The following is a 72,089-nucleotide window of genomic DNA, read 5'->3' as shown; positions in this document are numbered from 1 at the left end:
AGACTTCTGTCAGCTGGAACTGGGGCTTCTTTCAGACCATGTGACCTCATGGACAAAGTTCCAACATGGTTTCAATGAAATGTGGAGGTTTTCCAGGAAACGTTGCTGCAGTTCCTCCGTCTCATCAAATGAGAGATTTCTCTGCACTAAAGAAGAAAATCTTCCAGAACAGCTTCAAGCTGCAGAAAAACTGTTTCCATCATTCTGAGGACATTTCTTTAGGCTTCATGTGAAGAAAACAAACTGATTGAAAAGATGAAAACAGAAACAAAGACGTTTCTAGAAGCTGCAGATGCAGTTACAAAGAACAGCCAGCAGGTGTCTCACTGTGGGAGTCTCTGGAGTTGAAAAATGACTTTCAGCCAAAATTCAGTTATTTTGATGAAAGACAAACAGGAAGATAAATACTTGTTCTTTTAATATTGGATCCAAATGTTTGTATTAAAGAATCTACTGACTGATCAAGGTCAGAGGGCGGAGCTTCATCAGGATGAAGGTGCTGCTTGGATTCTGGCTGGATGTCCGTCTGTCCTCAGTCCCTTCATGGCTGCTGTTTCTCTTCTGCTGATGTTTCTGCAGGATGAAGCTCTGACAAACTGTTGAAGCTGCTGGAAAACACTGAGTCTCTTCTTTGTTTAGCTTCTGACAGTAGAAACATATTTGTCTTTACAGCAGATCTGGTATCATTGTTACACAGCTTAAAATAAATAAATCAGTGCTTATACCCCCCATTCTCTCCACCTTTCTTCCTTTAATCCCCCCCCCCCATATTCTTTCTCTCTCCCTCCCCACACACACTAAATGTAACACATTAATAAAAAAAATAATAAAAAACAAAAAGGGGTTTATACAAATTTACACTCTGGTTTTCGAAGATATAGAACTTCCTTTTGTGATAGTAAAACCTGCCCAACGCAGAAAGCCTTCAGCTCTAATCTGTTTACTCAGTTGTTGGACAGAACAAGTAAAGAAAAGAAAAAATTATTCAAATGGTCTCCCCCGCAGAGAGATTGTCATCACAGAAAGGTTCAACATTAGCATGCATGTTTTAACGTGCCTGTGCCTTAACACCCGGTGCCCCTTTTTAACTGAGACAGTGCCCTATAACCCAGTGCGCCCTATGGTTGTGAAAATACGGTAAATATGACATAATTTATGTACAATTATTCCAACACATGGTAACACACATAATGTACATCGTCTTAGCAAAAGCTCCAACCATAGTGAATCCATTCAAGATGTAGCACTAATAAATCAAAACAATTCATTTCTATTTGCAGGTACATCTAAAATAATTCATTTTGTGAAAAAGGTTACATATTTTGTCAACAGTAAAATTCATTGCCTAGTATCTTTACACATAGTTTGAAATGTATTGATCCTTTAGTTTTTTACCTTTTGATAATTGTGGCTTGACAAGTAGAAAACCTAAAAAAAACAGTCCTAGAAAGTTAGAATATCATGCTTCAACAATCAAAGTCTTTAGAAAACTTAATTTCTACACATTCTACACTCACTTGTGCCACCCTGTAATGATGTTACTGGATCAATGTGGATGCCATAATCCTGTGGATCTGTGTACTTGTAATGAAAGCGTAGATAGCTGTGGAGTTCATTAGAACATTGGGGTTTGACCTCAAGAGTTTTAAACATTAAAAATGTATTTTAAAATATTCGTATTACCTGAGACACAGAACTTTTCCCCCTGTAAATGAAATCTTCAGCTGTGGTGCAAAGAGGTCGGCCTCAGATGTTATGGCCGTGGCCGTATCCAGTTTTGTTTGTTCTGAGTATTGTGTATTATTTTCTATCAAAGTGGGACTTCATTGTTTTGTTGTGTGTATTTTGTATCAGTATCAGAGTGGGAATTTGTTATGCTGGTCTTATTTATTACTTTTTTTTTACATTCTTTACAGGCAAAAGGCGTACCTCCTGTATGAGTTCTCATGTGTGCTTGGAGGCTAGATCCATGACGAAAACTTTTATCACATTCTATACAAGGAAATGGCTTCTCTCCTGTATGAGTTCTCATGTGGGTTTTGAGAGTAGATAAATCACTAAAACATTTATCACATTCTTTACAAGAAAAGGGCTTTTCACCTGTATGAATTCTCATGTGTCTTTGAAAATTACATATACGACTAAAACTTGCATCACATTCTTTACAAGAAAAAGGCTTTTCTCCTGTGTGAATTCTCATGTGCGTTTTAAAATTAGACACATCACTAAAACGTGTACCACATTCTTTACAAGCAAAAGGATTCTCCCCTGTATGAATTCTCATGTGTCTTTTGAGATTAGATAAATGACGAAAACTTTTATCACATTCTTTACAAGCAAACAACCTCTCTCCTGTATGAATTCTCATGTGCGTTTTGAGACTAGATGCGTCAGTAAGACATTTATCACATTCTTTACAAGAAAAGGGCTTCTCTCCTGTGTGAGTTTTCATGTGTTTTTGAAAATTATACATACGACTAAAACTTTTATCACATTCTTTGCAAGAAAATCGCTTATCTTCTGTATGGATTCTGATGTGAATTCTGAACAGAGATATGTTACAAAAGTTTTTACCACATTCTTTACAGATATAAAATATTTCATCAGGCCTAGTTCCCACGTCAGAGAGCTTACCAATTATTTTTGAGCTTTCACCAGACTTAAAAATGGGAAGTTTCTTGTCTTTTGGAGATTGTTTCTGTATCTTAACCAAAGTTGCCTTCTTGAAACTTTTTCTAACATCAGAGTCACACTGACCCTCCGACATGTGAGAACTGTCCACATTTTGGACATCCCCTCTGCCTCTTCTCTTCCTCTGATCTCTGTTCTGTGGGTCGGTCTCTCCATCTGTAGTTGATATTGATTCTTTATGTTGGTTTCCTTCTTTATCCCGACTATCAGTTACATTAAAGCTCTGCTGATTGTTTGGATCTGCTTCACTTTTTTCATTTTCTTCATAAGTAGGAATCTCCATCAAGGTATCAGTCTCTTGCTTCAGATCAAGCTGCTCTTCATCCTGATTGATGAAGAGCTCATCTGGCTCCTCTTTTATCTGTGATGGCTCTGGTACCCCCTGTTCAATTTGTGGAAGTTCTGGTTCCTCCCGTTCCACTCTGAAGTTCCTTTGGTGGTTGCAGAAATCCTTCTCTTCATTCATCCAATGCTGTGGGAGGACTGCAAAAAACGAAAGAAGAAGCCCTTTTATATGTTTTGAGGACTTTGTATATTGGTAAGCACCAATAAAAATTTGAATAGTCTCAGTCAGACTATGCATAATTTAAAACTCTAGTTTAAAAACCAAATCCATTTATGTTGATTTATGTTAATGTAACTTGTTTCAGTACCGGTGGAGGTGCCTACAAATGCTCAGGGGCCTGCGACTAATGATGATGTCACTCAATTTCATAGGCTATACGTTGGTCTGATGACATGTAAGATAGCAATTGGTCTGGACTGATGACATGTAAGATAGTGATTGGTCTGGACAAATTACGGTACAATTGTTTACACAACAATACAGTTCCTGGTGAAAAGCTCCCCGTGGGAGCTAATAAAGTTATTAGTAGTAAATTTGTTTACATGCCAATACAGTTCTTCATTAGAAACTTGTTTACACGCTAATACAGTTCTTTGTGAGAGCTAAAAAGGTTCTTCGTGAGAAACATGGATGACTTCTACATCAAATTTTCCCAGCCTCCGTTAAAAAATCCTACTAGAAGAAAGTGTACTATTCAAAGGCCAACAAATATCAAAAGTAAGTACCAATGTGGCTTGATGTGTGTGAGACTTCTACTCAATTCACGTTTGTAACTTGTAGATGCCACTGTTTTGAAGATGAATTCATTACCAATCTAATTATTATGTCATGGTTTGAGTTTGTTTTGTCTTGGTTTTTGCTTTAGTTCTTGTTCTGTCTTGTTTGGTTCTGTTCCCTGTTTTATTTTGAAAGGGTTCCTGTCTTGTCATGTCTTGAGTTGTACTTCCTTTGGTCTCCATCTGCCCTGATTATGTTCACCTGTGTCTTGTCTGCACTGTCTGTATATAAGTCTTGTCTCTGCCTTCCTCTTGTGCTGGTCCATTAACTTCTGCTCATGTTGTTAATGTCTTCGTGTCTTAGCGTCCTTGTTTCTTGTCCCTCGCCACGCCACAGTAAGTTTTTGTTTAGTTTTGTCATCCTGCTCGGCAGCGCTTTTGTTTGCACTAAAACATCTTGCCCTGAAACCGTTTGCCTCCCGCCTCTGCGTCTGGGTCCTACCGGCTCTCGAGCCTCCCTCACATGACATATTAGTCATTACAGAGATAAAAAAATAATGTTTGCTTTTCCTGGTGAATTACATGAGCAGTTGTATTACAACTGTCAGGGCAACCTATGCTTGGTCATGTTTCAAGCGCAGGTTTGCGACATTTTGGTTTTAATTTAAATGAGCAGATCAGTTCAGTGGTGAGATCCAGCTTCTTTCAGTTAAGGCAGTTGGCTAAAATCAAATTTTATTTTATCAAGAAAGCACTTTGAGACCGTAATAAGGTAGAGTGATCCCTCAATATAATGCGGTTTACTTTTCATGGTTTTGCTAATTCACAGATTTGCATTGTGCATTGTGTTCTGCATTCTGATTGGCTAAAAAGTCACTCCGCTTCTTCTCTACCTGTGCGTCAAAAACGTTGCAGTTTAATATGTACACTTACGTAAAACAGCATGCCAAATTAACATTACGTATGTGCAAATCATCTTGCAATTTGGAGTTTCTCTAAAACCCATAGAAAAAAGAGCGACAACAACTGCTAATCACTATGTTCTTCTCCTGAACAAACACACCTGAACCGCGGGATTCAAAAGAAGAAAACACTGCAGAGCGGAGTCAGGATGCAGCGGCTCAGTCTGAAGAGCAGTGAAATACACCGAGTCACTATTTGTCCGACTGTACTTTGTATTTTTTTCATAGTCATTTTAAATTTTCTCCCGTTAAATCAATTACTCGGGTTTCGGTGGGCAAGGCTAATCTCCGCGATTTGAAGCCTTCTGTTTACATTGATGTTTTACATTAAAAACTAGCTACTAACCATCTAACTAATGAACTAACTATATAAGTTTTGTAGAATCAGTACGTGTATGTGTGTCAACCTCCACGTCTGTGGCAGTAAACTCATACCAGTTCCAGACAACCGATAATTTTATTCCTTTCTTGGGAACAAACTTCCCACTCTCACCGGTAGCCATGCTGTTGCTTGCTGTTTCAAGTGTGCTATGATGTTGTTGTTTGTCGCTTGCCATACTGCCGTGAGAAACTAACGCTACGGAAGCTCTGGGGAGCAAAAAATGCGCAATTACACAAAAACTCGATTTAGTAATTTTTTAAATCGGCCGTAACAAAAAAATTCAAATTAATTCATTCAATCGATTTTTCGCCCAGGCCTACCGGTATGTTTTTCCTTAACAGCCCTGTTACTACCATTTTGCTGCCGTGTTACTGCCACAGGCACTGTTAGGTTTGCCTCCAAAGCCTCCTGGAGAGAAACACCATCTGTGCATGACGTAAAACCATGAGACCCACGATTGGAATGAACTGTTTATATGCATCACTATCGAATCAACAATAGGCATAACCCACCTATCTTGATCGGAAAGATATTTTGATCTAAACGAGTCTGATCGGTGCAAAGTATTACGAACGGTCCATTTACATCACACATTTTTCTTCCGATCAGGCGTTTATTCCGATTACTTTTGTACATGTCTTTGGACCGGTCTGATCATTTTTAGCTTCTAGTTTCGGAAAAAATATTTTTCACATTAAAGTGCTTCTACAAGAAATTTAGCCTAAAATTAAAAGATTTGTAGGTTGTTGTCATTTTTTTTGCAGATGACGAAGATTTGGTGAATGAAACTTGATTTGTAAAAGTTGTTTCCCATTTGTAAAAATTCAATAATAGCAACATTCCAGATTTTTTTCTCTTAGAAGAGTACTACAACACTCAACCAAGTCTCACATCAACTTTCAGAACAAAAGGATTATTCATACTTTGTTTTTACATAAATCCTGATTTATTGAATATTTATTTTAACAGAGGAACACTGTCTGTGCTAAAGTTTCTTACCAGATGCCTAATTTACCATTAGTCTCCCTTTTACAAGTTTCCTCAAACCAGAAACATCTCCAGGTTGACAACTTTATTTGACTGAATCTTCCTCCTATGTCAAATGTTTGCTGCTGCTTAAAACTTAAGGCACGTACCCACCGGGACGAATTTCGCCTGCGATATTCGCAGACGTTAAACGCCTCGTGACCTAAACAAAGGGCACCGACGCAAAAAAACACCACGCGTCAAAGTGTCACTTTTTAAAAAATGCCTCGGGTTCGTTTTTATTGGTTTGACGCGCCGCGTTGAAAACTATACGACCAATGAGAATTGCGCTTTTGCACACGTGTCTGGAGCTCCTGGAGTTACAGTAAAACACAACTTGGGGGCGCTCAAACATCAAACTGCCTTTCTGAGCACACATACCAGCGAAGAAGATAGACGCCAAGTAACGTCTACACTGCCGCGAAGAAATAATGACGGACATTCTAAAATATCCCCGAACCAAGCACCAGTTGGAGCTACTGGTGCTTGAAATATTCATGTTTTCTTTGTATGATTCTGACAAGCACGTAAATACTGGCTCTCTTCTTCTAAGTGAAAAGCAAATTTAAGAAGCGTAAAGTTGCGCAGCGCCACCTTCTGTACAGGAGTATTTCTGTTTTACATTAAGCGCCATCTAACGTCAGGGAATGAAATTGCACGTTCACTCGGCTCATCGTCAGCGAAAATCGCCCTGTTGTGAACACAAAAAACGTGGCGAAAAACGCTGGCGAATAACGCCTGGCGAATATTCGTCCCAGTGTGTACGGGCCTTTAGACTGTAACCACACGCCCAGTTTCATCAAGCAAGTCCTAGTATTTCCTGCCCTTTTTTTCAGTGAAAATCACAAAGATTGTTATTCATTGGGCTGTAACGATTCGTTTTAAAAACTCGATTCATATCATAATTTGTTGTTGATGTTATGATTTAAAGCCAATCTTGTTTCATTTTGAAAGATCCAATTCTCTAAACTAACATGGAGCAGTGAATTCTGAGACATGAGGTCATGTGACCGATTTCGGTAAGCTGATTGGCTGCAACCAATGTCCACAAACATACAATCGCAGATGTTGCTTGATGAAATTCTTTCAGAATGTATTTATAAATAATTAATTTATTATTGTTTTATTAATTCTAAAAAAAATCATTTTCATTGTATTTTTACCTTTTAACCTTTTGACCAATCGGAAGGACCCATTTCCTTTGTTCATCAATCAGATGAGCCCTTTGGGGCGGCCGTGGTGCAGCGGTAGGGCGGTCGTCCCATGATCGTAAGGTTGCAGGTTCGATTCCCGCCTTGCACGCCCATGAGTCGAAGTGTCCTTGGGCAAGACACTGAACCCCACCTTGCCTCTGGTGGTAGGCAGGCGCCTGTGTTTGGCAGCGGAGCCGCCACCAGTGTGTGAATGTGTGTGTGACTGGGTGAATGGGTCTGTGACTGTAAAGCGCTTTGTCCTTGTAGGAAGAAAGGCGCTATATAAGTATACGCCATTTACCATTTATGTTTGATGTTTGCCTCCTACGTCGTCGAGGGTCATTTGGAGTATACGCTAATTTTTAAACTGTTGCAGTGAAATGGAAATTATGTTTTTGGTTGTTTTGCTGTTTCTTTATATTAGGGTTGGGCGATGTCCCCTAATTTGGCCGTTGACGATGTCTGCTGTCAACCATCGGGATGGACGATGAAATCGTCGGGGGGGGGGGGGGGGGGGGGGGTATTTTTTACATTTTTCGTTCTTATATAACTGCTTTTCGTTATTTTGCTTTTTTCATTTTATTTCCCAACTAATGGTTAATCCGCGATGATCCAGTATAAACTGAGGGAAGTGACTTTAACAGAAAAAGTAACAAACAAAATAGAAAAGAAGTAGTCCACTCCCGCACTTAGCGGAGTGGACCGGCGGAGCGCGGATTTACAGCTTTGTGTTTGAGCGGAAGGAGGGGGGGGGGGGGGGGGTACATGAGCGGTATGTGTGGGAGATTTAAGACTGCGTTCTGTCCCGCACCTCTAAGGGTACTACTAGCCACCGAACTCAGAACCGGGTCTAAAGTGTGTCTGAGCACAGCACGGATCGTCAGCAGACACACAGAGGTTTGAGCATCAAAGCAGAAATGTCGCTCAGTCCTTAGAAAACATTCAAGCAATCACGTGGATTTGTGTTTCCAGTCGTGTCCCGACTAAATAAAGGCTGATGTTATTCACAGGATGCAGCGCCACCCAAAGCTAATGTTGTTAGCCCGTGTTAGCATACTGCTAATCCTGGCTACGTTCAGAAAAAGCACTGACCACACGGATTAAAATTCAAATGATGAGCGAACAGGTGTTTCATAATAACCGTAACATTATTGAAAGCACGTTTAGAAGATCATCTCGTATTTTACCGAGCTGACATGTCAATATATATAGCCGCTCGGCGCTGTTATCGTTTTGTATTGAATTATTACATTCAATAAAGTTTGGAAAAAAAGCCGCTCGGCGGAAGTTGTATTCCTTTTCCGGTTTTCAAACTGCGCATGTGCGAATGATTTATTCCGACCGAAATTGTGACCTTAGTGAACGTTTTTATATTCTGAAAACATTTTTCTGGGCCCATCTACATGGTTGGATTCTAATCCGACCATTGATCCCATCAAGATATTTAGTACATGTAACCGCGGCTTATGGTGTCGACGCGCAACGTGGCGGGGGCGTGGCATCACGATGGTGGTCTCTCCATCGGGATGTCAGTCACCCATCACGATGGACGATGATATCGTCCATCGGCACAACCCTACTTTATATACCGCAAATTTTATTGTTATCGCAATATTAATCACCAATATTGCATATCGCGAGTTTTCCTAATATCGTGCAGCCCTAACATAAACCTTAATAGGCATATGAAATAGTAAGAGCGACTTAAAAATTAATAGAATAAATAAATAATAATAACAATGTAATAATATATGTGTATGTATTACATACACATATAAAACTAGTTAAAAGGAAGATAAATAAATAATTAAAATAATTTAAAAAATAATAATAATAAATTAAAATAATAATAATAATAAAAAAAATTAAAAATTAAAAATCCTAAAATTCAACTAAAAGCTAAATTAAAAAGGTAGGTCTTAAGCCTTCCTTTAAAAACATGAACAGTCTCTGCGGCCCTGAGGCTCTCTGGGAGGCTGTTACACAGGCGAGGTCCGTAAAAACTGAATGAGGCCTCGTCGTATGTCTTTGTTCTAACTTTTGGAATAACCAAAAGGCCTGTATCAGAGGACCTCAGGGTCCACGAGGGCTCATACTTTAAAATCATGTCAGATAAATATTAAGGCCCGAGACCATAAAAACATTTGTAAACCAATAAAAGAACTTTAAAATCAATTCTGAATTGCACAGGGAGCCAATGCAGCGATCTTTCATGTGCTTTAACTTTTTTTTTTTTTAAGAAAATGTGGTCTGCCACCTGGATTTTTATACTTATTTTTTCTCTACAGTCAGTTTTGTCTGCTTTGAATTGTGTTCTTTATGCTAAATCATTCTATAAACATTATCATGTCATGCTGAATATATCATTGTTTAATTACTCTGCTTCACAGCAACTGAGTAACTTTAAATTAAACTGGACCATTTTTATTATGCTTTAATTAATTATTATTTGATAATAAGGAAACAAAAATTGATTTGATATCAACTCTAGTTCTTGTAGTTCTTTTGGCTATTTCTGCAATGATACCTCCCTTTCTTGGATCGGACAGTAATGAGAAAGTTCTGACACTAAACTACAACTCTCTTATCATTGATTCTGGTTATATTATTGCTTTGCTTTTCAGGAATATAAAATTAGTGATCAAGTAAAATAAAATCACTTTATCTGAAATGTCTTTACCCCATTGGGAAATCTTTATTTAAGCCCGTTGTAGTGACATCAATCCAATGTTGAATTTTGGTCACGTACCGATTATGTGTAGCTGCAGCTGCGGGTTCCAGCTGCTATCCAGCAGTCTGCGCTGACGACAGAGCTCCTCCTCGTTCTGGACGATGGTTCCTTCAGCAGCAGAAAGTTGTTCTCTGACAGAACCTTCCTGAGGTTCTGAAGACATGGTTCCTGCTCCGATCTTCAGCTCCAACTCCCACAAACACCGCCGTCCTCTTCACTGCAGCTCCGATCGTTCATCTGCTAGTCTCACAATCACAGCAATCCACGTTGTCTTTCCGTTCAACACTTCTTCACTCATTTACGACACTTTGGAAAATGCTGAGAGTTCCCACACGAACCACGTGTCGTCCTTTCTGTCACCACCGACCTCTCAACACAAGCTAACGCTGCTAGCGCCTCGTGCTGTTTACTTCCGGGTCACGTACAGATCTTTCTTTAAAAAGAAACGTATAAACTGCTTAACTGAACCTCATTATGGTTCAAAAGGCTTTTAATATTTTTAAACAGTTTTAATTCTGGATATAATAAAGAAAAAGAAAATCAAAATAGAAAAAAAGGTATCGAGGAAACTTTTTGAGAGCTGTTGTGACGTCATTACACTGTGTCTCATTCCAATGTTCAGGGGGGTATTCCAGGAAGCATGTTTAAACTAGCCTGACTTTAACCCTGAACTCTGGCTGAAATCCGCCTGAACTTGCTTACTCTCGGTATGTCGATTCCATAAGACCGGATATGAGTTGGCGTAATTACGCTCGACTTGGTAACCCTGGGTTAACGCACGGTACATAAAGACATTCTCAATAGATTGCCGATTTCTGGAGTCACCATGGAAACGCGTGGAGAAAAAAAAGAAAGCGCGACACTTGAGACGGAAGTGAGACGGAGTCGGAGATTTTAATTACGGCGGATAAAAATTATAAGTCCATCAAAAAAGTAACACGGCTGAAAAATCATTTAAATAATTTAGTTAAATTTATTCAAACTCAATAATTGTTTATACAACTCGAATTTACGTATTTATCTAACTAAATGTCACATTACTCCATCAATCTTTTTTCCATCTTAATTACTTATATTTCTTGAACTTTCATATGTCTAAGTTTGAGCCGGCAGATATTCTCATTTTTATAACGATAAAAAGGACGGATAAAAATGAGTGCAAAAACTCATTACAAAACAATGCATCTCTATCATAACATCTACAGCTGGTAGGGGTGCTATATAAACTCATCATCCTCTCCTTTACTCTTACTCATGGTGCAAAGACGTAAGCATACTAGGACAAAATAGCTCGGCAAAACAAGGTGAAATACAGTAAAACAGCTATACAACTAAACACATTTTGTAAAAAACCCACACTTAAACCCAAATCCGTCCAGACAGGCAAAGGGAATGATATCCCACAATCCCTTGCGGTGCCGATCTAACGGCAGCATCAAAGTTACACCTACTTAATAGAATTAATTTGAACGAAAGGAAAATAATTGTCTGAAAACTACGTTTTATTTTTAAGGTGACCTAACAAAAAAAATGATTTATCTTAACTGAAGCAAATAATTAAGTTAGATCAAAGTAAAAAAGTTTATCTTTCCAACATCCATATGTGGTCTTATCACCGTCTCATGGTGGAAAAAGCATTATCTGAGCTTCTTCATCCACTAAATCATCTTCAAATGGACACGCCATGCTGCTTCACCTCTCTGTAAACAAACTAACCTTCAACTAAACCTGCTCCGGACCAGGTTATGTTCAGAGCATGAGTTTCCATGGTAACTTGACCTACCCTGAAACATACATCCATTTCTGGAACCGAAAGCTGAGGTTATCAACTTCCTTAGCCTCAAACTTATCGTGGGAGCTAGCATAACCTGTTTAAACTAGCCTGACTTTAAGCCTGAACTCTGGCTGAAATCCGCCTGAACTTGCTTACTCGGGGTATGTCGGTTCCAAAAGACCGGATATGAGTTGGCGTAATTACGCTCGACTTGGTAACCCTGGGTTAAGGGGCGTGCACAGCAGGTACATAAAGACATTCTTAATGGATCGCCGATTTCTGGAGTCACAATGGAAACGCGTGGTGAAAAAAAAGAAAACGCTGTACTTCAGTGAGACGGAGTCTGAGGTTTTAATGACAGCGTATGAAGATTACACGACCATCAAAAAAGTAACACGGCTGTTTCATCAAAAAAAAAAAGAGTTTCTGCATGTAGAAAAAGAGCAGACAAAGTAAACGCACGAGTTTCTGATCTTATTTCCATTTACCTTGTGACGCACATACATATATAACTTATCCAATTTTGCCAACTTAAATGAATTACTTCTATTGGTAACAAAAATTCAGTTAAATTTATTCAACCTAATTTCTTACGTCTATAAAACTCAATAATTGTTTATACAAGTCAAATTTACGTATTTTTCTAACTAAATGTCATATTACTCCAATTCAATTAATATTTTTTTCCATCTTAATTAATTACATTTCTTGAACTCTCAAATGCCTAAGTTTGAGCCGGCAGATATGCTCATTTTTATAACAATAAAAAAGACGGGGGGAATAATGCACGGAGTGCAAAAATTCGTTAAAGAATTTACCATGATTGTCATTACAATGTAAAGCCGTAGGGGTGCTATATAAACTCATCATCCTCTCCTTTACTCTCACTCATGGTGCAGAGACGTAAGCTCAGTACGGCTAAATAACTCGGCGAAGCATGGCAAAACACAGTAAAACAGCTAAACAACTAAACACATTTGGTCAAAAACCCACACTTAAACCCAAATCCATCCAGACAGGCAAAGGGAATGATATCCCACAATCCTTTGCGGTGCCGCTCCAACAGCAGCACCAAAGTTACACCTACTAAATTGAATTAATTTGAATGAAAGTAAAATAACTGTCTGAAAACTACGTGTAATTTTTAAACCGACTTACATAAAAAATGATTTATTCTAACTGAAACAAATAACTAAGTTAGATCAAAGTAAAAAAGTTTATCTTTCCAACATCCATATGTGGTCTTATCACCCTCTCATGGTGGAAAAAGTATTATCTGAGCTTCTTCATCCACTAAATCATCTTCAAATGGACACGCCATGCTGCTTCACCTCTCTGTAAACAAAACTAACCTTCAACTAAACCTGCTCCCGACCTGGTTATGTTCAGAGCATGAGTTGCCATGGCAACTTGACCTACCCTGAAACATACCTCCATTTCTGGAACCGAAAGCTGAGGTTATCAACTTCCTTAGCCTCAAACTTACCGTGATTATGCTTTCTTACATCTGTTGTTTTCTTCTTTTCTGTCAGAGGTCCATCTTCTCTTTCAACATTTGGACATTTAGTGCAGATCTCTGTTCCAAACATGAACACGGCTGCTGTTTCTCCTGACGCTCTGTGTGGAGTCTGTTATGTCTTGCTGCTTCTGCTTTGCTGCATACCCTGTCATTCTGCTCACCTGGCAGGTGTGGCCAATGATCTTGATCAGCACCTGCCAGGTATTTAAGTCATAGGAGGCCACAACTAAAGGGAGAGGCATGCAGAGAGAGCAGAGCAGGAGGCTGAGGAGCAGTGGGTTTGAGTTGGAGCTGTGCTGGTTGGTTGTTTCCATTTTGATTCCCTCTTGGTCCTCAGCAGTCTTTTACTGCTGGGTTTTGTTATTTTAGTTTGGGTTTGGACCTTGGTAGTCCTTATTTGCGGGCTTTGTTTATTTTGTTTCAATAGTTAGATTTTGTTAGGCAGCCTTAGCAGGGAGCTGCTGACTCTGACGGTCAACGTGGCTGGGTCAGTTGTCTCCCTGAATTATTTTATGTTTGGCCAAGGCTCCAATCCCTTTGTTTTGTCTTTTGTTGGGACCAGCACAGTAATTGTTTCTTTCTGGTTTTACAGGACACAGGGTATTTCTACCACTTAATAAACTGTGTTCCTAAATGTATTTGGTGTCCATTGTCCATATGTTTTGGCCCCTTTTTGATTTACCCCTAGACTGGCACAGGTTTGCCTGTCAGGGGCCGTAACAATAATATTATTTCTAGAAGTTCGTCTTTTCCATGTCCTCATCAACCCACAGCTTCTAAAGGAGATCCAGTGCCAGCATTCAACGCCAGTTTGTTGTGCCTCTACGGTGCATAGTCTGCTCTACTCATGTGCTCACCCTTGTCTGATTATCTCTCGCTAAATCCTGCTCTTAGACTCACCCACAGGAAAGGTTAACACGGATGCTCCTCTGGTCGCTCTCATCTGTCCTTGCTTCTCGTCCGATCCTCGTATCAAACTCAAACCAAGGACTCTGGTTTCTGCCATCGAGCCCTCCAGCCTGCCTTGTCTCCGAATCAAGATTCCTACTTCTCACTTTTAATTCAAGGACTGTAAATTAAACCTTTTTCTACTTGCCTAATGCCTCTCTGGGTTTTCTTCCAGGTTACAGCATTTGGGTCTGCCAAGTCTCATGAGCAGTAGCGGTTCTAGGCACGGGCTGTCCGGGCGGTGGCCTGGGGCGGAAAACTGAAGGGGGGCGGCACCGGCGGCTCAGCCCTTGTAAAATATTATATGCACCACTATTGGTTTACTTATGTCACAGTTTGTGAGTTTGTAACAGCCTGAACCTGGCCGCGCCGCCGCCCTCGCCCCGCAGCTGTGCGCTCTCCTGTCTTTGAGAAGTAGACACAAATGTGTGTGAAGAAGGGAGGGGGCGCGGGGGGAGCACGGAGCACCACCGCGTTTGCGCATGCGCAAAACCTGGCTGGCTCATCTTTCAGGGGAGGAAACGGTCGCGGGCTTGATGAAAAAAATCAAAGTAAAAACTGCGACTGCGCCGTCATGTAGCGAATCAGCGCCCCTGGCTGTAGCTGCACGCGCTCCTGCTGGAAATGTGTGAAGGGGGGGCTGCGGGGAATCAGTTCAATTGTGGGACGCTTCCAAATTAAGTGGCTAGGTGGGGACAAGGGCGGGGGTTTGAATCTACTTTATAAAACCTTTTTATAAGTCAGTCATAAGGTGACATTATATAACCTACATTTTAATAAAGGTATAGAAAATATATTCTGCTTTTTTGGGTTAATTTTGAGTGAAATGCCCGGGGAGTAATTCAGGGTAGAACCGCCACTGCTCATGAGATCATGACGTTTATTGTATATTCAAACTTTATTAACAAATTAAAAACTGAAAAGTTGCCCGTGTAAAATTATTATTAATGTGATCCAAGTTTCCAAAAGCTTCAGTCTGGATCTCATTCTAGTGAGATTAACTAAAAAGAGCTGCTGCTCATTTGATTGTTGCTGCTTTACTTTCTACCAACATTTGGATCCAATATTAGAATAACAAGGATTTGTCTTCCTGTTTGTCTTTCATCCAAATGACTGAATTTCACCAAAGAAGTCATTTTTCAACTCCAGACTCCCACAGTGAGACACCTGCTGGCTGTTCTTTGTAACTGCATCTGCAGCTTCTAGAAACGTCTTTGTTTCTGTTTTCATCTTTTCAAACTGTTTTCTTCACCTGAAGCCTAAAGAAATGTCCTCAGAATGATGGAAACAGTTTTTCTGCAGCTTGAAGCTGTTCTGGAAGATTTTCTTCTTTAGTGCAGAGAAATCTCTCATTTGATGAGACTGAGGAACTGCAGCAACGTTTCCTGGAAAACCTCCACATTTCATTGAAACCATGTTGGAACTTTGTCCATGAGGTCACATGGTCTGGAAGAAGCCCCAGTTCCAGCTGACAGAAGTCTGGTTCTGATCCATCAGATCTCACTAGCAACAGAACCAAACCTTCACGTGTTGCAGCAACAGTTTCCATGTTTGGGAGGATCTTCTGAAGAACAGCTCAGTTCCAGATCACATCATGATGTTTGATGTTTTCTTCATTCCAGGAAATCATCTGTGTCTCCTTTGATCTGTGCTGAGTCAGCACTTTGACTTCTTTTCAACTTTAGATCCACCATTTACAATCAAGGATTTATTGATAAATATTTATTGACAGAAAATAAAGAGTAAATGTATTTATCATCCAGCAGTGATTGTGGTGTTTGTAAGTCTTTTATTTTGAAATTCCTCAAGGATGATCATCATGGTGGGATTTCTAGATCTGCATGAACTCATCCTGAATCCAAAAGACACTGGAGCATCAAAGAATCCAACCCATCTCTGCCAACATGAGGCTCTTACTTTGAAAAGTCTCAGACTTCCTGCAGGGAAACAGGCTTTCTGCTGCTGCACTGACAGATGTGCACGAACTTGAAAGAGCTTCCTGACTGAGGAGCTGCAGACTTTCTCCTGCAGAGCAGCAGCTGACTTCAGCGTCGTCATGGGAACACAGTCTGCTGCTTCTGGAAACGTCTTCAAGGCTGTGGTGGGACTTGTTGGTCTGGAGGACAGATTCTCTGAGCAAATGCTGCTTCAGCTTCAAGCTTCAGCTCTTTTCTTCTGGCAGAGCTTAGAAGAAATGGAAACCTCCTTTGTTCTGACTGTTTGCTCCAAATCCCAGATTCAGGAATTCCTCCAAGAAGTTCAGCTCAGAGATCATCAGCAGAGAAAAGCCTGAAGTTCTGATGGAAAGTGACAACAGAACATGATCAATATTATTGATCCACATGGAATCCAGAAGAAACTCTGAGGTGAAGACATGAAGACACAAGCTTCAGAGACATGAGGAGAAGTCAGAGTGGATTCATTCTGGACTTTCTTCTCACATCTTCTCTTCAGAACATCTTTGTCTTTGATCCTTCAAATCTTCTGAAATCTGATCATCCATGGATTGTTTTTGTGGGATCAGATCCAGAGTTGCTGAAAGTTCTGCTGCCCTCTGCTGGTCAAAGTGTCCAAACAGCAGAGAGGAGATTCTCTGGGATTCATTGGAGTCCAGATTCTCCTGGATGTGAACAGTCTCTGCTTCTGGAACAGAAGAGTCCTTCTCAGAGCAGCATTGAGGATCTGTTCTGTCCGGCTGAGAGCGCTCCCTGCTGGTAGGAGACAGAACCACATCAGCTGCTTTTCTTTGGCCGTTCAGAAACAGTCTGGAGACTCTAAAAAACCTCCACTTCCTGAAGCAAACGGATGCAGAGCATCATGTTTGATCCTCTTCCTTCAGAAACGGCTCCATTGTTCCATCGCTCAGCAGTTTGACTAAAGCAGCTGAGAGTCTTGATGCAAACAGACCTCAGCAGCTCATCCAGAACGCCATGACAGAAGCACATGCAGCAGCACGTGCACGCTCCCAGAGAACAGCAGCTGATCCAAGTCCTGACTTGGAGGTGAGACCTTTCTGTTCTGCTTGGACCACACTTCAACATGAACTTCATTTCCCATCATTCCATCTGTCAGGAGAGAACAGCTGCAATCAGCTTCCTTCAGGAATGACTGCAGGTAGAAGGATCTTTCATTCTTCAGGACCACCAGGACCCACATCCAGCCCATCAACAGCCAGAACATCAGTGACATCAGCGTCTGATCTTCATCACATCATCATCATCAAAGGACCACCTCTACGTTTTTACAATCTGATGGATTTCAGTCTTTCTGCAGCTTCTCATCAAGTGGATTGTCAAATATTTTCATTTCCTGTTTTATGTTTTAAATGTTGAAGAAAAATCTTTCCAGTTTTAAAAAGATGAGACTAATAAAGTTATTGGAAAGACCCTGTCTGCTGCTGGACCTTTACAGGTGCATTGTGGGTAATAATGTTCTGTTTGGGATATTTGCTGGATTCTGGATGTTGACAGTTGTGTTGGTCTTGATTGTTTACCGTTGTGGTTTGGATGTTTGTTGTTATTTGTAGCACAGCTGAGTAGGTTCTTCATAGACAACATGTTGCTCTGCCAATGTGCCTTTGGGCCAACTTGATTGGTCTGTTTGGAAGAATAATGAGGATAAATGAGAGCCTCCATCAGATCATGTTTCTGCTGTTTTTCAGAACTGCATCTGAACCTGAAAGCTGTCTGTCATATTTATGCAGCCTTTTTCAATAGAAACTGATCCAAACTGCAGATTCTATTGATTTCTCCATCAGATTTATGTCTAGGGGTGTAACGATACGCTAAAATCTCAAATCGGTTCCATTCAGAGTCTCATAGGGCTCAGTTCCATACGTTTTGGTTCGGTACGGCTGTTTAACAAATCTGTCTGATATGAACTTCTATTTTATGAACTATTACTTTATTGTTATTTATGGTGTGTTTTTGTGTGACTTTTTATCTTCCACTTTGAAGCTGTCTAACCTGATCATGGTTGGTGATTTTAACAAACACATTAATGATGACTCTGACCTCTTAGCCAGAGGTTTCAGTCTCATGGACTCTTTTAATTCTATTCAGCATGTGTCTGGGTCCACACATGTTAAAGGTGGCACACTCAATCTTGTTTTTACATTAGGTATGCATATTTCTGTTGACATTTTTTTTCTGATCATCATTGTATTTTTTTAAACTTATCTTTCACCCCATTATTATTCCAGCTGCACTGACTCTATACGTTATACACAATAACCAAGCATCGTTCTACTTAAAAGACCTTTTGCAGCTGTAACCTCCCAGCAGGTCTCTGAGATCTGAGAACATCTGGTTGTTAAGAGAACCCGGTTAAAGACTAAAGGTGACAGGAGCCTTTGCAGCAATGACTCCATCCCTCTGGAACTCCCTTCCTCTCAGCCTCAGCATTTTCTTTTAAAAAGCAACTAAAAACCTGTTTAAAAAAGCTTTTTCTTATTTATTTTTTTGTATTATATTCTGTGTTTTACCATGTTTTACTGTGACGCACTTTGTGAGTTTTATCTTGAAAGGTGCTATACAAATTAAGTTTATTATTTTTATTCTTAAAATAGTCAAATAAAAACAGGAATAACAGTTCTTCTAATGTGCGATTTAAAACAGGGATTAAAATATTAGTAGGCTGAAAGATCATATTGTGCCTGAAAATAAATAAAATACAATATTGTTATATTTCTCTGCAGTAAGGAGGCCATTTGATATACTCTGCATTTTGGCACTGTTTATCTGAGTTGTTACCTACAAATACACATTGGTATATATTGATCATTTTATTTTAGTGTAAACTTACACCAGAAAATATTGATTAGAATACCAATAAGGTAACAGAGTGAAAAGCAGCAGATTAAGAGGAGTTACTATATAAAATCTTAACGATACCTATCTATACTAGATATTAACTCTACTAGATATTAACTCTACTTTATGTTATCTCTAATAATTCAAAACAACTCATTTCTATTAACAGGTACATCTCAAATAATTCATTTTATGAACATTTTCCTTTATGTAGTTTCATTACAGATAGATTGAAATGTATTGATCATTTACTTTGTTGCTTTTGATAATTGTGGCTTAGAGAAGATGAAAACCTAAAAAAGCTGTCCAAGAAAGTTAGGATAAGACGAGACAAGACTTTATTGATCCCCGGAGGGAATTTTAGTTGTTACAGCAGCCAAACAAGAAATATAGCAGTTCAAAAAACAAATAGTCTGTAAAAATTAAAATAGTAATAAAAAGTGGAAGTAAAAGTACACGTCATGACTAAATAAGTAAATCCAACAGCAGTTTCAGCAGTTCTAAACTGTGTCATTCTATAGCAGGAGTCACCAACCTTTTTGAGACCGAGGGCTATTTCATGGGCAGTAAGTGGTATGAAGGGCGCCACTAAAAACCTCCTAGCCCCCCACCCCCACCCCCCCAAAAAAAACAACAACAAAAACAAAACACAATTTGAGGACTTCCTTTGTGGGCCCTGATTTGCTCATTTTACACACAAAAACATGCATGAATTTTCCAGACTCGTATTACAGGGGGGGTCAAAGTCAGTTGCAGAAGGGGCCTAAATCCAAAAGACACTTTAGGTTGCAGCCAAACAAGATAAACATTTATTGAACACACTAAAGCTAAACTTTAAACCTTTAAAACTTTAACTTAATTTTAACTTTTTAAACATAAATGTGAATAAAAACAGACAGAATAATAAATATATTCTGTCAAATGATGCAAATATGAACAAACAAAGCCAGGAAACATTAATAATTAGAAATAATGAATCAAATTATTCTGATTTCTTTGCTCTTTTGTCATTTTCTTAGAGCTCAACCCCTGACATCATATTTAGCAATAAGTTCATTTCTGCTTGGTGTGTGATGATCTGTGAGAGTGTCTGGTCTTGTGTGTGTCTGTGGTCCTGTGTGTTTCTTTGTGAAACTTAGAGGGATTTGATTATTTAAAAACATGTTATTGTGAAAATCATGTTTAGGTCTCATAAAACATTAAAAACTAAATCACAGAGCTCATCACTGGGATTACTCCAAAATATTTGGCATTTTCCTAATTTTCTGCAACACCAACAGTAAAAATCCTCCAAAATCCTCAATACTTTCATAAACAAATGATCTATTGTTTATTTATGGTCTAAAAAAGTGCAGCTGTTTTCCAGCCTGCATTACCTGCTGTCTTTATTTAGACGTTACTATCACCAACTAAACAACCGTAAAAATAAATTTATATGTGACAGACAAGACAAGCCTACAGACAAGTATTGAAAATGTCCGCAATAATTAGTAAAGAATGACATTATTAGAATCAGCTGAGTCATTTAAGCCACCCCATGATCCAGGTGTTGCGCAATGGTCTCTATGCGACATTTCACCTCGCAACCTGCGGCCACTACCCCTCTCCTCACACACACACGCGCGCCTTTTTCTCAAAGGCGGAAATGCCAATTCGCAAGTTTTATGCAGTTCCATACTCTGCCATATATTTCACGATAGCAGAACTAAAGTGCATCAATTACCAATAGAAAGCACTGAATCACCACCCTCTAATATCCAGGCCGGTACTGTTGCGCTCAAGTCTTGATTCACTATCCTCTTACTCCAGCTCCACTGGACATGTCCGTATCTGCTACCCGAGCCTCATGCAAAGCACAACCCCGGTTTGTCGAAAACGACACTCACATAAGTTAACCGACAATTATATCTGTCTGTTTACTTTGAACATACCCACCACCAGCCAAACAGCATTAACCTCACTTCTGCTCACAGCTCCCTCACTTATGGTGAGCGATTTAACACACCAAGATTCCCCACTTCCCCATCAGTCTTAAAAGCTGAAGGTGGGGCTAACCCCCAGATCCCCCCCGATATATTTATTCGCTATATGAGCGGTGCTATTTTTGTTAAATGATATTTACCCTTCCAATCATTTTTTTACATTCTCGCTTTAACTGGGATAGTGATCTTTGTGTCTTTTGTGGAAATGATGTAGAAACTGTGGAACATCTTTTCTTTGAATGCTTTCATGGAAAAGAGTTTTGGTCTTCTTTTCATATTTGGCTCAAATCCAAAAATATCATCATTAACCCTTTAAATTGGAATACATTTAAAATTTGATAACAATTAATTGACAAAAATCAGGACTTTCTGATTAATGCACTGGTTGTAATTTCAAAGCATTTTATTCATACTTGTAAAATCTTAAAGGTAAAACCTCACATTAATGGATTACTCAACCGTCTCAACCTAATCTCTAAATCTTTTCATTACATGAATCATAAGAACGCCCAGACATTGTGTCATTTATTTGATCTATTTAAACTTTTGTAATAGACCCTTATTTTATTATTTTTTAAGTTATATTTATTTTTTTTTGTCTACCTTTATCTCAGAATTGATATTGTTGTCATTTATAGACGTGCCGTAGTTGTTTGTTGAATATTTGCTTCAATTAAAAAAAAAGATTTTTTGGGGGGTGCATTCCCTGCGGGCGCCACAAGGGGTGCTCGCGGGCGCCAGTGCGCCCGCGGGCACAGGGTTGGTGACCCCTGTTCTATAGTCTAACTGCTGTTGGGACAAAGAACCTCCTGTATTGATTCATATATCAAAACAACAAGTTTTTTTATTTTTTAGAAAAAGTCATTTTTACACATTCAATACTCACTTATGCCTCCCTCTAATGAAGTTACTACATCAATATGGTATGGAAGCCATCAGCCTGTGGCTCTGTGTACATGAAATGTAAGATCAGGATGCTATGGAGTTCATTAGAACATTGGGGTTTCACCCCAGAAGTTTTAGGCATTAAAAGCTTATTTTAAAATATTTAATTTTTCTGAGATACAGAACTTTTCCCCCTGTAAAATAATGTCTTCTGCTGTGGTACAGAGGTTAGAGGTCGACCTCTTATTGGAAAGTTTAGAATTTAGAGTTTAAACTAAATCTTTACATTGTCAACAAAGTCTTACAAGTTGTCATGTGTGTGTTTAGATTAGATACTTGACGAAAACCTTTTTTACATTATTTACAAGAAAAAGGCTTTTCTTCTGTGTGAGTTCTCGTGTCTTTTGAGACTAGATACATCACTAAAACTTTTTTTACATTCTTTACAAGAAAAAGGCTTTTCTCCTGTATGAGTTCTCATGTGTCTTTTGAGATGAGATAATTGATTAAAACTTTTTTTACATTCTTTACATGAAAAAGGCTTTTCTCCTGTATGAGTTATCATGTGTTTTTTGAGATAAGATACATCACAAAAACTTTTTTTACATTCTTTACACGAAAAAGGCTTTTCTCCTGTGTGAGTTCTCATGTGTGTTTTGAGATAAGATACATCACGAAAACTTTTTTTACATTCTTTACATGAAAAAGGCTTTTCTCCTGTGTGAGTTCTCATGTGTGTTTTGAGATGAGATATACGACTAAAGCTTTTCTTACATTCTTTACACGAAAAAGGCTTTTCTCCTGTGTGAGTTCTCATGTGTGTTTTGAGATTAGATATACGACTAAAGCTTTTCTTACATTCTTTACATGAAAAAGGCTTTTCTCCTGTGTGAGTTCTCATGTGTTTTTTGAGATAAGATATATCACGAAAACTTTTTTTACATTCTTTACACGAAAAAGGCTTCTCTCCTGTGTGAGTTCTCATGTGTGATTTGAGATAAGATATATCACGAAAACTTTTTTTACATTCTTTACACGAAAAAGGCTTTTCTCCTGTGTGAATTCTCATGTGTGTTTTGAGATAAGATACATCACGAAAACTTTTTTTACATTCATTACACGAAAAAGGCTTTTCTCCTGTGTGAATTCTCATGTGTGTTTTGAGATGAGATATACGACTAAAGCTTTTCTTACATTCTTTACATGAAAAAGGCTTTTCTCCTGTGTGAGTTCTCATGTGTGTTTTGAGATAAGATACATCACAAAAACTTTTTTTACATTCTTTACATGAAAAAGGCTTTTCTCCTGTGTGAGTTCTCATGTGTGTTTTGAGACTAGATACATCACTAAAACTTTTTTTACATTCTTTACAAGAAAAAGGCTTTTCTCCTGTGTGAGTTCTCATGTGTACTTTGAGATGACATATTTGACCATAACTTTTTTTACATTCTTTACAAGAAAAAGGCTTTTCTCCTGTGTGAGTTCTCATGTGTGATTTGAGGTTAGATAGACGACTAAATTTTTTATTACATTCTTTACAAGAAAAAGGCTTTTGTCCTGTGTGACTTATCATGTGTACTTTGAGATGAGATATTTGACCATAACTTTTTTTACATTCTTTACAAGAAAAAGGCTTTTCTCCTGTGTGAGTTCTCATGTGTCTTTTGAGATCAGATCTGTGACTAAAGCTTTTCTCACATTCTTTACAAGAAAATCTCTTATCGTTTGCATGGATTCTTGTGTGAATTTTGAACAGAGATTTGTTACCAAAGCTTTTACCACATTCTTTACAGATATAACATCTTTTATCAGAACCAGTTTCCATGTAGTCAGACGGGTTAGTAATTATTCTTGAGTTTTTACCAGACTTGATAGAGGAAAGTCTCTTTTCTTTTTGAGATTTTTTATATTTCTTACCCAGATTAGTCTTCTTGGGACTTTTTCTAACATCAGAGTCACACTGACCTTCTGACATGTGAGAGCTGTCCACACTTTGGACATGTCGTCTGTCTCTTCTATTCCTCTGATCTCTGTTCTGTGGGTCTGTCTCTTCATCTGAAGTTGGTGTTGATTCTGTCTCTTCATCTGTAGTTGATGTTGATTCTTCATGTTGGTTTCCTTCTTCATCCTGACTATCAGTTACATTAAAGCTCTGTTGATTGTTTAGATCTGCTTCACTGTTTTCATCTTCCTCATAAGTAGGAATTTCCATCAAGGTATCAGTCTCCTGCTTCAGATCAAGCTGCTCTTCATCCTGACTGATGCAAAGTTCCCCTGGTTCCTCTTGAATCTGTGGAGGTTCTTGTTCCTCCTGCTCCTCTTTAATCTGCTGAGGTTCTGGTTCTTCCTGTTCCACTCTGAAGTTCCTCTGCTGGATGCAGAGATCTTCCTCTTTCGTCATCCAACATTGGGGGAGGACTGCAGGGGCACAAGAAAAGGTCCTTTTATATGCTATGGTGACTTTATTTATCGCTAAGTATCAATACAAATGATTGCAGTATCATTCAGTATATGCACATTAAAAAACTTAATTTAAAAGAAAAAAGTTTTTTTTGTTTTCTTTAGCACAACAGTATAAAACTGTGCTGAAAAAGCCCCCCCCCCTACATCTCCCACCTATGAGGAGAGCTTTTTCAGTCAATAACTTGTAGTCTGAACCAGTTATAGATAGAAAATAATATTTTCTTTGTTTTTTTAGGGAAATTAATTTGCAGATAAATAATTCATAAATGGTATAAACAGGTCTTTAATGTCATCTAACTGTATACTCAAATTAAATCATGCTGAAATAAATAGGAGATATTTATTAGAAAGGGGACAGAGGGATTGAAAGAAAATGTACTTTTAACCTGATTCTGTCTCCAATTATTTTTTATAAGAAATTATAACAAGGAAAACAACAAATGTAATGTTTGGGATTCTTGTCATTATTGACAGGAAAGATGCAAGCATCTATAGTAAATTTTTGACACAGTCTTTGATGCTTATGTCAGCCCAACACCATCTGTGTAATGTTAGGAATATGCTGATAAAGTTACATTCACTTGTCTGTTATTGTATTTACTTTATTTATAGATCACCTCCAGGACCGAGGTCTGGGGCCCCCTCAATCGGGGTCAGAAACTTACTTGTGGAGGTGTTGGTGGGTGTGTTTATGTGTGCGCGTTAGCCTAGAGGTGCTGCTGGCAGCGCAGACTGTAAAAATGTGTCAAAATGGACGAGCTTTAAGACTTGATGTGAGAACTTGTAAAATAGAATGTGGCAAACCAAAAGTCTGCATCTGTGTGTAATTTTCAAAATATGGTGCAATTTGGTGCATTCTGGTGACATCTAGCACTTATTTATTCACTTTTCAATGACTGAAAATAGACCATATCAAACTTAAATCTGCTCTAGTCTGTTTCAGATGTTTTGAAGAGAGCGCTGCAGTGTAGTAGTTAACACTAGTTAAGAAGTTTTCATGTTGCTTCTAATCACTGCTATTTCACATTTGTTCCTAATCAATAGTTAAGAAGTTTTATTTACTTTTTTGCTAGGACTGCCTTGAGGTTCTGCTTTTTATTATTGTTGCAAAGTTACATTTACTTTTTAGTTACTTTAGTTATTTAATTTAATTAAATAATTGAAAAATTAAATAAAATTAAATTACTGAGATCATTCAGCTTTTGACTAGAAATACTTACTGCTAACAGTGTTGTAAAGAAAAACAAAATGAAGTACTTTGACATTATTCTGCATTTGACTCTGAGATTCAGGTATTTGGAGTTGCCTTTGATTCTTTAACATTCAGCTTAAAGCTTAGTGCATACAGTTTCATCTTCAATGCATTCATTAAATATCTTGCTGTCCATACTACTAATTCCACCCATTACTCCATCTAATAAATTCCTATCTATTCCTGCCATGTCTTCCACATCTCTGACATGCTTCAGTCTCTGAACACTGTTCGCTGTTGCAGAGCTACGTGCGCACCACCGGCACGTGGCACGTGACCAAAACAATCATAGCGGATGTCAAACTTTCAAAGCGATGAAGACAAGGTAAATCTACACGTTTTCACAAAATATACGTCATTAAAAAAGGTGATAAATATATTAACTGTTAGATATTCTAGTGGCCTGAGCGGACAAGTGAAAAATAAAATCTTGTGGTCCATACTGCTCGAAAAACAGGACCAGACCAGCGGACAAATGGCTATGTCGAGCCCTGTTGGGACAGGAAAAATTCAAACAATTTTGGCCCTATAAACCACCACAATGGATTAGACTTTCAGCTTTAATTTGAGGGTATTTACATAAAGTTCAGGTAGGCAGTGTACGAATCACAACTGTTTGCATATGTGCCTCCCACTTGTTAAGGAACCAAAAATAATTGGCCAATTGGCTTCTCAGCTGTTCCATGGTCAGGTGTGTGTTATTCCCTCATTATCACAATTACAACATTCTTAAAAAGAAGAAATGCACTTGGGAACTCAGCAACGGCAAACGACCCGAGAGATCACGGAAAACAACTGAGGTGGATGAAGGAATACTTCTGTCCCTGGTGAAGAAAACTCCCTAAACAGAGGTTATACCACAAGATGTAAAACCTTAGTGAGCCTCAAAAACAGGAAGGCTAGACTAGAGTTCTCTTGTATTTATTGATGATGTGACTGCTGACAAAAGCTGTAGGATAAATTCTGAAATGTTTCTGACAATATTATCTTTGGGAGCATTTGTGTAGCATAATTAAAAATAAAAGACAATACCAGCAATGCTTTTTCATTTTCAAAATGAAGCTGCATTTGTTTACTCAAAATTAAAAAGAAAAAACAATCCACCAAACCGTTTTTTCATTTTCTTCCTCAACACTGCTTATTCTGTCACTTAATTAAAATGATAAAGAAAATAGTATTTGACATTTCATTTTCAAAAAGTTGTTTATTAAATGTGTAGCAAAATTCAGTTAGATATATCTAATTTGACAATTAAAATGGAACAGAAATGCTTTTTCATTTTAAAAATGTAACTGCATGATATGACTCATAAATTAAAATAATAAAAACTTTTAAACGCTTTTTCATTTTCTACCTAAAAAACGCTTATTCTCTGTCATAATTAAAAAAAAAGTGCAAAGAGGGGATTGCGTTTCATTTTCACATTCACCCTGCGAATAGTTTCGCATAACACAATTCAAGTTAGCATTTCTAGGGGAGAGGTGGGGGGATGACATCAGTGCCTGTTGATCCAACCAGCAAACGCCAAAAGTTTAGCATGGTGAAATCTGTTAGTGTTGTTCATGGATTTGTAGCTGTCCCGGAACAGCAAAATTAGTGTGAAGTAGAGGTAAGATCTTATGCCCGAGTCGGGTCGGGGACTAAAATGACGATCATTACTTTCGGGTCAGGTTGGGCCGGGCTTCTCTCTTGCTGACTTTTTTAATAAATATATGCTTATAAAAATGTACACTGTTAGCAGCTTAGCTTGTCTCCCCCTTTTTGCTATGTTTCTGTGGTGTGACTGCGGTCGTCAGGGAGGTGACGCATCGACGGAAGGAGGCGTTGCCTTGGGGCACCCAGCGATGACGCAGGCGCACGAGAGGGAAAAATGCGCAGGAGAGGAGAAAGTAGAGGCAGTTCTGCTGCATGTGTCAGTTTGAATGAGAAGGTGTTTGGAGACGTTGTGCTAGGGCTGGGCGATATGGCCTAAAAATAAAATCCCAGATAAAATCCCAGATTTTATTTTTTATCCGATTTTTTTTCCCCTCACCCTACTTAAGGAAAGGAATAAGTACAAACGGCAGACAACTTAAAGCAAATGTTACTTTTATTTAATCAAACGCAAGCCAAATGTAACCCCCATTACTGGGATGAATTATAAATAAATGAACACACTCTTGTAATCATGTTAAGTATACGATTTTTCTTCTTACTCCTTTTTTGGACTTGTGTTTAAATAAATTTGTCTTGTTTTTGTCTAATTTCGTTATTCTACACTTGTTTTCACTTGTCCAAAATGAAAAGGTTACTTACTTACTCAAAGTCCAAGCTGTGTTTTAAGTCACACTTTGTAGTCTAGACTAAAAGGAGACAAACACTCAGCTGGAGAGTAGCAGCATTTTCTAAAGGATTAACAATGCATCTTATAACTGGGATCTAAGAGTGTATTCAATTAATAAACCCCGTCTTCTCCACGGAGAGGATGATGAACCTGCAGGAGTCGCGGTAAACCCTAAAGTACAACACCCCATACTGGCCTTCATGACGAGTAAAAGAGCTCCAAGGCTCGCTTCCTTAGTTCTGGAAGGAAATAGAAATACTTGAATCAATTTTCTTAACTGCCAGACACGTCAATGAACCAAAAACACCAGAGTCCAATCTCAATCATTTCATTAACTAGATGCAAAATTACTGACATGACCAAAAAAACAGCTGTGCAGTCATAAACATGTGCAACAACTTGCAGATCTGCTTTGTGCTTTTCCCACTCATGCACTCACATTTCGTTCACAGATGAGCCCACATCTCTGCGCCTGTCATCTCACCGGCAACAGTTTCAAAACACAGGATCATTATGACGTTTTCATGTCACAGAGGGAAACGCTTTTTATTCTATCATTTAAATCGCCCGTTCCTAAAGGCTGACATGGAAAGTAATGTACATTGTGTAAAACTAACGTTTTATTGAAAAGAAGTGGCAGTATTTATATAGGTGGGCGGGGTCAGAGTAACAGCACTGAGTGAATGGACCCCTTATGACCCCATTGGGGGAAAAAGTCATTTTGAGAAGAAATGATCATTCAAACATTATTTTTTTTCCAAGTCTAAATACTACAAACAGAAGACAGATCAAGTGCTTCTTTTTGTCTAATGGAAGTGAAGCAAATCTCAGCATAGAGGCAGTTTTTCTAAACTGAAATCACTGACATTAAACAGCCTGAAAATTCATGGAGCTGAACTGGACACAGAAAAACCTCCCTGTTGTGTTTCCACCCACCAATGAGGAGCAGTTTGATGAAAATGAAGCTGCACTGGAGGAAGAATCAGCCCAGAAAAGATGGAGAACAATTCTGACACTAAGCAGTTTTTCACTGATGTGTTCAGGTTTGAATCTTTTCTGTCTGCAGATCCATGAGCAGGACCCTGTCTTTGGGTTTTAGCTTGAAATGTAGTTTTGGAAATAGAATCTGTCTGAATGTCTGGAATTGGAGACATGAAGACATCAAAGAGGTTTAGATAGGATTTTGGGTTTGACAGAGAAATCTGCCGTGAACATACCGATAGTGTGGAGATGATCTCTGTTCTGTGGGTCTGTCTCTTCATCTGAAGTTAATTCTGTCTCTTCATCTGTAGTTGATGTTGATTCTTCATGTTGGCTTACGTCAACAGACCACTTTCAAAGGGTGAGTCTCTCATGTTTTTTCATATATTTCACTATATTAAACTATCAAACGTGTACTTTATGTAACCGGAGGACGCCAGCACAGTCAGATAAGGAGCTCCACCAGTAGCTGCTACTAAAAAAAGATGTTAGACAGTAAGATGTTGCATGAAAAACTATCACCATTGTTCTCCTGTGTTAGTGTAGCCCCGATGAAATTCTGTGCTATCACTTTAAATGATACTGCGCTGTCGATCCTAGTGAAATTCTGCACTGTCACTTTAAATTTGCAGGTTCCCTTGCGCTGTGCAAATACCGCGAGACTATAATTTCTATAGTGACGTGGCTTTCGTTTTTGGGAGACCTGTCAAAGCACTGACAGGTTGCAAGAACTGAACTACAAACTTAGAACCACAGACGACAAAACAGATTGTACTTTTTTATCTGCTAACAATTTTCTCTTTGATCTGTTAAGGTTTCCTGTTTGTCGTTAGCTGGAGGGACTAACTAAGATAATATGATTTGAAGAATTTTGTCGGCTGCACTGACCAACAATGTCTTCTGTCTTTTCAACTGGAAGGGACAGAAGAGACTCTTCCAGGACACGCTGTTGATGGACTGCATGTTTGGAGAGCTTGAAGCTCAAGATAGAACCGTTGTTGAAGTGAACATACCGATAGTGTGGAGATGATCTCTGTTCTGTGGGTCTGTCTCTTCATCTGAAGTTAATTCTGTCTCTTCATCTGTAGTTGATGTTGATTCTTCATGTTGGTTTCCTTCTTCATCCTGACTATCAGTTACATTAAAGCTCTGCTGATTGTTTAGATCTGCTTCAATGTTCTCATCTTCCTCATAAGTAGGAATCTCCATCAAGGTATCAGTCTCCTGCTTCAGATCAAGCTGATCTTCATCCTGACTGATGCAGTGTTCCCCTGGTTCCTCTTTAATCTGTGGAGGTTCTGCTTCCTCTTTAATCTGTGGAGGTTCTGCTTCCTCTTGTTCCTCTTTAATCTGTGGAGGTTCTGCTTCCTCTTTAATCTGTGGAGGTTCTGCTTCCTCTTTAATCTGTGGAGGTTCTGGTTCCTCCTGTTCCTCTTTAATCTGTGGAGGTTCTGGTTCCTCCTGTTCCACTCTGAAGTTCCTCTGTTGGTTGCTGAGATCTTCCTCTTCAGTCATCCAATGCTGGGGGAGGACTGCAGGGACAAAACACAACAAGGAGAATTTTATTCCGGTAGCCATGAGCCAGACATCCATGAAGAACGCGGAGAAGGAGGTTACGCCTTTGTTTATACAGACACATAACTATGGTGTTGTCAAGTCAGTGCCTAAAAAATTGCGCATCAAAACAGCAAAACCGCGCATCAAAACCCCAAATCTGAGAATCAAAATGCATAAATTAAGAAACCAAAAGCTATAATTTGCCACCAAAGCTTTGACCCAAAGCACAATCATATTTCTCAGTTGCCGATTTCTTTTCTCACCATTCTGAAATCCTCTTTTTGAGTTGCAGTTTATTTTGAAATCGTCTTTTTGAGTTGCACTTTTATTTTTTGCGGTTTTGATTCTAAAACCTTTCGACATGAAAAACAGCGACATATCAGTCATGGGGAGGAGAGGCGGGACATCCCCAACATCCAGAAGCTCATTGGCTACCGAATAACACAGAGTCTTACGTCAACAGACCACTTTCAAAGGGTGAGTCTCTCATGTTTTTTCATATATTTCACTATATTAAACTATCAAACGTGTACTTTATGTAACCGGAGGATGCCAGCACAGTCAGATAAGGAGCTCCACCAGTAGCTGCTACTAAAAAAAGATGTTAGACAGTAAGATGTTGCATGAAAAACTATCACCATTGTTCTCCTGTGTTAGTGTAGCCCCGATGAAATTCTGTGCTATTGTAGCCAGTTAACTAGAATCCACCAGACTCTAGTTAAAACTAGTTATAAGGGCCAAAGTTCGTTTCAGAGGAAGTGCAAATGATGAGAAGCAACATTAAGATGCAGAAAGTGTATATAGGTATTTATATTTGATTTACAACAGAAAATAAACAAGCAAAAAAACATAAATCAGTTCACTGCAGTGCATCTGCTGTCCATCCTCCAATAATGTTCATAAATCCAGTCCAAGAAGTTCAATGTAAGCAAAGTTCATTGCATTATCCATCATATCCACATATGGGGGTGTAGTGTAGATGCTTCCTACCACCCAGTCCAATGTTTCCAGCTTGGAAAAGCCTGAATTCATAGCCGAACAGCCTCCATCCTCGGTGGAACCTGGCCTGCACAGAACCAGGAATATCTAACTTGTTTGGAAGAGGACATTGAAGTAAAACACAAATTCCAGCAAATAAACAACTAAAGTTCAAAAAGAGTACTCCAAATCAACATAATCAATAAATTCTGTGAATACAAACCAATAAAGAGTGAATCAAATCCCAAACATCAGTGACAACAACACGTCAGCATTTCTAACCACCGTGTGAACAGAACAACAAAACACACATAACCCGTTCAGCGAGACGAACTCAGCTAACGCCAGCATCAACTGATCCGCCTGGGCACACAACCGAGAGTGTTTAATAAGAATGACACCCTGATATATACAAAACACTCACCAGTTCGCACGCTACTCGCTCGCATAGCACGTCTCATCACCCGCCTGCGTCTCATGCATGCAGTGACAGCCCCTTTGTCCGACTTCCGTCAACAAACTGACTGCGCATGCCCCTTTATAAAGCATAGTGCGAGAATCGCGCAAACTCTCGCGAGACCCTCATGTCATACCTGTGGATGGGGCGAAGCTGCAAAGCATGTCAGGGTTACACCCCCCCCAGCTGGACCACGACTGTCCCAGTCGCACCTGTGCTAAGGGTCAGCGATAATGGGGTCATCGCTGAGTGCAAGAGCTTCTGTGTAAACATCAGAAAGACTCTGAAACAAGCTCTGCACAACTGACACCAGGGGATTACCCAAAGCAGAATACTGAAAACGACTAGGCGGCTTGCGCATGCGACTCGACCTTCTCAGAAGTGCATCAGCATCATCTGAACAAGTAACAGGGCTCGGAACTGGACGCACATGTGACACAGACTGGGCTGACTGCTCACAGTCATCGCTGGAAGGGCCCGCGACATCCAGAGGGTGAACAGGGGCAGGCAGCTTATCGTCCTCCTCAGTGACTTGTGGTCCTAGAACCATATCCAAATCCTCTTCATCCCCATGTCCGTCCTCGGACGCATTATGAATCTGTGCTGCATCTGAACAAGGAGGATTACTAAACACAGCAGGTCCCACAACCAGAGTTTGCTGAGGAGGACTAACACAGCCCGATGTGGTGGAGGGAATGACATCTGCAGTAGTAGAGACCTCAGCTTGCTGGTCATGATCAGTCACATGTTTTATACTGAAACTCATCGGAAGGACAGTCCGTCCCGTAGGAATGATCACTTCATCATCCTCTTGCTCCTGATCTTCCGTTATATCAGGGGAAGACTGAAGTCGACTCTGGCTACGAGTATGCGGCCTCCGAAGGGTAGTACAGTTTGGGGCATTGTCCGAATAACAAGGAGGTAAAAATCCACAAGGGAGAAGCAAATCCCGGTGAAGCGTGCGAGTTGGTCCCCCTCCAGATTCAGGTTGTACCACATATACTGGTAGGTCACCGGCACGACTAACAACCACATACACATCGTGCTCCCATCTGTCAGCAAGCTTATGTTTCCCACGGATTTTAACATTACGAACTAATACACGGTCTCCCACTTGCAGACTAGCAGGTTTCACATACTTGTCAAAAGAACTTTTATTCTTATCTGCAGACCTCCAAGCATTCTTTGAAGCAAGTTTATAACTCTCTTCTAGTCTGGCTTTTAAGTTCTTTACATAGTCTGTATGTGCTACAGTTGGAGGTTCCTTTATCGGTAACCCAAATGCTAAGTCTACGGGTAAGCGAGGTAACCGCCCAAAAAGGAGTTCGTATGGCGTGTACCCAGTTACATCATTCCGTGTGCAATTATATGCATGAACCAGAGGCTTGACATGCTCCTTCCACTTAACCTTTTGTTCATTATCGAGCGTGCCTAGCATGTTTAACAATGTCCGGTTAAAACGCTCTACCGGATTCCCTCTGGGATGATAGGGAGTTGTTCTGGATTTCTTGATGCCAGTCATGTCACAAAGCTCTCCAACTAACCTAGACTCGAAATCTGAGCCTTGGTCAGAATGCAGACGTTCTGGGATGCCATAATGCACTATGAAATCATTCCACAAACACTTTGCGACAGTCCTGGCTTTCTGATTCGGAGTTGGAATAGCGACAGCAAATTTGGTGAAATGGTCAGTTAATACTAAGATGTCCTTCGTATTACTGCTATCTGGCTCTAGAGATAGAAAGTCCATGCACAGGAGTTCCAATGGTCTGGTGGTGTGAATGTTAACAAGGGGTGCTGCTTTCTCAGGTAAAGATTTACGCCTTACACAGCGATTGCAAGTCTTGACATAATGCTCCACTGCGGCTGCCATTTTGGGCCAGAAAAACCTTTGCCGTACTAAGTCCAATGTCCGCTCAATCCCCATGTGACCCATATCATTATGGAGACTTTCAAGAACAACAGGGCGCAAATCTGGTGGCAGAACCAATTGGAGATGAGGTTTATCCTCTTCTTTCTTCTCCCGATAAAGGACTCCATTCACCAGCTTCAACTTACTCCATTCCCTCAGTAGCAAAGAGAGCTCAGGAAGAAGTCGATGTGCAACAGGCAGAACTTTCTCTCCCGCCTCAAGCTGCTGTATAACTTCTCTGATTGCTGGATCTGCATACTGTAATTCTTGTAGGTCAATGTCAGTCATGGACGGTACAATGTACAAGCCATGAGATGACTCCTCCTCAAAGGCTTCTGGAAAGACGTTAGTAGAGACTGTCATTGATTCAACCAATGCAACATCAATGCAAGCTGACGGAGGTAGACAACTTCTCAACAGAGCACCTTGACAGATTGCATCCACCACTTCAGGGGGTAATTCAGAGGGTCTGCTTGAATGAGATAGACGCTCTACAATACAATAGGCAGGATCCCACTCCCCATTCTGAAGTGATTCATTCAGTATGGGGGGATGAGGTCGCCGTGACAAAACATCTGCATCATTATTTTGCTTGCCAGATCTATACTGCAGCTTGAATGAGTACGTCGACAAGGCAGCCAACCACCGATGACTGGTGGCATCTAATTTCGCAGAGGTTAAGATGTAAGTGAGAGGATTGTTGTCAGTGATCACAGTAAAATGGGAACCATACAGATAGTCATGAAATTTTTCTGTGACACTCCATTTTAATGCTAAAAACTCCAGCTTGTGTGCAGGATAGTGAGATTCACTCTGGGAGAGTCCTCTGCTGGCATAAGCAATGACACGAAGCTGGCCCTCCTGTTCTTGATACAACACAGCCCCCAGTCCAGACAAACTTGCATCTGTGTGCAAAATATAGGGAAGCTTGGGGTTAGCAAATGCAAGAACAGGAGCCGATGTTAATTTGTCTATCACCGTTTCAAAAGATGTTTGGCAAGCAGGAGTCCATCTGTCTCCAAACGGTTGTTTTGAATCTGTGTACTTTGATGCAGTCTTCTTGCTCTTGTCAGTCCGGCGGCTAGGTTCATAGCCACGAGTAAGATGATTAAGTGGTCCTACTATTGTGGCATAGCTTTTGATGAACCGCCGATAATATCCGGCAAAACCTAAAAATGATCTTAGTTCTTTCAGATTTCGGGGTACTGGCCAGGATTTTAAAGTGGACACTTTCTCTGGGTCTGTTTCAACACCGCGTTCTGACACCACATGTCCCAAGTAGCGCACGCTTGACTGAAAGAACCTGCACTTATCTGGAGAGAGTTTTAATCCAAACTCTTTTAATCTTTTCAACACTTTCAACAGGCGTTCTTCATGCTCTTCCAGGGTGGCAGAAAAAACAATGATATCATCTAGGAAAACAAGAACTTCCCTGAGGTTCAAATCTCCCATGCACTTCTCCATTAATCTTTGGAATGTGCTTGGAGCATTCGTCACCCCCTGAGGCATGCGGTTCCATTCCCAAAAACCCAATGGAGTCACAAAGGCAGTCTTGGCTCTGTCTTTTTCATCCATTTCTATTTGGTAATACCCGGACTTCAAGTCAAGAACTGTAAACCATTTTGACCCAGTTAATGCTGAAAAGGATTCCTCGAGGTTTGGCAGGGCATAGGCATCCTTTATAGTTTGTAAGTTTAGTTTTCTATAATCGATGCACAAGCGCACATCTCCGTTCCGCTTCCGAACAACAACAATTGGGGAGGAAAATGAAGATTCAGACTCCCTAATTACGCCAGCCTTTAGCAGATCTTGTATGTGTTTCCGCACAGCTTCTATGTCATTCGGATGTATGGGTCTGGCTCGATGCTTGAATGGTGTCGGGTCATGGAGATGAATCTGATGTTTTATTTGGTTTGTACAACCAAAATCTAGGTCATGGTGGGAGAACACATCAGACATTTGGGTGAGCTTATTTTTTACTCGCTCTTTCCAGTCAATAGGAATGGGCGAGTCTCCAAAATTAAAGTGTAATTTCCCTCTCCCCTTCTCGTCCAGGGAGACATCCCTCGTTTGATGACTCAAGATGGTTGGCGATGCCCCTATACTGGCTATAACGGCAAAAGGGGGAATGGTAACATCTTGTTTAGACTCATTTTTCACAATAACAGGAACCTTATTGGGAGACTGTGTTGAGACTGTGACCAGGCAACTCTGCACATACAGCTTCCCAGGAAGTACAGATCCTGAGTGGTCAATTACAGCCCACTGACCTGACAGCTGTCCATTTAATTGTGCAGTGCCCTCTAGAACAACAGTACGGCCAGCGGGAACAGAAACTGGAGCCTGACTTAATAACTTCACAACTCCAGAAGAGCCTGCATGGTTCTGCTGATGGTTGATCTGTAGCAACTTCAGAACAGCTCGATATTTTGGAATAGTGGGCAGGGAGAAAACATCACTATTACGACCCAAGTCATACAAAGATTCCAATGTATTCATTCCCACTAAAACAGGTGTGTGGCTGTGGGGCTTTGCATCTGGGACCACAAGTGCTAGAGTTGGCATATCAATCTCAGACCCTAAAAAATCTTTGGGAAACGTTATTGTCAACTCCACATATCCCAAATATGGTACTAAATGTCCAGCTGCACCTTCGACCTGTAATAAGTCAAAAAGCGGACGAATTTGTTGATCATGGAGAAACTGATTAAAGAAGGAAACTGAAACTGTGGTGACCTGAGAACCAGTGTCCAAAAGGCAATTATGGTTTTGTTGTGCTATTTTAAGGATAGCGGTGCATTTAGAACCAACGAGCCCTTTTGGCATTTTCTTTATAAGCTTTGCTTGTAACAGTTTCCCACACCGGACGATCCTCTTCTTGGGACAGTTTGGGTCCCGTTTGGCTCCTGTTTGTCCCTCAACCGAAGCCGGACTCAGTTTAAATGATTGGAACTGTTGTATTGTTTTTTTCCAAATAATTTCTTTTTATGGGCAACCAAAGCAGAATTTGGCTCATTCTTACACTGGGGACGGATGTGTCCATCTTCACCACACCGGAAACAAAAGCCTGGTTTCTGTGGAAATGGCATGGGATGACGAAGAGGGTTTGTGTGGTGCTTTTCTTTTGCTGGTGGTCTGTTGTGGGCTGTTGCCGGTGGATGAGAGGCTGATTTGGGTTGTCCGTGAGTCAGCATAGCTAGCTGCCGCTGTATGTCTGCTAGCTGATGAGCAAGCTGTTGGGTGATATTGGTCAGTTTAGCCACTGCTCCCCCATCATTATTGTCTGTTCGCACATACTGGGGATGATTAGTAACTTTTTGTCGAGTAACACCCAGATGCTGTTTCATCCGAAGGGTCTTTGTCGCTTCTCTGTCCTCTTCGGTGCGTAACAGCAACAACAGCTCTGCAAAAGTAGGAGGTTGAGTTTTCTTTTGTTTAAGTTGGAGTTCTGTTATCAACCCATCATCCCAACATCCACGACAGAACTGATTTAGTAAATGGCGACTACTATCAGACTCCTTGACTCCACCTCTTTTTATAGCAGCATTTAAAGCAACTTGAAGGCGTTGGAGGTAAGCTGATGCTTTTTCTCCGGTGTCTTGATAGGTGTCCATAAACTTGGCAAATAGTTCATCCCCATCCTGAACGGCACCATATGCAGAGTCAAGAGTGGCTAAATACACCATTGGCATTGTATTAGGACCGAGATGTTTAACCATATCTGCTGCAGGTGGCAAAAGGCTTTCAACAATCCGCCTGGAACGCTGAAGATCAGACACAGCTGGGTCTCCCAACAGTAGCTCTACTCCTGACCGCCAGGTCTCATAATCAGATTCGTTTGACGGTCTGGGTATCCTACCCGAAAACACCCTTAGCCTCTGATGGTGCACTGCAACCTCTTCGTTCTTTACAATATGCTCTACAATGTAGCGCTGGACTTCAGAAGGCTGAACTTCTATATTAGGATTGGATTTTTCCTTGCTGGAGGTTAACAGGGGGTCTGGTGCTGGTTGATGCGGCTTGCATTCCGGTTTGACACTAAAAGTCTCTGGAACAGGTGAAAGTGGGGTGAATAAAGAGTCTTTAGCAGATGGGAGAAGCAGAGTAGGCTCTGCATGCGGGGTTTGTTCCTCTTCTTCCTTGGTAGCTGGACCCAGCTCTGTGACAGCCAACCCAACCTGAGCCAACATATGCGCCAGCATGTCCTTATATTCAACACCCGTAAGTTTGGCTGTGTTTTGTAACTCAGACAAGTATGATTTTGTTTTAGTTTTAGAAAAATGCTCGGTGAAAATCGTAGCGAGTTCAGATATATAAAATTTAAGTTCATGTTCGGTTGAAAGAAATGTATATGGTAATATAGGACGCAGTGCACTAACAGCACTCCCATTGTTAAATTCTACAACAAGCGCATCATTAAACTCAGAATCTGCATCACTAATGGTCTCTATCCTGTTAATAGAGCCATAGGGTCGCACAAAATCAATCAGTTCATCATATGCAGGTTTTATAATGCCTTCAACTAAAATAGCATTTGGCAACTTAATACCAAGATCCAAAAACACATTCATGGTTATTCTTGATACTCAGAGAGAGAGAAAAAAAAAATACAAACAATAACACTAACCACCATGCACTTCCTCCTAGCTAGCTCGCCAATTTATGTAGCCAGTTAACTAGAATCCACCAGACTCTAGTTAAAACTAGTTATAAGGGCCAAAGTTCGTTTCAGAGGAAGTGCAAATGATGAGAAGCAACATTAAGATGCAGAAAGTGTATATAGGTATTTATATTTGATTTACAACAGAAAATAAACAAGCAAAAAAACATAAATCAGTTCACTGCAGTGCATCTGCTGTCCATCCTCCAATAATGTTCATAAATCCAGTCCAAGAAGTTCAATGTAAGCAAAGTTCATTGCATTATCCATCATATCCACATATGGGGGTGTAGTGTAGATGCTTCCTACCACCCAGTCCAATGTTTCCAGCTTGGAAAAGCCTGAATTCATAGCCGAACAGCCTCCATCCTCGGTGGAACCTGGCCTGCACAGAACCAGGAATATCTAACTTGTTTGGAAGAGGACATTGAAGTAAAACACAAATTCCAGCAAATAAACAACTAAAGTTCAAAAAGAGTACTCCAAATCAACATAATCAATAAATTCTGTGAATACAAACCAATAAAGAGTGAATCAAATCCCAAACATCAGTGACAACAACACGTCAGCATTTCTAACCACCGTGTGAACAGAACAACAAAACACACATAACCCGTTCAGCGAGACGAACTCAGCTAACGCCAGCATCAACTGATCCGCCTGGGCACACAACCGAGAGTGTTTAATAAGAATGACACCCTGATATATACAAAACACTCACCAGTTCGCACGCTACTCGCTCGCATAGCACGTCTCATCACCCGCCTGCGTCTCATGCATGCAGTGACAGCCCCTTTGTCCGACTTCCGTCAACAAACTGACTGCGCATGCCCCTTTATAAAGCATAGTGCGAGAATCGCGCAAACTCTCGCGAGACCCTCATGTCATACCTGTGGATGGGGCGAAGCTGCAAAGCATGTCAGGGTTACACTATCACTTTAAATGATACTGCGCTGTCGATCCTAGTGAAATTCTGCACTGTCACTTTAAATTTGCAGGTTCCCTTGCGCTGTGCAAATACCGCGAGACTATAATTTCTATAGTGACGTGGCTTTCGTTTTTGGGAGACCTGTCAAAGCACTGACAGGTTGCAAGTACGAGGGAGCTGGGCTGTGTACCGCTGCTGCAGATCGGCGTTCATTATCTGAAGCCGGGATTTAAATCTGCACAGTTGAGCAAAAAGTGAACTGGTGAGTGCAGCCATGATTGAGACCGCTCAAATGAATTGTTTTTTTTATAATTGGATGTGGTTAAAAAAAACTATTTTTCTGCTTGATAATTAATGTTGAAATATAAATTGTGAGTACTCGTTGAAATGAAATTGATGATCATCTACACTGAAATAGAATTTTGAAATGTTGTAGAACTATCGATTATGCACTTAAGATATTTTTTGTAGTTTCCTCCTGATTATGAATTGCATATGCATTTTTTTATTATGTTAATTAAGGAGGTTGTGGGAATATGCTTTCTTTTGATCAAAGGAAATTATTGTTTATTTATTGACCCTGTTTTAACAGGCCAGGTCGCAAGACTGGTCGTCTTGCAGACCAATTTACTGGATGCTCAACCTGAGCACTGGACAGAATTGTTTATCAGGGAGTTTTTTACCACTCCCAGAAGAAAAAAAAGGAGGATAAATCCTCTGCAGATGGCGAGCTAAAAAGGAGCCCCGATCCTGACTTGGATTCTGCCCTCTTCACTGCCAGTGCGGTAGGAACTAACCCCCTTCTCATCCAGCAAATCAGCTGGAGTGTTTCTTTCTTTTCGTTTTCCCAGAACTATAAAAACTCTTTCATAAGGCCTAATGGACGCCTTAAGAACTATAAAGACAAAACAACAGAAAACATCCTCTGAACTAAAACAAATTCCTTTGTTGTATATATTGTGATTTTTGTATTCACTGTATATTGTAAATACATTCACATTAGCAACTCAAGTCTTGTCTGTGGTTTTTAAACATTCACATTCCTCCATGAGTCGAACCAAACTAGACCAAATTAATTAAAACCAACTTTGTAAAGTTTATGTAAGACATACATGCTACATTAGCATGCTAGCTAGCTCAATGTTAGCGGGGTTTCTGGCTCTCTTTGTGACTTTTATGGATTTTATGTCTTTTTTACGACAGTGTCAGGATTGGCCATGTGAACCTGGGAATAATTGCCCGTGAATTGTCTCTAGAAATAATCAAATATTTTTTTCAAGACCTATATTAATGTATAACCTATAAGGTTTCTCAAAAGTCCCTTTAGGAATTACAGAGGGAATTGAACAACAAAGCAACATATTGCTGTAAGAAAGTGAAAGCTAAATGACACCTTTTCTAGTTTGGGATCAAGTTCAACTCTATTACAAAAATAAATAAATAAAATAAAAGAAGTAAAAAAAATTATGATTCAGAAACGCATTTTTTGAGGTACCAGAATAAATTCAATAAAGTCCTTCTGAACTGTATTCCAAAACCCTTTTTTTCCTCAACCTTAATGATTGCAGGTTCACACAGGATGTTACCTCTCACAATATACAGGTACTGAGTATCATTTAATCAAACAATCCAGCACATAACTGCAGGATGTAAGATGCTGGCAGGTAAAGCATACATGGAGCGCCACAATCAAGTGGCTGGAATAATATACAGGAATATGTGTGCAGAATATGGACTGGAAACCCCAAGGTCAAAATGGGAAACACCTCCGAAGGTGGTAGAGAATGAGAGGGCAAAGATCCTGTGGGGCAAAGATCCTGTGGGACTTCCAGATTCAGACTGATAGGATGGTAATGGCGAACCAACCAGACATTGTAGTGGTGGATAAAGAACAGAGGAAAGCCGTTGTGGTGGATGTGGCAGTGCCAAGCAATGGGAACATCAGGAAGAAGGAACATGAGAAACTAGAGAAATACCAGGGACTCAGAAGAACTGGAGAAAGCCTGGAAAGTGAAGGTGACAGTGGTGCCTGTGGTAATTGGAGCACTCGGGGCAGTAACCCCCAAACTAGAGGAGTGGCTACAACAGATACCTGGAAGGGTGAGAGGGGCGTGTTTATATATATATATATATATATATATATATATATATATATATATATATATATATATATATATATATATATATATATATATATATATATATATATATATATATATATATATATATATATATATATATATATATATATATATATATATATTTTTTTTTTTTTTTTTCATTTTTACTTTCTTAAATACATTTTTCTTTGTGTGCAGGATGCTGTAGACATTGGATGACAGTCTCACTTAAACCAGGCAGAGAAGGAAACTTTTTGAGTTGTTGTTCGCTCTGTGGTTTGTCCTCTCTCCTCTCAGACCTGTCACTATTGTTCAACACTTGTGGGACATCGGAAAACCATTTACATTTCTGAATTGATCTATGAATGTCATCACAGCAGGATGTAACAAAACTAACAATATTAACAGATCTCATCTGCCTTACAAAATACTGCCCCCCCTTTATGAAAATAAATGGCTACTAATCACCACTGCTATTTTGAAAAGCTTCACTTTTTAATGTTTGACCATTAAATGTGTTTTGTACAAAAGACTGATGGTTTTGCAAAGATCTTTGAGACACAGAGTCAAGTGCATTGGATTCTGTGAAAATCTGAACCACAATTCAGAGAAATTAAAATAACTTTTTAAAACTCCTCATAAGACTTGAGGTGAGTTGATGGAAAAGTCACTGTTTTGTGCAGGCGGCACTGAGAAATGGGAAGCAGACAGCGTTCCTGGGCATGTTGTCAATGCAATCATGGTCAAAACGGACAACTTTGTTAAATGCTCCCCTTTTAGTTAACAGGAGATGTCTGTGAGCCTGCCAGACAGCCATTGCATCATACCTTCGCATCTTTGGGTCCGGAAAACGGTCAATTAACCAAAAAAAGAAGAGAAAAATTAAGATTAAAATTGTTTCCATGACCTTCAAGAAGTTGTAGACAACCACGTCGTAGCTGACTCAGTATTTCTGCCTTTTTTGTTATGGCATGCATAACAATGGCCCTTATAGAAAACAACAGACATACAGGAATAGTCCATTTTAAAACCACCACCTTATTTTAAAAATAACTACTAATTCTATAAATGTTTAATACTGGGATAATTTTAAGGGGAATAAAGCAGGTTTTTGTTGGTCTGCTACAATTTACTCTGCTCTGATTCACTCATTCTGCCAGTCTGCATAGTGCAGACGCATACATTTTGTAAATACGGCACACCAATATGTTGCTTTGTTGTTCAATTCCCTCTGTAATCCCTAAAGGAAACAATGAGAAACCTTATAGGTTATACATGAATGTATGTCTTGAAAAAAATATTGGATTAATCTTAGTGAAGATTCACGGGCAATTATTCCCAGGTTTGACATGGCCGATCCTGAAACTGCCGTAAAAGCATGGACTTTGTTTAATCCATTAAAGTCATGAAGAGAGCTGGAAACCCCGCTAGCATTGAGCTAGCTAGCATGCTAACACAGGAGAACATTGGTGATAGTTTTTCATGCAACATCTTACTTTCCAGCATCTTTTTTCACTAGCAGCTACTGGTGGAGCTCCTCATCTGACCGTGCTGGCGTCCTCTGGTTACATAAAGTACAAGTTTGATCATTTAATATCGTAAAAGATTTGAAAAACATGAGACACTCACCTTTGAAACTGATATGTTGAAGTGAGACTCTGTGTTATTCGGTAGCCAATGAGCTTCTGGATGATGGGGATGTCCCGCCTCCCCTCCCCTTGACTGATATGTCGCTATTTTTACATGTCGAAAGGTTTTAGAATCAAAACCGCAAAAAATAAAAGCGCTACTTAAAAAGAGGATTTCAAAATAAAACTGCACCTCAAAAACAGGATTTCAGAATGGCGAGAAAACAAATCGGCAACTGAAAAATATCTGCTTAAAGGCCTGTTCACACCGGGACGAATTTCGCCGGCGATTTTCGCCGACGTTTAACGCCTCGTGACTAAACAAAGGGCACCGACGAGAGTGTGCACACCGACGCGAAAAAACGCCACGCGTTAAAGCGTAAAAAAAAAATGCCTCGGGTTCGTTTTTTTTTTCGACGCGTCGCGTCGAAATCTACTCGACCAATGAGAATGCCGCTTTTGCTCACGTGTCTGGAGCTTCTGAAGTTACAGTAAAACACAACTTGGGGGCGCTCAAACACAAAACTGCCTTGCTGAGCACACATACCAGCGAAGAAGTTAGACGCCAAGTAGCGTCTACACTGCCGCGAAGAAATAATGACGGACATTCTAAAATATCCCCGAACCAAGCACCAGTTGGAGCTACTGGTGCTTGAAATATTCATGTTTTCTTTGTTTGATTCTGACAAGCGTGTAAATACTTGCTCTCTTCTTCTGAGTGAAAAGCGACTTTAAGAATCGTAAAGTTGCGCAGCGCCACCTTGTGTACAGGAGTATTTCTGTTTTACATTAAGCGCCATCTAATGTCAGGGAATGAAATTGCATGTTCACTCTACTCATCGTCAGCGAAAATCGCCTGGGTGTGAACACAAAAAACGTGGCGAAAAACGTTGGCGAATAACGCCTGGCGAATATTCGTCCCGGTGTGTACGGGCCTTTAGGTTATAGTTTTTGGTTGCAAATTATAGCTTATGCATTTGGTTCACAGATTGGGGTTTTGATGCGCGGTTTTATTGTTTTGATGCGCAATTTTTTTAGGCGCTGAATTGACACCATACACAACTTTGCGCTGCACAAAATTGTTCCCAAAAAAACATGTAGTTATCTCCATCGAACTCTAACAGTTCATGTTTGGTGTTACGGAGTGAAAGAGAACAGTAATAACCCCCCCAACATGAAATCCCCCGGCGGGCGGCTGTGTCGTATTTTCTCACAAGATGGAAACTTCTGTTGTAAAATGAGGATGTGTGGTTCTAAAACTTTTTGTAATTGATACAGAACGAAAGTGACATACAGCAAAAGAACAAGGAACAGTAAACTGTACATCAAATGTTCAAAATAAACGCCAGGGGATATACAAGCAAAAAAATAAACTTATATTTAATTATACAACTGAGCAAGGTGATAACGTTTTAATTTCTTCTTTGTTTGTACTGGGGGAAATGGAATGTAAGTAACATCTAACTTGGGCTAGTAAATCAAGAAAATTAGGAACTTTATTGCTGAATTTTGATTTGTGAGTATAATATAATAATAATAGAATCAGAAGATTTATTAAATAAAATTGAGATACACGTGTATTATCATAATTAACGTAACCAAATAAGATATTTTTCCATGTTAAAGTAAAATGTGTATAAATTTGAGTTTTTATCAAGTTTGTCAATTTTGTCCCATATTTTTTCCGTGTACTTGCAGGTCCAAAAAATATGCACCAACGTTTCCTCAGATTGAGGACAGAAAGAACAGTTTTATCAATATCCCTTTTAGCCTTTGCATATACTGATTTGTTGGATAAAACCTATGAATGATCTTGAATGAAACCTCTTTCACTTTGTGGTTCTGAAACTGCGCGTGTGTGTGAGTACAGGGAGCACGCCACGTGCAGCTCAGGGGCAGTGAGAGCCCCTCCCAGCCCAAAAGGTGAAAAGTCTGAACACAGGACTAGCAGAAAAAGATCAGCAAAGATGAATGTATTTTATGTGTTTACTATAGTTCCAATCACGCACCATATGCAGAACCTAAAAAAAAAAAACGTTTGGATTTTGTCAAGCACCAGTAAAATCAATGATCATTGGAGAAAATATCTGAGGAGTCTGGAGGACCACAAGAGACTGATTGAAATAAATATATATACGCAGAGGTGGGTAGTAACGCGTTACATTTACTTAATCTTTACTTAGTAACTTTTTGGGGAATTGTACTTGTGAGAGTACCCCGGGGTTTATCGCCCGGGGAGTAAGTTAGTGTAGAACCACCACTGAGTGACAGACGGCTCCCCAAAGAGAAAAGCATGAAGCTCAAAGGGCTTCTCGGTTTCTTTGATGAAGCTAAAATACCTATGTGGTGTAGCTGAAGCTGCGGGTTCCAGCTGCTATCCAGCAGTCTGCGCTGACGACAGAGCTCCTCCTCGTTCTGGACGATGGTTCCTTCAGCAGCAGAAAGTTGTTCTCTGACAGAACCTTCCTGAGGTTCTGAAGACATGGTTCCTGCTCCGATCTTCAGCTCCAACTCCCACAAACACCGCCGTCCTCTTCACTGCAGCTCCGATCGATCATCTGCTAGTCTCACAATCACAGCAATCCACGTTGTCTTTCCGTTCAACACTTCTTCACTCATTTACGACACTTTGGAAAATGCTGAGAGTTCCCACACGAACCACGTATCGTTCTTTCTGTCCAAAAACCTCACAACCCGCAGCTTCAGCTCCACATAGTCGGTACGTGACTAAACATTTTAAATGTAACGACGCTTTATTGCTGTTTGACAATATGCAAAGTCCTTTAAAGAATAAGGTTCCTCTCTGTGTTTGGGTCCCTGAAGTTTTCCCCCAGCACAATGAGACTGAAGAAGATTTCTGCAACCGGCAAAGAAATTTCAGAGTGCAACAGGAAAAACCAGAACCACCACAGATAAAAGAGGAACAGGACGAACCAGAACCACCACAAAATGAAAAGAAATGGGAGAAACCAGAACCTCCACAGATTTAAAAGGATCCAAAACCACCACAGATTAAAGAGGAACTGCAGGAACCAGAACCTGCACAGATTAAAGAGGAACTGCAGGAACCAGAACCTGCACAGATTAAAGAGGAACTGCAGGAACTTGAACCTGCACAGATTAAAGAGGAACTGCAGGAACTTGAACCTCCACAGATTAAAGAGGAACCAGGGGAACTCTGCATCAGTCAGGATGAAGACCATCTTGATCTGAAGCAGGAGACTGATACCTTGATGGAAATTCCTACTTACGAGGAAGATGAGAACAGTGAAGCAGATCTAAACAATCAGCAGAGCTTTAATGTAACTGATAGTCAGGATGAAGAAGGAAACCAACATGAAGAATCAACATCAACTACAGATGAAGAGACAGACCCACAGAACAGAGATCAGAGGAAGAGGAGGGACAGAAGTCATGTCCAAAATGGGTATGATGAAAGATATTGTGCATGTAAAAAATGTGGTAAAAGGTTTAGTGAGCAGTCTCAGTTGAAATTTCACATGAAAACTCGTACAGGAAAGAAAACATTTTCTTGTAAAATCTGTGAAAAAGGTTTTAGTTATGAATCTAATCTCAAAAAACACAGGACAACTCATACAGGCCAAAAGCCCTTTATGTGTAAAGAATGTGATTCAAGTTTTAGTCAAATGACTAGTCTAAAAACACACATGAGCATGCACACAGGAAAAAGGCATTTTTCATGCGAAAAATGTGATTCAAGTTTTCGTCATGTGGCTAGTCTTAAAATACACATTAGAACTCACACAGGGGAGAGGCCTTTTTGTGTAAAGAATGTAAAACAAGTTTTAATCAAAAATGTCATCTCAAAAGACATATGAGAAAACATACAGGAGAGAAGCCCTTTTCTTGTAAAGAATGTAGAGTTTTAGTGATTCATCTACTCTCAAAGCACACATGAGAACTCACACAGGAGAGAGGCCTTTTTCGTGTAAAGAATGTACAAAACGCTTTAGTCTTATGTCTAACCTGAAAAGACGCATGCAAACTCATGCAGGAGAAACGCCACTCTAAGAAAAAAATTGTAATTAAGAATTATGTGAAAAAATGAAAAAACGTTTTTCAACTGTAAAATCGTTCCCAATGGTCTTTTAACTGATAATGCAGTTTTTAGTCGTCTGTCTGTCCGTCCGTCCATCCATCTATATACACATACATTTGTCATTCTAAATTAAATTTTGCTTACGGCCCCCAGAAGCGAAGGGATTATCTCAAACTGATTACCAAGTAGAACTCTCCAAAATACTAAACCCCATCTCTCCACATTCTTGGTGTCTATTGTTGCGGAGTGTGTGTGTGTGTGTGTGTTGGGGACCGCACTTGCATGTGTGAGAGGAGGGAGCGGAAGAAAGGAGATGAGAGGAGTACATGTGCAGCGACAGAGAGGGGTGTGAGAGCCGGAGGGAGGAGTGTGCGTTCATATTGTGTGTGTTTAGAGGAAGGAGAATGGTAATAAAGAGAAGGTTTCTGGCAACACTGCTGCTAGCTTCTCTTGTAGAAAAATCATGCTCCCTCCACAGCGCACTGTGACGTTACTTTCTGTTAGGTTAGCCCTCAGACCGGTGGAAATTTCAGAATAAAAGCACTTCCATTGCTGCTTTACTTCCGTTGTGAGTTATTGTGTTGTGTTGTGAGTTAATGTGTTGTGTTGTGACCCTTCTGGGCCACCGTAAGAAAAGGAAGATGACAGAAAAAAAACCTTTTAAGGTAAAAACAACAATATTTTTGAAGCAAAAAATAAAAAAATAACTAAAAGTTTTGTGCAACGTGATGGCATAAAATATCACTACCTAGAAAACAACTCCAAGCTAACATTAGCGGTGAAACTAAAACAGCAGAACCATCGGAGCTATAATCCAGCCGCACAGTTTGATCCAGATGCAGCTAAGACAAAACAAAGACGTTCATGGATCTATGTGTCTGCAGGTGATGGATGCTGCAGTGAACGTACCAACTACGTGTAGCTGAATCTGCGGGTTCCAGCTGCTATCCAGCAGTCTGCGCTGACGACAGAGCTCCTCCTCGTTCTGGACGATGGTTCCTTCAGCAGCAGAAAGTTGTTCTCTGACAGAACCTTCCTGAGGTTCTGAAGACATGGTTCCTGCTCCGATCTTCAGCTCCAACTCCCACAAACACCGCCGTCCTCTTCACTGCAGCTCCGATCGATCATCTGCTAGTCTCTCAATCACAGAAAAAAGTTCCAAACAGAAACTTTTCTCCTGTTTGGAGATTTTCCTGAAAGTTCCTGTGATCCTGCAGGAGTCAGTTCTGCTCAGCCTGCAGAGCAAACAGAAAAGACTCTGGAAGCTTCCACATGTGAAACTTCAAGACAAAGAATCCAAACAACAACATCTGATTGGTTGACTTTTGGAGGGAAAGCTGCAACAGTCTTCTGTGATTGGTTCAGCTGTCCCTGCCCCCACTAGTCCACTGCACAGGGGGCAACATTCCAGGGGGGGTTGGTAATCTCCTCCTTCTATTGTTTCTGCCCCACTGGCTCTTTCAAAATAAAGGCTTGTTGGAGCAGAAACCTGAATGGAACATCAGAATGGACTCAAACTGCTGCTGGTTTCAAAGCCTCGTTCTCAACTTCCAGCTGAACTGTCCCGTTATGTTTAATTCTTTCTGCTTTTTTAATTCTTTCTGCACCATGAGTGAGACGGAGGGAGAAGATGATGAGTTTATTTTATTAAAATGATCATGAATTAATAAAACTTTATTATAAGGCTTTACAATAAAAGGAAACATAAAAGCAGTTTAAAGTTTTAAAGAAAAAGACTTAATGTGGCCTCACAAGAAAAAGTTTGGTGACTCCATCCTAGCATCCATGCCTACATTCACACTGCAGGCCGCTTTGGAGCATGAACTCATCACTCGGTGTCACGGTGGCAGAGAGACGACAGATTCCAAATCTGAGGCTGAAATGATCACGTCCTACCAGCTACACTCTGGATTTGGGACCAAAAACCTTTGAAGATGTTGGAGCATTGTTGGAGAATAGACTGACAACATTTGTTTGGAAGAAAGATTGACCTTTGACCCCTCCCTCATGTGTTCCACATCCAGCTGCAGACACACCACTACAGCTCACATTCCACTTCTGATCCAGCAGTTAGAACCAGAGCCTGCATTTGTTTGGTCCTCCCTTTGACCTGGACACTGGTTGCCATGGCGACCTGCACACTCACCAAGCTGGAACTTAGAAGAAGAAAAAGAGACCAAAATGATTGATAAAGCAGGTTTTCCAGGGAAATCACACAAAGTGCTTTCCAAGCTAGAACTAAGAATATCCAGCATGCATTTGGAAAAACTCATTAGCTTCTTGTGGAAAATGATGAGTCATTTGAAAAGCATTCTATGAATGCTCAGAAAACTTCCTCTAAGGTTGTGGTTGTTTGGAGAAGTCCTCCTCTTCAAAGAAGTTCTCCTGACCATCTTCAAAGCCACTTTCTGCTTTTTCAAACGCTACTGTTCAACAAAAACTTGGTTTCTGACACAAAACCAACCTTAGACACTGAAACAGAATGAATCCAATGCAGAAATGTGTTGACACCTTTAATTCAAAGCTTCAATCAGTTTGAATCTCATGAAGAACATTTCAAAAATCCACATTTGGATCAGGCGTCTTCATCAGAGCACAACTCATGTTTCCAGGACTGTGACTCACCAATAGATCCTCATTTCCTTTACACAATCTGTTTCCATCATTTGGATTTTTCATAAAAACTTGAGTTAGAAAAGAATTGCTGCCCCAAAATGTCCAGTTTGAATAGTCTACAGTTTGTTTGTTTGGTTGCTAGGTAACAGGGTCTTTAATGTCTATGATGTCATGGTGGCTTTCAGAGTTGAACTCCTGAATATGACGGTAAACATTTGGATTGAACAAAAATGGGATTGAAGCTCATGCTAAATCCTGATCTCAATGCTGAAAAAACCTCCTCCTAGATTCTGGTTGTTTGGAGAAGTCCTCCTCTTCCAAGAATTCCTGAAAAAAGCCCTCATTTCTCCTGACCATCTTCAAAGCCACTTTCTGCTTTAGTTTAGTCCAAACTTGCTTTATGCTGACAACATTTACAGCTTGAATCCATCTGAAGAATCCAAGGAAACAAACCAATCTAAGTCTGCATTCATGCCACTTCAGAACCAACAAAGCATGTTTCCAGGACGCTGACTTACCAATAGAACTTGGGATTTCCTTTGCAGAATCCTTCTCCGTGTGTTTTCCTTTGTTTTTCTCCCCAAAACCTAAAGCAGAGATTTTTGCTGAGCTGCAGAACAAACGTCTGACTGCTTTAACCGCCGTTGATGGTTTGTTGTGTTTCCCTCTATAGCTGCTATGGTCTTGGTATGGTTGCTAGGTAACGCTGTCTTTGATGATGATGACGTCAGAGTGGCCTCTAGAATGGACTTTTTTCCTGTGGAACCAGGAGCTGTAACCTTTAGGGCACTAGGACCCAGAAGGAGGTCCTAGTGAGAGGAACAAATCACAGAAAAGTTCAAAAAGTAAATCATCTAAAGTATTTCTGTGTAAAATAGTGTTAATATGTTGTCAAAAATTAAATGTTGTCTCCTGTGTGGAGGTATTTCAGTTCATTAAAAACTGACATAAATGAGTAACGTTCACTGCAAACTGTGCAGAAGGCATGTTCTCTCTAAAACTGGAAATAGCACCAACTTTTTTTATCACCTGAAGCTGAGTCTCCATTTCATAATTCAATAAAAATAACATTTCATTTCCTCATTATGAAGCAACTTTATTGGAGTTTCATTTGTCATTGGTCTTTTTGAGCCAAAATTCTGAAGAAATCAAAACAAAAGGCTTTTCCAACAGAATCAGAACGTTAGCACGTGACCTAAGTTTGTTCACTTGGTGCTAAATGTTGATTTCTTTGACTGTTGTGTTAACAGTCAAATAACTGTTGATATTATATTATTGATATTGTTGATATTAACTTATTGACATTATTAACTGTTGATATTATAAAATTATATTATTTTATTATTAGATTATTCACACCTGACAGTTTTATACTCTTTTTAGACTTTTACAAAGCGTTTGACTCTGTTAATCATCATTTTATCTTCAGCTGTCTTCATGAATTTGGTTTTGGCCCTTTCTTCTGTAATACAGTTAAAACTCGGTATAACAATGCTAACTGTTCTGTCAAACTAAAAAATGGCACCTCCCCTAGATTCAATCTTAATAGAGGAATCAGACAGGGATGTCCTATTTCACCGCATCTTTTTCTTCTAGTTACTCAAACTCTTGCTGATTATATTACTATTCATAAGTTAAAAGGCATCTCAGTTCTTAATAAAGAAATTTTAATAAGTCAGCTAGCTGATGACACGACTCTTTTCTTAAGAGACAGCAGTCAAGTTTCCTGAGCTCTGAACCTCATTCAGTCTTTCTCTGATGTCTCAGGTCTACGTCTCAATCTAAACAAATGTGAACTTCTTTCTGTTTGTGCTTTAGAATCCATCTGCAACATTCCTGTAAAAGAAAATGTAACATATTTAGGCATTATTATTTCCAAAAGTAATTTAGAAAGATGCTCATTAAATTTCACTCCCCTCATTGATAAAGCCAAGAAACGTTTTAACCAATGGCTTCAGAGAGACCTGAGTCTGAGAGGAAGGATTTGACTCTCTAAAGCAGAAGGGATTTCTAGACTAACTTATTCTGCTCTGTCTCTGCACTTGGACAATCAGACTCTTAAATCTATTGATCAAATGCTGCTAAACTTCATCTGGAAAAACCGTATTCATTATTTAAAAAAATCTGTATTAATGAACTCCTATGAAAAAGGAGGCCTAAATTTTCTTGATTTTACTACTTTAAATAATACTTTTAAAATAAACTGGATTAAGTCATTTTAAAATCCACTCTCCATTTGGAATATTTTCCCTAAAGTAGGTGGTCTCCATTTTCTTCTGCTTTGTCATTATAATATCGACAAAATCCCAGTGAAACTTTCTGCTTTTCACAGACAAACTCTTCTTTCATGGGCACTTATTTATAAACACACTTTTTCCCCTCATAAGTTTTTTATTTGGAATAACAGATATATCCTTTACAAGAACAAATCTTTATTTTACAATAATTGGTTTGCCAATAATATCCTACTGGTGGGTCAGCTCTTTAACCACAGTGGTCAGTTACTTAGATATGAAGAATTTAACCTTAAATACAACCTTGCTGTTCCTCCTAAAGAGTATGCCATTGTTTTTGACGCCGTTACCACTGAAATCTGTGAACTCTTTAAAAATACTGTACTTGATGCAAATATTTCCTTCATATCTCTAAGTGACACCACTGTTGGAAAATCTTGTTTCAACTGTGCCTGAAAAATTAACAAGATCATACGTGTTTTAGCAAAATGTTATTTCTGTTCTCTCTGCTGTTCTTTATTGGAGAAAATTTATTCCTGACCTGCCCTGGAAAAATGTTTGGACCCTGCATCAGAAATTATTAATTAATAACAAGATGAGAGATGTCGCCTACAAACTCCTACATAGAATCTATCCCACAAATCAATATATGCTCCGATATAAGAAGACTATTGACCCCAATAGTATCTTTTGTAAAGAACACCCAGAAACAATCAGTCACCTGTTTTTGAACCGTAATACTGCAAAGAAATGTGGAAAGAATGTGCACGTTTTATAAATTACAAATTAGATTCACAATTTCAGATGAAATTTGAACATATCATATTTGGCCTTCACGAAAAAAATATAAGATCATACGTAAAATTGGCAATTAATCTAATTATAATATTTGGTAAGTTTCATATTCATAAATCAAAGTTTTCCTTATCACAACTTTTTTTCCATGTAATAATTAAAGAATTAGAATCTTCTTTATATACTGTCTCTAATAGCTTAAAAAAAAAGGCCGTACATATTTATGAAAACTGTCTGTCTTTGAACATTTCCAATGCCTATCAATCTGTTTCTGTAATTTTCTTTTTTAATACATGTGCCATCCCCTGACATTCTCGTTGTTATGACGATTGTTCCTGTCATGTACATTTGTTCATTTTGTTTTGAACAATAAAGTAAAAAAAGGAATGAGACACAGTGTGATGACGTCACAACAGCTCTCAAAACGTTTCCTCTACACATTTTTTTTTTCAATTTTGTTTTTATTTTCTTTATTATCTCCTGAATAAAACTGTTTAAAAATACTGGAAGCTTTTTGGACCATTGAGGTTCAGTTAAGCAGTTATTTATTTTTTTTAATAGAGTTTTGCACGTGACCCGGAAGTAAACAGCACGAGGCGCTAGCAGCTTGTTATCAGGCCTATTTTTCGTTTTTTCAGTCTTATATGTGTGTTTGATATTAACAATTGTTTATTGTGCAAGTAAGTGACTGTGAATGTCTGTAAATTGAAAAATGTACAATAAAGTTTGTTAAAAAAAAAAAGCTTGTTATCAGGCTAGCAGCGTTAGCTTGTTAGCAGGCTAGCAGCGTTAGCTTGTGTTGAGAGGTCGGTGGTGTTTTGTTGGGACGTTTGTGAGGTTTTTGGACAGAAAGGACGATACGTGGTTCGTGTGGGAACTCTCAGCATTTTCCAAAGTCTCGTAAATGAGTGAAGAAGTGTTGAACGGAAAGACAACGTGGATTGCTGTGATTGTGAGACTAGCAGATGATCGATCGGAGCTGCAGTGAAGAGGACGGCGGTGTTTGTGGGAGTTGGAGCTGAAGATCGGAGCAGGAACCATGTCTTCAGAACCTCCCCATAGCAAAGCAAAATTGAAGATGAGATCTCGTTTCTGTCACATTTACGTCTCCTAGACATAAATGAGAACTGTTTGAGACTAAACTGCTTTTCTCATTCTTCTCAAACATTTCTCCTGAGAAATAAGTCTCACAGTGAGCACTGTTTGAGATCTCAAAATTCTCTCACAACTGTCTCTTCTCCAGATCTCAATTGAGAGAAAAATGAGTCATATTATGTTGCGCTCAAGTATGTCTCAATTTGATATCCTTACTTCAAATTCCTATCTCAGTTATGTCTCAGTGAAAGACATCAATGGTTCTGTCTCTCGTTGCTCAATAATTTAGATCTTGTTTTAGCCTTTTTTTTTATTGTCTCAGCAAAAAGAAAAATGAGAGTAGTACAAGCCCTAAAATGAGTCTCATGATGACACCATTACAGTTCATCTCTAGAAAATAATATTTTTTATTTTATTTATGTTCAACTTAAAAAAGTTGTTTATTGCTTACATATTTATATAACTTAATTACAATTTCAAGAAAAAAAAGTTAAATCATTAAGACGGTCATGTCCTCAAAAGACATATTTTTGAAACTTTTTAAAAAACATGAAATTTCAAGACAACGTTGCAGTGTCGATTTAATAAACTTTTTTTTGACTGCTTAGATAAACATAAATGAACAAGAATGTATGTTGGGTTAATGATGCTAGGTTTAGTTAAACACAAACACACGCATGCACTGGCACACATGCATACACGCACAAGTGCATATACGCACACTTATATGTTGGTGGGTATAAAACATTTAACACATTGATGTCTGAACTAAATAAAGGACATTTGGGATCATATTTGGATCACCTTAAAGTGAACAAAAAATAGATTTTACATTTGAAACAAACAAATAAAATACACAAATAAAAATAATCAAATTAATAAATCAACTTTAGGGCGGTACAGATTTATGGGGTTCAGTTTGAGTTACTTTATCTTTGTCTTTAAAAATCACCCTTCATGCAGCCTTACAAGCTGAAAATATTTTCTGTTTTCTTGATTTTAGTCTGCATCATATTGAACAAACAGAAGCCTGGAGTAACCCGATTTGAATTTTAAACTGTATCACAGCCTCACTTGACACAGATTTCTGATTGGCTGATCACAGTGGGAGGGAAAACTCAGTGGTTGACGTCACCAACGGGCCGGAATCTGCAAGCGGGAGAAGTGCAGAGAACGAGAGACTTTTGACGACCGTTTGTCGTATTTTTTCTGCGTTTTAACAATCCGTGTGATGAATCTCCAACATTTTTTTTGCTTGTCTGGAAAAGATTCAAGTAAAATCTTTGAAGTTTGCACGGTAAGTTTGCGATTTCTTCCCTCCAACTCTGAACTCAGTTGAATGCTAAAGGTGTTTTAAGCTAGCTCCGCCAGTAATGCAGACGTCTGGGCTACTCGCGGTGGCTTTGGCTGTATAAGTAATTATTACTTTTTACAAAGGTTTATTTGTGCTTTTTGTAATAAAAAAATAGAGACATTGAAGAGTTATTTGCAGTGCAGAGTTTACAGAGAATGAGCCTCGATATTTTTCCAAACGCGTGAGTGCTAAGTAACTGTTGGAAGACATTTTGCTCTTCAGTTAAGCCGGGTCTGCAGGGTTCATCCCATTCACAGTGTGACGACACCACAGTCCATTATTCCAAACTTCAAAATGTGCAGTTTCACTGTATGTTCAATTTTTACGCTGTAAAAAGCTTTTGTCTTGTTTAAAAGATCTTGCAGACGTTTGGCCTGGCATGCCATCTTTTGAAACTGGTTATGGACATGTGTTTAAAGTAAAGTCATCATTAACTGCTCACATGTCTAGAAAGCATAATCTGAAAATGTAAGTATGCATATTAGGGAAACATGTTCTCAGCCCTCTGTCAGTGGTGAAGATGTTTAGAGAGCACAGATGTAGCTAAGCCAACAAATGTCAACACTGATATGTACGAGGATTTTAGTGAATCATAAATCATATTTAAAAACCTTTCCAGATCTTACTTTGTGCTGTATAAAATGTGTGTACATGATGTTTTTTTCCCCTCTCTGATTCAAGGTGATCTAAATACACGTGAAAATGAGTGAATCAGAACCCATGTTCCTCCACACTGCCATTATGGAGGTCCTACCAGAGCCACAAAAGACATCCTGGAAGAACACTTGCAGTCCATTGGAATAAATGGAGTTGTATGAGGATCTACGATTCATAGAAGAGGCTGACTTGCTGCCAGCTTTGAGACCTGTTCAAGCCCGGAAACGTCTTGCTCTTTGGAAATTGAAATGTGAGTCTCAAACATTACAAATGAGTTTTTGTAATGCACAGAAGTGGATATGAATATGAATAGGTAACACACTGACAGTACAGTGTAAACTTAATACACTTATACTGTTAGTTTGTTTTTTGTTGCAGACCAAACGCCAGAGAACAGCACATCATCATCTGTTGAGACCTCACCAACACAATCATCATCACTTTTGTTATAGTCACCGAGGAGTTCGTCATCCACATCTTCCAGAAGCTGAGGACTGTACGTACATTGACTGGGAGGACAGCTTTGAAATTCCATGGAGTAAGTTTTCTGAGGAATTTGTGCAGTCTTTGGAAAGAGACCTGGCCCAAGACTAAGGAAGGAAATGGTTTGCACTCTTGTTGCAGAAATGATGAAAGCAAGACGTTTTTCCAAACTCTAAAAGGCTGCAGATGATGGTAGGAGAGCAGAGTGGCTGCTCAGAAGAGATGAGATGTTAAAGAGATGCGCTTTCTTCTGCTCTGCTACTTTGAGGAGGATGCCATGTTCTTGTAGAAGATGCAGACGAGGTCCAGCTGCAGCAGGTGCCGTTGACTCCAACTGTTATTGTATGTGGTAAGTAAAGTTTCCAGTGTTAAATTATTCTAAAGGTTTTGTCTTTGTACACTGTACATGAGTGACATGTTTACTTCATCCATTGTTCTGTCTTTAGGACAGTCTTTCTTTTCCCCAAGGAGGTTCATGCTCAGTTGGAACCGCTCCATCGTACACAACAACATTGCAGCTCTGTGCCTGATGTTCAGAAGCTACTTCTGCTTTAACCGTCATTATCCAACTGAGCTGGCTTCAACCCTGGAGTTTCTGCAAAGGTACATATTTATGAGTGCTGTCATGCGATTCATTTTTGGGTGTGGTTAGTTAATCATGACCTGCAGTTAATTATTCTTATTAATCTTGTATTAATCTAACTCAGGGCTGCTCATCCCTGGTCCTTGAGATCTACCAGCCTGCCTGATTTCCAGCTGATTAGCTGGACCAGGTGTGTTCATTCAGTCAGAATGTGGAGACATCTGGTTGAGCTGGTCAACAGCTAGCAGGGCTTGGGGATCTGGAAAACAGTCAGGGTGATGGATCCCAAGGACCAGGAATGAGCAGCCCTGGCTAACCTAAAATTTAGCTTTGAAAATCCTTATTTTGGGGTAATTTGATTTAAATAGTAAGATTGTGTCACATTAAAAGAAATAAAATACAATTTAAAGGGTGGCTTTATGAAGTTTTCCAAGTATAACAGACTTTTTTCCAATCTTTACTTTTGTACCACTAAGGGATAATTCTTCAGTCTCAAACAGAACAAAGACGTAAGCCAAAGTGCTCTAATTTAAAAAACTAATGGAAATATTCTGAACAATCCAAAAAATATTGACCACAAAATTCTTAATGATACCATAATATTTATTCGTTGAAATATCTTATTCCACAGTTTGCTGTCTGACACGATCAGCCCTCAGCGTCCCAATTAAGACATGGTTATTATTTTTCCCTTGTTAAGAGCCAACCATGCAAAATGTGACTTGATCATTTCTTAAATGTTTGATCTGGACTGTATCATGAAAAATGAAATGAAACAGATTTTAACCTTATTTGTTAAATAGTTAATGCCCATAGAATGCTGCATTTCAATTCTTTTAACTGAAACAGATGTCCTCTCAAGCGACGTGTGGCTGCTTTAAGGGATGACAGAAACGTAATCTTATGGTAGCATTATGCAGCTGCTTTTATAAAACTACAGTTTTCTTCTAGCTTGAAGTGTTATCTTTGTTTGTTATGTGCTGTCTATTATCAATTTACTCATGCCAGATTTTAATGTTCTTGTCTTACAGCTTATGTCCTGTGATGTGCCACTCTACCTGGTTGGGAACAAATTGAAGAGGCCAAGCTCAAGAAAGCCGTTGTCAACAAATGTAGGGCAGAGCAGGTTCTAAGGCCACTGCTATGATCTACAGTATGCGGACTGGTTTCTCTTCCATCTTTTTCCTTATTTTTTATCTTAATTTGGTTCTCAAATTGGTCCATGGATTTGGTAGGCTGCAAGTTTCGGAGAATGTTTTTATCAGGTACTTTTTTATGTGGTTACATAATCTTGTTTTTTTCCTTGTACCTCAGCAGTGATGTCAGTGTGTTTGTTGTTTAAAATATGGAATTTTTCTTTACCATCATGTCAGCCACATTTAGTACGCCACGGTTCATGTACTTAATGCATTTAATATTTTAAAAAGTGTTTTATACTGCTACCACAATTCAAATGCTGTACTGATGATGGTGCTGCCCAAATAAAGTGTAAAGCATTTACATTTCTAGTATTGTTTTTACTGTTACTGTATATCAGTGGTCTCCCATCCTGGTCCTTGAAGGTCACTGTTCTGCATGTTTTAGCTGTTTTCCTGCTCCAACAAATCTGCTGCAGTGGTTGAATTGCCTCCTCAAGTTCTGCAGGAGGTGGTTAATCACCTGTTGATTCACATCTGGGGAGCAAAGAAACATCTAAACCCTGCAGGATGGTGGCCCTTGAGGACCAGGATTGGCTACCACTGCTATAAAAATAACTTCTCTTTTCTTTCTCAAATACATCTCAAATATCATTCTCATTAACGGCTTTGGTAAGACATTTAAGAGAAATGATTAAGACATGAAAGAGACATCAGACAGACAATGATGAGATCTCTTTTAGGACTCATTCTTCTCAGATTTGTCTCATGAACGTCTTAGGTTCGTCTCTCCCACTTCTCAATTATTGCTCTAACAGTTGTCTCAACTCAACCTCATTTGTCTCAGTGATGTCTTTTCTCATTATAGCTTAACTCTTGCTCCTAAGGGACCCTTAGGAGCAAGAGTTAAGAAGCAAATGATCACAGAATGATACGAATATGAGACGCTCAAACTGATCTCAAGAGACGAGATCAAGCAACATATGAGCAACAGATTTTTCCTATGGGTCAGGAAGGTTCTGTCAGAGAACAACTTTCTGCTGCTGAAGGAACCATCGTCCAGAACGAGGAGGAGCTCTGTCGTCAGCGCAGACTGCTGGATAGCAGCTGGAACCCGCAGCTACACCACATAGGTTTGTCACCTTCAGCAAGCGAGAGAAGCCCTTTGAGCTTCATGCTTTTCCATTTGGTGACCCGCTTGGCACTCATTGGCGGTTCTACACTAACTTACTCCTTCAAGGAGTAACTTACTCAAGGAGTAACTTGTAAGTTAGTCCTTGGGCGATAAACCAATCATTTTTACATGATGTTTTTGTAAATAGTTGTCGTCATTCTGTAGGTATTCCTGCTTAGAAAAAGCTTTTAAATGTTATTCTCTTATGTTTGTTTTTTTCTAATGCAGAAATGGGACTAATTAGCTTATTTTTGAGGTAATTTTTAAACTGTTGCAATGAAATTGGAATGATGTTTTTGTTTATTTTTCTATTTGTTTATTTACTGCAAATTTATCGTTATCGCAATATTGATCACTAATATCGCATATCGTAAGTTTTCCTCATATCGTGCAGCCCTACTGATAATGATATAGCTGAATATTTGGAGTCAATTTATCTGTAAAGAAATAATCAATCCTGCTGTAAGACTGATGAGCATTTGAAAAGAGATTATTGCCTGTCTTGTGGGTGTAAAAAATGTAGGTGGAGAGGAATGATTGAACATAGGAAACAAATTTAGGTACAGAGTATCCAGGTTTCCCAGATGACCTGTCCAGCCCAGGGTTCAGGGATAGGTTAAAATCTCCTCCCATAATAAGCAAATGTGAGTTAAGGCACGGTATCTGACCAAAAACCAGTGAGAAAAAGGAAGGATCATCGCAATTGGGAGCATAAATATTGACCAAAATAACATCAAGATAATAAAGTGAGTCAGTAACTATGATGTGTCTGCCAGCCGGATCAGCAAGGACAGAGGACCATGTAAAATAGATATTTTTTCTTATAAGTATTGCAGTCCCTCTAGCGTTCTCTTAAAAGGATGAGTGAAAAAGCTGCCCCACCCAGCCACATTTCACCTGTTATGATCCGAGATTTTGAGATGAGTTTCTTGTAGGAAGAATATATCTTCACTCAAAAATTTTAAGCGTGTCAGAGTAGGGTTGGGCGATGTCCCTGAAATTGGCAGTTGACGATGTTTGTAGTCAACGATCGTGATGGACGATGATATCGTCGGGGGGTTATTTTTTGTTGTTATATAAATATTATTCATTTTTTTACTTTATTACTTTATTTATTTTATTTCCCAAATAATGACTCATCCGCGATGATCCAGTCTAAACTGGGGGAAGTGACTTTAGAAATAAATAAACAAGATAGAAAAGAAGTGGTCCGCTCATGCACTTGATTAGTCAAGTGGACCGGTGGAGCGAGTGACCGTGTCTCTAGCAGAGACGACAGACTTACAGTTTTGTGTTTTAGGGGAAGTAAGGATGCTTTGTTATATGTGGGAGAAAGGACTGGGATCCATCCCGCAGCTCTACGTGAACGAGCTACCGGAATTTAGGAGAACCGGGTCTCCCGGTAAAAGTGTGTGTCAGGGCAGAGCTCGGAGCGCTAGCTCACACAGTGTGTATGCTTCAAAGCAGGAATGCCGCTCAGTCCTTAGAAACCGTTCAGACAATCACGTGGATTTGTGTTTCCAGTCATGTTCCTACAAAATAAAGGCTGATGTTATTCCCACATATTTACGTGCAGCCAAGATGCAGATTGCAGCCTTTCCCGCATGGATTTATGTTCATGCTAATGTTGTTAGCCAGAGTTAGCATACTGCTAACCCTGGCTTCTTTCCGGCTCCGTTCTTCAACAGAAAAAGAACTGACCACACGGATTAAAATTAAAATGATGAGCGAACAGGCGCTTCATAATAACCGTAACATTAATAAAAGCACGTTTAGGAGATCATCTTGTGTAATACCGAGCTGACGTATCTATGTATGTAGCCGCTTGGTGGAACTAAGTTTCTCTTCCAGTTTTTAAAAACACTACTGCGCATGTGCTAATGATTTATTCCGACCAAAAGTGTGACCCATGTGAATGTTTTTTATTATCTGAAAAAGTTTTTCTGGGCCCATGTACGCCGTTGAATTCTAATCCGACCAATAATCCTTATCAAGATATATTGCACATGTAACCACGGCTTATGGTGTCGACTCGCAGCGTGGCGGGGGCGCGGCATCACAATGGTGTCTCTCCATCGTGATGTCAGTCACCCATCACGATGGACAATGGTATCGTCCATCGGCACAACCCTATGTCAGAGCCTTCTTTCTCTTAATGGGGTGATTTAAGCCCTTTATATTCCAGGTGATGATGTTAATGGAACCAGCCATTACAACTTGTGTTGCTTGGGAGGGATGAAATGATCACCAGACTATTTATAAAACTTTCGAACTGAAAACATTGACAGCAGACCCCAAACAGCCCCCCCCCTCAAAAAAAAAGAAAAAGAAAAAAAACAACAACAACAAAAGAACAAAGACAGGTGAAACTAGCTAAGCTAACCTTATCTAGATGCAAACCTTCCATACTAAACCTACCTATCCTACAAATACTTAAATAGTAAATTAAACTATTAAAAAAAAATTAAAGTAAAATTTAAGAAAACAAGGTAAATAAACTTTAAAACAAACACACAGAAACAGCAGGTAAGGAATAGATGTCATATCTTAAAGAGTATTTATGAAATACCCATTGTAAACAATGAACACTTAGCATACTGTTAGCAGATTGTAGCGTGGGGCATGGAGCTTCAAGCTTAGCTACACGCTAATGGTTTGGCATTAGAGCAGCTCCATACTTCACCTGAAGTAGAGAGTTTAATCTCGTCCAAAGTCTTCCACAAACTTTTATCCTCGGCCACATAGTTGAACATGACACCGGTGCCATCTGGTTTGATAATGTGTAACCGTGCTGGATAGAGTATAGAGGGCCGTAAGCCTCTCTGATACATGTCCGACATCATAGTTTTATAAACTTTCCTCTGTTCCATCACCTCGGGGCTGTAGTCTTCATATACTCGGAAAGCCATTTCCTAGTATGTTTTCTGGCTTCCCGAATCAGCAGCTCCTTTTTTTGGTACTGGTTGAAACGTATGAGGACAGGCCGCGGTCTCTCCCCGGGGCCCGGTTTGGGAAGTAAGCTGCAATGGTCTTGGTCTAATTCCGGCAGAGTGGGGGAAACTTCTCGGACAAAGGCGTCCAGCCATCCAGCTGCGAAAAGAATCTGGATGGCTGCGGCCCCTCCAAGCGTGTGTTGAGACGTCTGTGTCTTCCCTCCACATCCACCAGCTTAGCATTTAGCTTGTCGTTAGTAGACTTTAGCATGGAGCATGTAGTTTCAAGGCTAGCCACGCGTTGGTCGATTGCATCAGCATTCTCTTCAAGTGAGGTTAGGCGCTCACTGTGGCTGTTGGATACTTTTTGGAGTCCCTCCAGTTTGCTGTTGACTTCGTCAAAAAAAGTTGTTTTCAGCTCGGCTGAAAACAACTTTTTTAATAAAATAAAATATCGGAATAAGTATCCTGGGGCGCGTATCAGGATAAAGATTGTATCGCCAGACTCTTGCCAATACACACCCCCACTTAGGAATAAAAATAAACAATAAGCAAAATAAAAAAATAACACAATGGTCAGAACAATGAATAGAAATACAATAGTGTAAACTGTGGATGAAGAAGGTTCAGGTAATGGACTGGAGATATAAGTTAAAAGTCTAAGGAGGAGGAGTTAAAAGTTGTTTATGAGTGTGACTGCAGAGGGAAAGAAACTGTTCTGGTTCTGGTCCTGATGGACCTTAGCCGTTTGCCTGAAGTGAGTGATTCAAGTAATCCATGTTCAGAAGGGTCTGCCACTATCCGACCTGCTCGCCCCCAGGTTCTGGAGATGAATAGATCCTGGAATGATGGAAGGCTGCAGCCAATCACCTTCTTAGCTGAGCGTACAATACGCTGCAGTCTGTTTATGTCCCTGGTTGTGGCTCCAGCGTACCACACGGTGATGGAGGATGTGATGATTGATTCTTCTATGATTGTCGTGTAGAACTGCACCATCTTCTGGGCCGGCAGCCGGGCCTTCTTCAACCTCTGCAGGAAGTAAAACCTCTGCTGGGCCTTTTTGAGCAGAGAGCCGATGGACGGCTCCCACTTAAGGTCCTTAGTGATGGTGGAGCCGAGGAAACGGACAGAGTTCACTATGGTGATGGTAGAGTCTGTCAGGATAAGAGGGGGTGAGGGGGCTGTGACTTTCCTGAAGTCCAATTTACATTTTTTATTATTTTTTATTTGAAATGGTTTATTTCAAGCAATCAAATAAGAATACACAAAAAACAATACAATCATCAGTTATACATTCGTATAATAACTAATCAAACTTTGGCTATTTCGACATATTAATAAATATTGCTTGAAAGGGATTGGAAGGAAGCAAACTTATATAATCCCACCCCGTTATACCGTAACGATTTTATTAGATGTTTTATCATTACCCGGTTCCTAGCGTTTATCAGGCAGAATTAAGAATCATTAAGTATCAATAAACCACATGATAAAGATGAATTACTTAATTATTATATAAAACTTAGGGTTGTGATGATAACCGCATCACCGTACTTTATTTCCGAACTTTTTTTTTTAAAGTTTTGCATATGTCGCGTGATTCGAACTATAATACAAACATTAAACACATTAATCTTTGCTGATAATTTACTTTCTCTAATAGTCCTGTGTTCAGACTTCAAGGGTTTCAATGGAAAACCTTTTATCATTCTCGTCCTTCTCTCCTTGCGCTGGCCTGCGCGCCGCGCGCGGCTGTCAGTACTGTCTTTTAGTATGGAAGCGATTATGTAGCATAAATAAAAAGCAAAGTCAAAACCAGAAATGCTTTTTAATTTTCAAAATGAAGCTGCATTTTTTGACTCAAAATTAAAAAGAAAAAGCAATACTTCAAAATGCTTTTTTGATTTATTAAGATCCAGGAATCCAGGTTTGAGCAGGCCAGGTCCAGCGGTTTTTGAACAGGATCCGGTTTTACGTAATCTTAATGTGAAAAATGCAGAGGAATGTTGTTTTAGTGGCCTAGCGAATCAGAAACTGTGAATCGTAAGCCAACTTCAGCGTCGTCTGACCGCACAGATTTAAAAACATAAGATCGATCCGAGCAGGCCCTAAAATATTATCATAACTGTAATAAAAGCACATTATGAAGATAGTCTCCTGCAGCTTCGTGGTGAGTGAGTGTTTTGGTCCAACCAGCAACGTTTAGCATGGAGAAATCTGCTGTCTCTGTTGATGGAGCTCCAGCTGTCATCAAACAGCAAATTCACCGCGAAGCTGCAGATCAAGGTGTAAATATCTGTGAATTACATCAGTGTTTATTTTGTTCTGGACACCACTGGAAACACAAATTCATATGATGGTTTCTCAGATCGCAGCAGCATTTCCGCCTTCAGCGATCATCGGAGCTTCGCGCACCCGCTGTGCGAAGGCAGCTGGCGGTCCGCAGAAAAAAGCTTGTCCGCGGTGCGTCAGGAGGAGGACCGCAGAAGGCGGACATGCTGCTATGTAGTCCTGAGAAGCTGTGGAAACTCATCAGAAGTTCACAACCATCACAAAACCCTCGTCTCTGCCGCTAACACAGTCTGCTCCTGGTGCGTGTGTGTCAGTCAGCAGCCAGACACACGGAGAAAGCAGTGACGTCATCGCCCCGCCTCCCCTCTGCTAATGCTTTTTCGAATTGAATATTGTGACAACTTGCGCGGGGTGGATGTTAAAATGCAAATGCAATCCCCTCTTTGCATTTACGTTTTAATTATGACACAGAATAAGCGGTTTTAGGTATAAAATGAAAAAGCATTTTGAAATATTGCTTTTTCTTTTTAATTTTGAGTCAAAAAATGCAGCTACATTTTGAAAATTAAAAAGCATTTCTGTTAATCCATTTTAATGGTCAAATTAGACATTTCTAAATGAATTTTGGTACACATTTACCAGGGACCTTTTTGAAAATGAAATGTCAAATACCATTTTATTTATCATTTTAATTAAGTGACAGAATAAGCTGTGTTGAGGAAGGAAATGAAAAAGCATTTTGGTGGATTGCTTTTTCATTATATTTTTGAGTCAAAAAATGCAGCTTCATTTTGAAAATGAAAAAGCATTTCTGGTTTTGACTTTGCTTTTTATTTATGCTACATAATCGCTTCCATATTTTAGGTCCCATTTACACTGTAGGTCTTTATGCCCATATCCGATTTTCTGACTATATCTGATTTATTTGATGACCCGCTTACATCATCTTTTAAAAGTGACCCGTATCCGATTTTTGCATTTACACTATACAATGCTGAAGCTATCAAACGTAGACGTTCTGAGGACTATGTAGCAGTATTTCCGCCTTCCACGGACCTCTTTCGGACTTTTGTGACTGCGGTTGTCATGGAGGCAACGCAGCGACAGAAGGAGGCGTTGCCTTGGGCGCTCCAGAGGGGATGCGCGGGGGAGGAAAAAAAGGAGGGCTGCTCGGCTCTCTCTGAGTTTTGAATGAGGAAGTGTTTGCAGACGTGCTGTACTAACAGTTTGATCCAAGTGTTGAAGCTTTCCTGCGCGATGACTTCTCTTTTCCGATAGTGGTCAGAAACGCACAGGAGATTTCCTCCAGGGCCGAAGGCGGATTCTCCTTCGGGGTTCACTTTTCCGTTCTGAACCCTCAGCCTCACCCAAAGACTCCAAAACATTTGGGGGAGACACCTTATTTTTAATTTACGGTTCTCCGACAGTCCCCTGCTCCGCGCTCACACCCGCTCTCCTCTCCTTACACATGCAAACTCACACACGAGCGCACGCACACATGGTCCCCATTATACACGCCCACCAAAGAAATAAACTGCTTCTAGCCTGTTCCAGAGCAACGCTGTCCCAGCTTACCGTTTGCGTCCCGACCGGGACCGGACATAACAGCGGTTTCCGACTACGGTCTGAAGCCTGAGCCTGAAAGGTAACACGCTGACAGCAAAATCATTACAAAAGCACCTTAATAAGTCATGTGATCTCAGTTGGTGGTGTCCTGAGTTGACGTCACTGACGTACGACTCGCAGTTACGGGGGAATATCCGATCTGTCTGCTTACATGGCACACGCAAATGCACGTATCCGATTCGTTTCCGATTTATTTCCACATATGAGAGAGGCCTGTATCCGATCTGAGAAAATCGGAAGCCATGCGCTTCTGTCCTGCTTACACATTCACCGGTCATATCTGATCTGTGCCACATGACAGGAAAAAATCGGAATTGGGTCACTTGAACCAAGCAGTGTAAAGGCGGCCTTAAGGCCCGTACACACCGGGACGAATATTCGCCAGGCGTTATTCGCCAGCGTTTTTCGCCACGTCTTTTGTGTTCACACCCAGGCGATTTTCGCTGACGATGAGCCGAGCGAACATGCAATTTCATTCCCTGACATTAGATGGCGCTTAATGTAAACAGAAATACTCCTGTACACAAGGTGGCGCTGCGCAACTTTACGATTCTTAAAGTCGCTTTTCACTCAGAAGAAGAGAGCAAGTATTTACGCGCTAGTCAGAATCATAAAAAGAAAACATGAATATTTCAAGCACCAGTTGCTCCAACTGGTGCTTGGTTCGGGGATATTTTAGAATGTCCGTCATTATTTCTTCGCGGCAGTGTTGACGCTACTTGGCGTCTATCTTCTTAGCTGGTAAGTGTGCTCAGCAAGGCAGTTTTGTGTTTGAGCGCCCCCAAGTTGTGTTTTACTGTAACTTCAGAAGCTCCAGACACGTGTGCAAAAGCGCCATTCTCATTGGTCGAATAGATTTCGACGCGACGCGTCGAAAAAAAAAAACGAACCCGAGGCGTTTTTTTTTTTTGACGCTTTGGCGCTTGGCGTTTTTTCGCGTCGGTGTGCACACTCTCATTGGGGCCCTTTGTTTAGTCACGAGGCGTTAAACGTCGGCGAAAATCGCCGGCGAAATTCGTCCCGGTGTGAACAGGCCTTTAGAAGCACGAGGCACGTGCGCACTCTACTTACACACAAGTGCCCTGCTTCAGAAACACACACACATGCTCATTCTACAACAGAAGTTTCTGTCTTGCAAGGAAATACAACAAATGTACTGCATTCTAATTATTAATTTCCATTAAAAGCTGAGCTGCGTGCTTTCTTAGTGCGCGACACGGTCACCCACCGGAGGATTTTGTGTTGGGGGGGTCAGGCGGGGGTATTACTGTTCTTAGTAACTCTGCAACACCAAACATGAGCGCGCGCTGTTAGATTTCCATGAATATCCCTACATTTTTTTGTGTGGGAACTATTTTGTGGAGCGCAAAGTTACCTCTTGCCCCGGAAAGGTGACAATGAGTGTCTGCAGTCTGTTTATTACTGGGCAATAAATAATATTCTGAGAAGATGTCTGTACCAGAGAGCGCAGGTGAAACTCGCATGCCGCTGGAGAGCGGTCCGCTGCAGAGCAATCAACACACACCCCTGACACATGTGTGCGCACCTTCCTCCTAGTCCGACAAGACGCACCGCACTCACACGGTCACAGCCAATCTAGGTAGTAGTTAGTTGTTACTGTTATTTGTTAATAAAGAATAGTACGTTGTAATTGTATTTCTTCCGATGTGGCCGCCGGGGAATTTTGTGTGTTTTTTTTTTTTTTTGTTTTTTTTTTTTGGGGGGGGAGGTCTTCCTTAGAAAACTCTGAACAAACCTCAGTGGTCCAAAATTAAGCAGTCCACATCATCACCAGAACTCTTTCCTTACATCTACAACTACATACAAAATTCCAAGGAAGAAGTTTCGTTTGTATCTGGTCCTCAAGGTGCTCTTTTTTTGAAAATTCAAGTTGGCTGCCTTTTCCGAGGTCAAAGGTCGATGAAACTCCAGAGGTGGTTGTAGACTTAAAGTAGTGGCATGAGCGTGACAATTCATGAAAATCGTAAGGAAAAAAAGTAGAGTTTTTTTAATAATGTGGAAAAATATGAAAATCTCCTCATTATTGTACAAACTGGCTGCCAAACCGTAGGTCATGTTGCCATCCCATAATGATCACAAAACTAATGTTGTAGTCCAAAGCCTTGTGAACATTTCAATGTTTGAATGGTGTCTCTAGCTAAAAGTATGTTGAAGCTGTAATAAATTAAGTGCTTACCCCTCCCTTACTCTGTTAGTGGTTGTGAGGTAAACGGGGCTCAGACAGCTTTCATTGCAGCCTGTTGAATAGCAGCTCTGCTATTGCTACAATGTTAAGAGTGATGCAGCTCACCCATACTTCCCTTCCCCGTTCTCATGCCACCCTCGTCTACCCCCACAACTACACATTAGGCACACCACCTCATGGGGCGCCCCCTATACGTTGGAGAAAATTTAAGACTTTTAAGTACGTCTTATGGTCGTGAAAATACGTATACAGATAGATGACATTAAAGACCTGTTTGACATTACAGACCTGTTTGCACCATTTATGAATTACTTTTCTGCAATTTCATTTTCTTTGAGAAAGTATTAAATAAATTATTAAGACAACATTTTTTTATTATTTTTCAGCACAGTGTTATGCGTGCTAAAGAAAACAGAGGCAACTTCTTTAAAAAAAACAAAAAAAAGCACTTCGTTGACAATGTTACAAGTAATTTTACATTACAAACAATGGTCCTTCAGTGGCTTCTTCTCAAACGTTTCGGAAGTTGTGTTGTAGATAAGCAGTCACAGGTGCTGGGTAATCGTTTTAGAAGGGTTTATTGGATTTTGTGTTTAAACTAAGGAATTAAATTATTAAAATGAAAAATTTAAATTGTCCATATTCTGACAGAGACTGTTCTAATTTTTATTGGTGATTAACAACACACAAAGTCCTCAAAACATGTAAAAGGGCTTCTTCTTGTGTTTCTGCAGGCCTCTCCCAGCACTGGAGTACTGAAGATCCCTACAACCAGCAAAGGAACTTCAGAGTGGAACCGGAGGAACCAGAACCTCCACAGATAAAAGAGGAACCAGAGGAACCAGAACCTCCACAGATGAAAGAGGAACCAGAGGAACCAGAACCTCCACAGATTAAAGAGGAACCAGAGGAACCAGAACCTCCACAGATTAAAGAGGAACCAGAGGAACCAGAACCTCCACAGATTAAAGAGGAACAGGAGGAACCAGAACCTCCACAGATTAAAGAGGAACAGGAGGAACCAGAACCTCCACAGATTAAAGAGGAACAAGAGGAACCAGAACCTCCACATATTAAAGAGGAACCAGAGGAACCAGAACCTCCACAGATTAAAGAGGAACCAGAACCTCCACAGATTAAAGAGGAACAAGAGGAACCAGAACCTCCACAGATGAAAGAGGAACAGGAGGAACCAGAACCTCCACAGATTAAAGAGGAACCAGGGGAACTCTGCATCAGTCAGGACGAAGATCAGCTTGATCTGAAGCAGGAGACTGATACCTTGATGGAGATTCCTACTTATGAGGAAGATGAGAACAGTGAAGCAGATCTAAACAATCAGCAGAGCTTTAATGTAACTGATAGTCAGGATGAAGAAGGAAACCAACATGAAGAATCAACATCAACTCCAGATGAAGAGACAGACCCACAGAACAGAGATCAGAGGAAGAGGAGGGACAGAAGGCATGTCCAAAGTGTGGACAGCTCTCAGATGTCAGAAGGTCAGTGTGACTCTGATGTTAGAAAAAATCCCAAGAAGACAAGTTTGGGTAAGAAACGTAAACAATCTCCAAATGAAGAGAGACTTTCCTCTATCAGGTCTGGTAAAAACTCAAGAATAATTACTAACCCATCTGAATACATGGAAACTGGGTCTGATGAAAGATGTTATATCTGTAAAGAATGTGGTAAAAGCTTTTGTAACATATCTCTGTTCAGAATTCACACAAGAATCCATGCAAAAGATAAGGAATTTTCTTGTAAAGAATGTGAGAAAAGTTTTAGTTTTATATCTAATCTCAAAAGACACATGAGAACTCACACAGGAGAGAAGCCTTTTTTGTGTAAAGAATGTGATTCAAGTTTTAGTCGCAGATCTAGTCTTAAGACACACATGAGAACTCACAAGACTTTCTCTTTACAAACAATGTAATAAAGGATTTAGTGTAAACCCTAAATTTGAAACTTTTCTGTGTTCTTAAATTATTATTTATGTGACACGTGATGACAAAGTTATTCCGCCGAAACATGTTAGGTACGTTTGACAAAAACCAACTGTGTCTGATTAAATAAAAATAATAGCTTTAGCTTATTGGAGAAGGAGCTCAGCTGACCATCCAGTACAGGATGGAGAGGATGCTCAGGATTATCCATGATGGATACCAGCTCATTTAAAGTCCTCCTCTCCATCAATATCAATTTTTGTGTAATGATACTAGACGAGTTTTACTGCTGAGAAAATTTGTACAACTTTTTCACAAAATGAATTGTTTTGGATGTACCTTCAAATAGAAATGAGTTGTTTTGAGTCATTAGAACTAAATCTTGAATGTCTTCATTATGGTTGAAATGTTTTTTTTATACATCTTTAATTCTAACACGTGTGATAAGTGAACATTTCATAAATATTAAAAACAAAATAGGGACTGCAGTCTATACTTTGTTAGGTCAAGTAACTATTTAGTAGAGACAAGTAGTGTTAAGATTATATATATGGTACTTCTCTTATTAATAATGCTTTTAAAATCCTGTATTCTTATCGATACTTTTCTGTTTGAAAACAAGGATGGAGAAGACAAACAACATTCTTTGTACATACAAACCTTTTGTTTTAGAACCATTTAAAACATAATGCATTCATGTTGTTTTATTTGGAACGCTGAAATTAAATGTTGAAATAATACTAGTGCGTCTTTGTAATAATTTACTCTCTTCAGTATAATAACTTAGATAAACAGTGCAGTAAAGAATTAAAGATATCAAATGACCTTCTCACTTCAAATAACAAGAACAACGGAAATAAAAGTGCACAATGTTGTGTTTTTTAGAAACGTGCTATATAAGTATACATTATTACCATTGAATAAACTGATTCTGCAGCACAGAAAAAAGGCTTTGATACAGTATATCAGGGTGGCCCAAATGCAGGACCCAGAACTCTTTTAATAACAAAAAACACCAGATTAGGTGGTTAAAACTCCACAAAAATAGCAGGACTTGGAACCAGCATGATAACAGACCAAACCAAAAAAACACTCTGACACGGAGAGCAGAAACAGACTCACTTAAATAGAATACAAACAAATTAGCCGAAAGTGCAGACATCTGAGTGCCACTCATGGAGAGCCAAAGGAGAGGAGGCGGAGCCTCCAGGAGAACCCACAGCCAACCAAATAATATAAAACAGGGGGGTAATCCAGAAAGCAGGTTATGCTAGCTCCCACGGTAAGTTTGAGGCTAAGGAAGTGGATAAACTCAGCTTTCAGTTCCAGCTATGGAGGTGTGTTTCAGGGTACCTAAAGTTGCCATAGCAACTCATGCTCTGAACATAACCTGGTCTGGAGCAGGTTTAGTTGAAGGTTAGTTTGTTTTCAGAGAGGTGAACCAGGATGGCGTGTCCATTTGAAGATGATTTAGTGGATGAAGAAGCTCAGATAATACTTTTTCCACCGTGAGAGTGTGATAAGACCACGTATGGATGTTGGCAAAATAAACTTTTTTACTTTGATCTAACTTAGTTATTTGCTTCAGTTAAGATAAATATTTTTTTAGTTAAGTCAGCTTAAAAATAACACTTTGTTTTCAGACAGTTATTTTACTTATTACCTTACTTTTTACTT

General features: G+C 39.7%; 2 protein-coding genes across 7 annotated transcripts; one reads left to right on the top strand and one right to left on the bottom strand.

Annotated features, from left to right (window-relative positions):
• Nucleotides 1–19,420: 19,420 nt before the first annotated feature.
• On the bottom strand, nt 19,421–49,513 carry LOC144987166 (uncharacterized). 2 transcript variants are annotated; one of them, XM_078936248.1, is made up of 3 exons: nt 48,195–49,513; nt 29,222–30,517; nt 19,421–24,384 (listed from the first exon to the last, which is right to left on the bottom strand). In XM_078936248.1, exon 3 carries the CDS (start codon nt 24,365–24,367, stop codon nt 22,328–22,330), a length of 2,040 nt encoding a protein of 679 aa, XP_078792374.1. In that variant the 5' UTR covers nt 24,368–24,384; nt 29,222–30,517; nt 48,195–49,513; the 3' UTR covers nt 19,421–22,327. The 2 variants fall into 2 exon arrangements, with proteins under 2 accessions (XP_078792374.1, XP_078792370.1); XM_078936244.1 differs by lacking the exon at nt 48,195–49,513 and adding an exon at nt 45,565–48,128.
• A 4,172-nt stretch (nt 49,514–53,685) lies between these two features.
• LOC111946674 (uncharacterized) lies at nt 53,686–71,152 on the top strand. Of its 5 annotated transcripts, none has more exons than XM_078937248.1 (8): nt 53,686–55,322; nt 56,061–56,286; nt 56,415–56,574; nt 56,661–56,711; nt 56,788–56,868; nt 56,966–57,122; nt 58,134–59,371; nt 69,204–71,152. In XM_078937248.1, exons 7-8 carry the CDS (start codon nt 59,242–59,244, stop codon nt 70,400–70,402), a joined length of 1,329 nt encoding a protein of 442 aa, XP_078793374.1. In that variant the 5' UTR covers nt 53,686–55,322; nt 56,061–56,286; nt 56,415–56,574; nt 56,661–56,711; nt 56,788–56,868; nt 56,966–57,122; nt 58,134–59,241; the 3' UTR covers nt 70,403–71,152. The 5 variants fall into 5 exon arrangements, with proteins under 5 accessions (XP_078793374.1, XP_078793370.1, XP_078793377.1 ...); XM_078937244.1 differs by adding an exon at nt 57,227–57,292 and having other exon boundaries at nt 56,661–56,868; XM_078937251.1 differs by lacking the exon at nt 56,661–56,711.
• Nucleotides 71,153–72,089: the final 937 nt, after the last annotated feature.

This window comes from Oryzias latipes, chromosome 2, assembly GCF_053564925.1.
Source record: "Oryzias latipes strain Hd-rR chromosome 2, Olatipes_Hd-rR_3.1".
Taxonomy (NCBI): domain Eukaryota; kingdom Metazoa; phylum Chordata; class Actinopteri; order Beloniformes; family Adrianichthyidae; genus Oryzias; species Oryzias latipes.
This window is presented reverse-complemented; position numbering and strand designations above follow the sequence as displayed.

Bases quoted from the DNA above. Each gene is read 5' to 3' on its own strand.
- LOC144987166 (XM_078936248.1), bottom strand. From the start codon at position 24,367: ATGACGAAAGAGGAAGATCTCTGCATCCAGCAGAGGAACTTCAGAGTG.
- LOC111946674 (XM_078937251.1), top strand. From the start codon at position 59,242: ATGGGTCAGGAAGGTTCTGTCAGAGAACAACTTTCTGCTGCTGAAGGA. The intron at 59,372-69,203 runs GTTTGTCACCTT...GTGTTTCTGCAG, and splicing joins CCCGCAGCTACACCACATAG to GCCTCTCCCAGCACTGGAGT.